This window comes from Carya illinoinensis, chromosome 7, assembly GCF_018687715.1.
Source record: "Carya illinoinensis cultivar Pawnee chromosome 7, C.illinoinensisPawnee_v1, whole genome shotgun sequence".
NCBI classification, from domain to species: domain Eukaryota; kingdom Viridiplantae; phylum Streptophyta; class Magnoliopsida; order Fagales; family Juglandaceae; genus Carya; species Carya illinoinensis.
In genome coordinates this window covers 32,068,099-32,140,187 of record NC_056758.1, presented here as the reverse complement: position 1 = coordinate 32,140,187, position 72,089 = coordinate 32,068,099, and the positions used below count along the sequence as shown (strand labels likewise).

The 72,089-nt window shown below is 35.0% G+C and overlaps 4 protein-coding genes across 4 annotated transcripts; 1 reads left to right on the top strand and 3 right to left on the bottom strand.

The window, feature by feature from the left end:
* Positions 1-22,912: 22,912 nt before the first annotated feature.
* LOC122316934 (ABC transporter B family member 4-like) lies at positions 22,913-30,600 on the bottom strand. The gene is made up of 14 exons (XM_043133797.1): positions 30,441-30,600; positions 30,175-30,312; positions 28,516-28,915; positions 28,193-28,247; positions 27,905-28,080; positions 27,557-27,778; positions 27,190-27,428; positions 26,551-27,076; positions 26,176-26,449; positions 25,013-25,890; positions 24,618-24,884; positions 24,243-24,506; positions 23,827-24,120; positions 22,913-23,452 (listed from the first exon to the last, which is right to left on the bottom strand). Exons 3-14 carry the CDS (start codon positions 28,843-28,845, stop codon positions 23,096-23,098), a joined length of 3,882 nt encoding a protein of 1,293 aa, XP_042989731.1. The 5' UTR covers positions 28,846-28,915; positions 30,175-30,312; positions 30,441-30,600; the 3' UTR covers positions 22,913-23,095.
* A 3,562-nt stretch (positions 30,601-34,162) lies between these two features.
* Positions 34,163-41,751, bottom strand: LOC122316933 (ABC transporter B family member 11-like). The gene is made up of 13 exons (XM_043133796.1): positions 41,224-41,751; positions 39,982-40,340; positions 39,731-39,785; positions 39,434-39,609; positions 39,108-39,329; positions 38,790-39,028; positions 38,037-38,562; positions 37,671-37,944; positions 36,272-37,155; positions 35,758-36,024; positions 35,373-35,636; positions 34,966-35,259; positions 34,163-34,817 (listed from the first exon to the last, which is right to left on the bottom strand). Exons 2-13 carry the CDS (start codon positions 40,309-40,311, stop codon positions 34,461-34,463), a joined length of 3,888 nt encoding a protein of 1,295 aa, XP_042989730.1. The 5' UTR covers positions 40,312-40,340; positions 41,224-41,751; the 3' UTR covers positions 34,163-34,460.
* Positions 41,752-45,301: 3,550 nt separating this feature from the next.
* On the bottom strand, positions 45,302-48,358 carry LOC122315092 (acyl transferase 5). Its single transcript, XM_043130854.1, has 2 exons — positions 47,758-48,358; positions 45,302-46,426 (listed from the first exon to the last, which is right to left on the bottom strand). The coding sequence occupies exons 1-2, from the start codon at positions 48,166-48,168 to the stop codon at positions 45,503-45,505; spliced, it is 1,335 nt and encodes a 444-aa protein (XP_042986788.1). The 5' UTR covers positions 48,169-48,358; the 3' UTR covers positions 45,302-45,502.
* Positions 48,359-53,820: 5,462 nt separating this feature from the next.
* LOC122317125 (two-pore potassium channel 5) lies at positions 53,821-56,176 on the top strand. Its single transcript, XM_043134055.1, has 2 exons — positions 53,821-54,978; positions 55,608-56,176. Exons 1-2 carry the CDS (start codon positions 53,996-53,998, stop codon positions 55,753-55,755), a joined length of 1,131 nt encoding a protein of 376 aa, XP_042989989.1. The 5' UTR covers positions 53,821-53,995; the 3' UTR covers positions 55,756-56,176.
* Positions 56,177-72,089: the final 15,913 nt, after the last annotated feature.

The window sequence follows — 72,089 nt, the reverse complement described above, 5'->3', positions numbered from 1 at the left end:
CGTAACAAGGCCAAACTAGTGGCACAAGGATACACCCAAGTTGAAGAAATTGATTTTGAGAAAACTTTTGCACTAGTAGCCCGCTTGGAATCAGTTCGCATACTGCTAGCAATTGCAAGCCATTTACGTTTTAAGCTTTATCAAATGGACGTTAAAAGTGCATTTTTAAATGGCATACTAAATGAAGAAGTATATGTTGAACAACCAAAGGGATTTACTAATCACCTATTTCCTGACCATGTTTTCAGATTGAAGAAAGGTCTTTATGAATTAAAGCAAGCACCTCGAGCATGGTATGAACGACTCATGAAAAACTTGCTTGACAATAACGTTGTAAGAGGGCAAGCTGACCGAACACTGTTTTTAAGAAAATCTGGTAAGCATTTACTTATAGCACAGATATATGTAGATGATATTGTGTTTGGTTCCACTCTTAACAAACTTTCACATGATTTCTCTAACAACATGAAAAATGAGTTTGAGATGAACATGATTGGGGAATTAAATTTTTTTCTTGGAATCCAAATCAAACAAACTGAAGAAGTTATTTTTATTTCACAATCAAAATATGATAAAGACCTTGTTAAGAAATTTGGCATGGAAGGCAAGACACATGCTCGCACTCCAATGAGAACTTCAGTTAAAATCTACTCAGATTCTATAGGTAAGAGCATTGATCCTACTCTCTACAGAAGCATGATAGGAAGTCTTCTATACATTACTACTGGCAGACCAGATATTGCTTTTAGTGTAGGTGTATGTGCACGGTTTTAGGCGAAACCCAAAGAATCACATCTCACTACAGTCAAAAGAATTCTGAAATACTTGAGTGCTACGGTTGACTATGGCATCTGGTACTCCAGAGATTCAAATCTAAGTCTGGTTGGCTATTTTGATGATAACTGGGCTGGTAATGCTGACGACAGAAAAAGCACCATTGTTGTCTGTTTTTATGTCGGTAGTAATCTGGTAGCATGGATGAGCAAGAAGCAAAATTCTATTTCTCTCTCCACTGCTGAAACTGAGTACATTGCAACTGGTAGTTGTTGCACACAACTACTTTGGATGAAAAAGATGTTTGAGGACTATGGGTTCTCACAAGATACTATGACTATCTATTGCGATAATACGAGTGCCATTAGTATCTCTAAGAATCCTATGCAACATTCTCGGACCAAGCATATAGATATAAGAAATCATTTTATACGAGACTTGGTTGAGACAAAAGTAGTGTCACTCGAACATATTGATACCGAACACCAATTGGCTGATTTGTTCACTAAACCATTGGATGGATTATGGTTTGAATTTCTAAGGAAGGCTATTGGTGTGTGTGACATGCCCTGATTTTTTTAATATATATATATATATAACAAAAGAAAGGGGGAAGTTATTGTGTTCTTTTGTTGTTTGTTTTACTTTTTTTTTTTTTTTTTACTTTCACATTTTTTATATTGATATCATACACAAGGTATAGGTTTGCTGAATATACCAAGTTCGTGCACTCTATAACCACACAAGTTCATTTGCTTGGGTACAAATTAGATCTTATCTGGTATGTGTTTTTACCTTTTATGCAAAACTCTTAAGAAAGGCCTCTTGAGTACTCAATCCTCTGCACAGTGAGGAGTCAGATCTAACCTCCTAACAATTTAATGACATATTGTCAACCTCTATACAATGCATCACAGGAGGGAGAATCTATGCCTTCGAATTGACTAAAACTAGTTGAACCTATTACTCAAAAGAAAAGGAATTCCTCTTGCCATGCACACTGGTCAATCCTTATAGAAAAAGTCGAGTGTTCAGAAGTCATTTCGAAAAAAGGCAAACACTCATACTTGGATTTGAGCCCTCACTGTCCTTGAGAGAAAAAATCATTGTCTTCATCATTATGGAAAAAGATAAGCAATATTAAATGGACATACAAGCTCTATTGACCTTGTGCTTGGAGGGAAATGTGTTTCAGGTATATAGGCCATAATATAAAGTTTGACTTTCAAGGAAAGTTCACCCTTCTTGGATCATTACAAAAATGGACCAAAGGAAATAAATAATAACAAGGGAAGAGGAAACTTGAAGAGTAGCCTCTAAAGCATACTCTAAGGGGCCCGCGTGCATGGCACGTCCCTGGCCTCACGTCCCACGTTCTGGGTGGGAGATTAAAAATAAAGCTCCTACTCTGCAGCATTTACTGCATGCTATCTTCCATAATCTCTCTTTAATCCATTTTTTCATTCCCAAGTGGGCTGAAATCTTCTCCGATACTCTTCGTGTTAAAGAAAATCCAAAAATCCCTCTGCATCATTGAAGTTTTTTACTTTTCGTGCTAATCTCTCTACACAACCTCAAGGTGAGTTTGTCTCTTCTGAATATTTTGTCTGAAGATTGGTCATCATCTATCTTAGGGCTTTACTGTTCTTAAGTTTTTCTTTCGAATTCCTTGAAATACTTGAAGCTCTGTTGGGAAACTGCCTGAGTTAGCACTTGAAAATCAGTTGAAAAGAGGATTAGATATTTTTTTTAAATAGGCATGATGATTGTATTTAGAAAAGTGACGAATGAAGTCTGCATGACTCTGTTTGGCTTGTCTTAAATATCGATCATGTTTTCCTTTGTACTGCAATGACACCCTGATTAGGAGTAGGAAATGTGTTCATCGAATAAAGATTACTAATTTCTGAATATATTTTAAATACGAGCATGATGATTTAATTTGTTTTGAATAGGTATTATGTTAGGTTCTGAATGTGGAAATACCTATGAACCTGAGTCTCTTAGTATTCTCTACATTTCTCATACTATTCTATGCATTTCTCATACTCTGAACGGTTTTGGCTCGTAGATGAAATACAAGACTATCGCAAAAAAGGAAAAATTCAACCGGCATGCAATCCCTGAAAATTCCCCGAGTAAAGAGGAAACTAAGCCACTTGAGAAAACTCCATAAAGAACTAAAGAAACCGAAATAGGGCCAGTCCCTAACAAAGGAAAATGGAGCACTTAGAAGCCCTCGACTTCAAGCTCTAAGGCACCAAAGTTATCAAGTAAAAAAGCTGAAAATCTCTACAAAACAATTTTCTCCAAAATGAACATGCTTGGAGAAAGAGATGTAACATTGAATGATCTGAATGAACCTGGCTTTGATTTTATAGCCCACATCTTTGCAGACAGAGGGTGGGAAAAGATAACAGAGGGGGCCTTGACCCATACATTGAGCTTGTTAGGGAATTTTATGCAAATGCTTTAATAAGTGTTGATGACAAGTTTATTACTTCAGTTGTCAGAAGAGTTGATTTAATCAATACTCTCGAAATTGTGAGAGAGTTCTATGAGCTTCCAAGTGTGGAAAACCTAGGTTTTCTACACAAAGGCATGGGGACCCCATCAAAGGCCCGAATGAAGGATTTGTTTGCTGGGCCTAGTGCACTAGCATGGCCCTCAAAAGTTCATAGGCTCCCTATGAAGTCCATACTCCCCGAATTTAGGTTTCTGGCCAAAGTAGTTCTGACAAATTTGTGGCCCCTTTCTAGACACACTGAGCTGACGGTTGAGAAAGCTCAGTTTATATATGCATTAGTGAAAGGTGTTCCTATTAATCTCCTTTCACACATTGTTGATGTGATCTCAAAGGCCAGAAGTGATAAAATGGACAAAGAAAGTTTACCATTTGGTGGCCTTATCACGAAATTGGCCAAAATATCTAAAGTCCCCTTGAGGAGTACTGAGGCCACAATTAAAATGTTTGGAAAAATCTCCCCCAAGACTGTTACTAACTCAGAGGCAGTTGTTGGGTTAAAGAAAAGGACTCATGCTAAGGCATTCACATCCTCTAATCCTCCTTCAAAACAATCCACTGAAGTGGTTGAACAACTTCAAATTTTGCAATCAAAATTTGACTTGTTGCCCAGATGACTAACACAAGAGGGGGGTGAATTGAGTTGTATTAAAAAATTAACAATTATAAATCAAATATATAATATAAAATATAAACAAAATATGAAATAACAAAAAATATAAAGAGTAAGGGTAAAAGAGAAGCAAACTCAGTATGTTAACGAGGTTCGGCCCCACTGCCTACGTCCTCGCCTCAAGCTACCCCTTGAGGATTCCCAAATTCACTATTCAACCTCCTTCAGGTGGAGATAGAAACCTATTACACCTTTGAACAACACCGCTACAAAGGATCCGTGTAAAACACCCTCTACACTTGCAATCACCTTACACGTGGTGATTCAACTATTCCCCGTGTAGAATACTTTCTACACACACAAGGGTTATACACACCCTTTTTCTGATACAAGAGCTGATAGTGGGTAGGTTATCAGAAAACACTCCTCAATGAGTGAAATAAGAACAATACAGCGCAAACTATATCTCTCAAAATGAACAAGGATTAAGGCTCAATGCTTAGAGAAGAGAGAATGAAAGCTTTGAATGAATGTTGTATGCTCTGGATGTTGTAAATGTGAAGCTCTCAAATGATCTATTTATAGGCATACGAGACTTCATATTCAAATTTAAAAATATTCACACGTCAAAAACAACATCATTCACTTTTTCAAAAAATTCAAATAAAAGGTTCTTTTTTTTCAATTTTCAAAGACAACATCATTCACTTTTTCAAAAAAAGCAAACCTAATATTTTACTTTTGGCATATGACAAAAGGAGCACACTTTCCTTTTCAAAAAATTCAAACCTAATCTTTTACTTTTTGCATATGACAAAAGGAGCACACTTTCATTTTCAAAAAATTCAAATCTAATCTTTTACTTTTTGTATATGACAAAAGGAGCACACTTTACTTTTCAAAATTTTCAAACAAAATCATCTACCTTTTGTATAAGTCTAAAAAAGCATCAATCACTTTTGAAAATATTCAAATAAAACATGCACATGTGAAAGATGACAATCAATCATCTTTAATATTTTCAAAGTTCAACCCTTTAATCAAGGCATACACATGTAAAAGATGACAATCAATCATCTTTAATATTTTCAAAGTTCAACCCTTTAATCAAGGCATGCACATGTAAAAGATGACAATCAATCATCTTTCAAAATTTTCAAATTTAATTTTCAAAAATATTCATGCACATGTGGAAAATGTATTTTAATGCTTTATGATAAAATATTAATTTTGAGCATTAATCCTAATTTCGAATTTTGAAGAGATTTACAACATTACTCTATAACTTTAATGTGAACTTGTTCCCTTCTTACTCATGCTTGTTTCCTTGATATGCTTGACTCTATTGTGTAGACAACTTGAGTTTGAGACTTCTTTATTCTTTAAATTCATTTGTTATCATCAAAATTCATGTGTAGATATATAATTACACAAAACTTGAAACCTTGGGTTCAACAATCTCCCCCTTTTTGATGATGACAAATACTTGATAGAACCTGAAGTCTGTATTGATACTTAAGCTCCCCATGAGAATGTGCGTTAGTTTTTCAAGCAAAAGTATAAATATAATTTCAAGCATATATAACAAGTTTAGCAATTCAAACAATATTAATGTTCTAGTCTAACACTTCTCCCCCTTTTGGCATCATTAAAAAGGATCGGCAGCAAGTAAGTAGACTGAAGAAAACGGTGCTTTAATAGACACTGTAGATAGTTGAAAAAAGAAGCCGTCCGTGACCCGACAAGTGCCTCAAAGCCTCGAGGCCTAACTCTATGAATTTAGTGCGTCTGAAGATTTAAACAATCGCCTGATGTTGTTGACAAACGGGATTGAAGGCTCTAAGTTTCTATAAAAAAAAAATGATCATTTTCATCTATCAGATGTCAAAAAAAAATACATCGCTTCTTGACCTAAGTTCTATTTTTTCACAACGATAGAATGGCTAAGCAATTCTCTTCCACTAATGTTCCAGACTTGAATCAGGAACCCTTGACGCATCAATCATCAATCTTCTCTCCTGAGGCCGTCAATACCATGATAGGAGCATAGAACCGTTTTTCTAGTAAGGCTGATTCTGAGATTATTGCAGAATCAAGAATGCTCAGTAGTGAATATGCTGCCTCTGTTACGATCATGTCTCGGAGGTTAATGGTGAGGGTGAGTGAGATTGATCATCTTAACATGCAAATATATAAGTTACGACAGAAGCTTGCTAATAAGGATAGTGAGAATAAAAGACTAAAGCAAGAAAATCAAGAGTTGAAAAAATTTACAGATTGGTATGCTCATGATCTGCAACCACGAATAGAGGAGCTGGAACGAGAAAGGGTTCAGATACAAGGTCAACATCGACAGATAACAGCAGAGGTTCATCATTTGCTAGAAAAATAGGGACAATCTACTGTTAATCTCGCTGGCTTAGTAAGAAAACTTTTGACAATGTGTGTCCAGCATATCTTGTATTTCTTTTGACTAAATAAGATTTGAAGAGAAAATAGTTTGTCTTATTCTTTATGCTATCTCTATAAAATCAGTCCTGAAGTTCATCCAATCCGCATCAAGTTTTCATCTCATCTCTATAACCCATCTGCATTCCTTCAGCATTCTCGTTTTAAGCCTTCTATTCTTTTCTCAATGACTCATTCTTCTAACATTTCTCTAGATCCATCCATGCTGCATTCTGCATCTCAACCTCCTGTCCTTTCTACAGCTGCCATTGGTGCCATGTTGCAGCAAGAAAATAATAATCTGACTAATAAGTCAGATTCTGATACTATTTATGACTTGGTGAGTCTTGGAACTCACTACTCTTCCTTTATTGTTGTTTTTTCTCAGCGGCTACAAGCCAAAAATCATGAAGTTGAAAAGCTCAAAGAACAAATTGTTGTACTTCAACGAATTGTTCAAGAGTCTCACACAAGGGAAGGAATCATTCGGCAGAAGAATAAACAGTTGAAATCTTTATTAGATTCTTCATTCCGCTTGCCGGTTCCCATGGATAAGAATGACATGATATTGTATGAAGAGAATGAGCGTCTCAAATATGAGGCTAAGAATCTCAAGTTTATGTAAAAGTATTTAAAAAATCTATCTCTATTTTTATTGACTCTAGTCTATCTTTTAAGAGATATTCATAGCATGCATCATACCTATTTCTCTTCTGATCATACATAATCTATCTTCTGGTAAAGGCTTTGTGAAAATATCTACTAACTGATCGTGTGTGTTTGTGAATTCTAGTACTATATCGCCTTTCTGCACATGATCTCAAAGAAAATGATATCTTATTTCAATATACTTAGTTCTAGAATGTTGTATTGGGTTCTTTGAAAGATTTATAGCACTTGTATTATCACATTTGATTGGAATGTGATTATACTTGAGTTTAAAATCTTCAAATTGTTGCTTCATGTAGAGAACTTGAGCACAACAACTACCCGCAGCAACATATTCTGCCTCAGCAGTAGATAGTGCAACAGAATTTTATTTTTTACTGAACCAGGAAACTAGTGCATGACCTAAGAAATGGCATGCTCCACTAGTGCTTTTTCGATCTATTTTACAGCCAGCATAATCTGCATCTGTGTAGCTGATTAGATCGAAAGATGTGTGCTTAGAGTACCATAACCCTAGGTTAATTGTACTACTAAGATATCTAAGAATGCGCTTAACTGCAATTAAATGTGATTCTTTTGGAGATGATTGAAAGCATGCACATAAGCACACACTAAACATAATATCTGGTCTACTGGCTGTTAAATATAATAAGCTTCTAATCATACCTCGATATATCTTCGAGTCAACTGGCTTACCAGATTCATCTTTATCAAGTTTAGTTGATGGGCTCATTGGTGTTCCAATTTCCTTTGCATTTTTCATCTCAAACTTCTTCAGTAATTCCCTAATATATTTTGATTGATTGATGAATGTCCTACTTTTTGCTTGCTTAATTTGCAATCCGAGAAAGAATGTAAGTTCTCCCATCATGCTAATCTCAAATTCTTCCTGCATAGTCTTAGCAAAAACTTGACAAATATTTTCATTAGTAACACCGAATATTATATCATCAACATAAATCTGAATCAAAAGAATATCATCATTTTCATATTTAATGAAAAGAGTTGTGTCGATTTTTCCTCTTGAAAAACCTTTTTCAATCAAGAAACCACTAAGTCTTTCGTACCAAGCTCTAGGAGCTTGTTTAAGTCCATATAGTGCTTTTGTGAGTTTGAAAACATGATTTGGGGAAATATGATTTTCAAAACTTGGAGGTTGCTCAACATATACCTCTTCATTTATAAAACCATTTAAGAAAGCACTTTTAACATCCATTTGAAAAAATTTGAAATCTTTATAACAAGCATATGCAAGTAGCATTCGAATAGCTTCTAATCTTGCGACAGGTGCATATGTCTCATCATAATCGATTCCTTCTTCTTGATTAAAACTTTGAGCTACAAGTCGAGCCTTATTTCTAGTAATGACTCCGGACTCATCTTTCTTGTTTCTAAAAACCCATTTTGTTCCAATAATAGTATGATTTTTGGGTCTAGAAACAAGTGTTCAAACATCATTTCTTTCAAATTGATTCAACTCTTCTTGCATAGCTAGAATCCAAGATTCATCAAGAAGTGCGTCATCAATATTTTTGGGTTCAATTTGAGATAGAAAAGCAGTATGATTGCAAATATTTCTAAGAGATGATCGAGTACTTACACCTTGTGAAGGTTCTCCCAAAATTTGTTCCACTGGATGATCTTTCACAAATTTCCACTGTTTGGTTGCATCTTGTATTAAATTTTGATGATCTTTCCTGATGGCTCCATGTTGAACTTCCTCTATTGTTTTCTCTTTGTTGAGATTGAGACTTTCTGTGTTATTTATACCTCCTGTTTCTTCATCAATAGATTTCTTGGAGAGTGGAGAATTAGATTCATCAAATACTACATGCATAGATTCTTGTACAGTCAAAGTCTTTTTATTGAATACTCTATAAGCTTTACTATTAGTAGAATACCCGAGAAAAATACCTTCATCAGATTTTGCATCAAACTTGCCTAAATTATCCCTGTCATTCAAAATAAAACATTTGCATCCAAATACATGAAAGTAACCAATATTGGGTTTTTTCTCATTCCAAAGCTCATAGGGGGTTTTATCTAACTTAAACCTTAGCATAACTCTATTTATAACATAACATGCAGTACTTACCGCTTCGGCCCAAAAATAACTAGGCAAGTTGTTCTCATTGAGCATTGTTCTTGCCATCTCTTGAAGAGATCTATTTTTCCTCTCTACTACCCCATTTTGTTGAGGAGTTCGAGGAGCAGAAAAATTATGCACAAAACCGTTTTCATCATAAAAAGTTTCAATATTTTTATTAACAAACTCTTTTCCCCTATCACTTCGGATACTTGAAATAGTATAGCCCTTTTCATTTTGAATTCTCTTGCATAACTTGGTAAAGGCATTATGTACCTCATCTTTATGAGCAAGAAAGATGACCCAAGTATATCTAGAGAAATCATCAACAATAACAAATGCATAATATTTTCCTCCTAGACTTGCAACTTTATTTGGTCCAAAAAGATCCATGTGTATTAGTTGCAATGGTCTAGTAGTGGAAATATGTTTCTTAGTTTTAAAAGAAGTTTTTGTTTGTTTACCAAATTGACATGCATCACAAATTTTGTCTTTAAGAAAATTTATTTTTGGTAAACCTCTCACAAGATCATTTTTTGAAAGTTTGGAAATAAGTTCCATATTGGCATGACCTAATCTTCTATACCATAGCCAACTAGTTTCATTTTGAGCTGAAAAGCAAATAGCATCTTGTGATGTAATTTCTTCAAAATCGATTGGATAAACATTATTGTTTCTAAAAGCAATAAAACAAATATTACAATCATGATCATTCAAAATAATGCATTTATCCATTTTGAAAGTAACTGTAAATCCTTTATCACATAATTGACTTATGCTCAAAAGATTATGTTTTAAACTTTCAACAAGTAGAACATCTTCAATTATAAGAGAAGATTCATTACCAATTTTACCTATTCCCACGATCTTTCCTTTCGAGTTGTCTCCAAATGTCACGTATCCTTCTTCTTTAGATCTAAGATCAAAGAACTTAGTCTTGTCTCCCGTCATGTGTCTTGAACATCCACTATCTAAAAACCACTTATTTTTACTTGTGGATAACTTCATGCATACCTATAAAAACAATTAAAATGATTTTTCTTGGTACCCAAGTTCTTTGGGTCCTTTATTTATTAGAATTAGAAGAAACAAGATTTTTAGGTACCCATATGGCCCTAATAGTCATTGTATGATTTCTTCTAATAGGACAAGTACGATAATTATGACCATTTCTATTACAAAAATTACAAATAGCATGTGACATATATGAAAAACTTGAATTATTATAATAATATCCTTTTTTGACAAAATTATTTTTATGAAAAGAATTTTGAATATTAGTCTTTGATGTAGAATGATTATCAAAGAAATTTTTATAAGGTTTGTATTTTTGTTTTGGCATATATCTCAAACCTGCCTTGTCAAAAATACATCTTTGACTACCAAGAAGTTTTTCAAAATTTCTTTTTCCATTCGTAAAGTTTTCAACAATATTTTCTAAATCGGTTTTCTTCTTATTTAATTCAAGATTTTCATCTTTCAAAATGATACTTTCTTTTCTTAAAATTTCAATTTCGTTTGTTAAAGAAGAATTTTTCTTTTTCAAAGCAGTATACTTGATACCCAATTTTTCAAATTCCTCATATACCTCTTCTAAAACATTTTGCAATTCTTCATATGAAGGATCTTCAATATTATCAAGATTTGTTACCTCAATGTCATCTTTAGCCATAAGACAAAGATTTGCTGATTCTCTATTGCTTGCTTCACTATCTGAATTACTTGAATCATCATCTCATGTAGCTTTCATTGCTGAATCTTTCTTGGAAAACTTTTTGAAAGATTTCCTTGGAGGAGTTCTATTTTTCTTCAAGAACCTCTGAATTCTTCTTGTTATCATCGCAACTTCTTCATCTTTATCTTCATTTTCCTCATCTTCATCACTTTCACTTTCATGAGGAACAGCTTTAAGTGTTAAGCTCTTCTTTGGCTTTCCTTCTTCTTCTCCTTTTTTCAATGTGTACTCATGGGTGATAAGTGACCCGATGAGTTCATTGACTTCGAGCTTTTTGAGGTCTCTAGTTTCAAGAATCGCTGTCACTTTTGATTCCCAGCGTTTTGGTAGAGAGTTGATAATTTTTCTTACTATCTCCACTTTGGAATAAACTTTGCCAAGAGCTGTCAAGCTGTTTATGATGTTAGTAAAACAAGTGTGCATACTAGAAATAGATTCATCATCATTCATCTTAAACATTTCATATTCATGAGTAAGAATATAAATTTTTGATTCCTTGACTTGCGAAGTTCCTTCATAAGTAACTTCCAAGTTATCCCAAATTTCTTTTGCCGTAGCACAAGTCATTATTCTATTAAACTCATTTCCATTGAGAGTATTAAATAATAAATTCATAGCAGTTAAATTCAAAGTATAAAGTCTATCGTCTTCACAATCAAACTTTTCTTCTTCCTTTTTGACCTTTACTCCATCAACCACTTTTGTTGGAATATAAGGTCCATTTACAATACATTTCCAGATTTTTCGACCTTGAGCCTGAAGGAATATTCTCATTCTAACTTTCCAGAATGAGTAATTATCTCCACAAAAGAGTGGAGGTCGACTGCTAGATTGACCTTCACCAAACGAAGCTGAAATGTTAGCCATAAGATCTTAACTCAAAAGATAGTTAGTCTTATAATAGAGCTCTTAGCTCTGATACCAATTGTTGCCCAGATGACTAACACAAGAGGGGGGTGAATTGAGTTGTATTAAAAAAAATAACAATTATAAATCAAATATATAATATAAAATATAAACAAAATATGAAATAACAATAAATATAAAGAGTAAGGGTAAGAGAGAAGTAAACTCAGTATGTTAACGAGGTTCGGCCCCACTGCCTACGTCCTCGCCTCGAGCTACCCCTTGAGGATTCCCAAATTCACTATTCAACCTCCTTCAGGTAGAGATAGAAACCTATTACACCTTTGAACAACACCGCTACAAAGGATCCGTGTAGAACACCCTCTACACTTGCAATCACCTTACACGTGGTGATTCAACTATTCCCCGTGTAGAATACTTTCTACACACACAAGGGTTATACACACCATTTTTCTGATACAAGAGCTGATAGTGGGTAGGTTATCAGAAAACACTCCTCAATGAGTAAAATAAGAACAATACAGCGCAAACTATATCTTTCAAAATGAACAAGGATTAAGGCTCAATGCTTAGAGAAGAGAGAATGAAAGCTTTGAATGAATGTTGTATGCTCTGGATGTTGTAAATGTGAAGCTCTCAAATGATCTATTTATACGCATATGAGACTTCATATTCAAATTTAAAAAGATTCACACGTCAAAAACAACATCATTCACTTTTTCAAAAAATTCAAATAAAAGGTTCTTCTTTTTCAATTGTCAAAGACAACATCATTCACTTTTTCAAAAAAATCAAACCTAATATTTTACTTTTGGCATATGACAAAAGGAGCACACTTTCCTTTTCAAAAAATTCAAACCTAATATTTTACTTTTTGCATATGATAAAAGGAGCACACTTTCCTTTTCAAAAAATTCAAATCTAATCTTTTACTTTTTGTATATGACAAAAGGAGCATACTTTACTTTTCAAAATTTTCAAACAAAATCATCTACCTTTTGTATAAGTCTAAAAAAGCATCAATCACTTTTGAAAATATTCAAATAAAACATGCACATGTGAAAGATGACAATCAATCATCTTTAATATTTTCAAAGTTCAACCCTTTAATCAAGGCATGCACATGTAAAAGATGACAATCAATCATCTTTCAAAATTTTCAAATTTAATTTTCAAAAATATTCATGCACATGTGGAAAATGTATTTTAATGCTTTATGATAAAATATTAATTTTGAGCATTAATCCTAATTTTGAATTTTGAAGAGATTTACAACATTACTCTATAACTTTAATGTGAACTTGTTCCCTTCTTACTCATGCTTGTTTCCTTGATATGCTTGACTCTATTGTGTAGACAACTTGAGTTTGAGACTTCTTTATTCTTTGAATTCATTTGTTATCATCAAAATTCATGTGTAGATATATAATTACACAAAACTTGAAACCTTGGGTTCAACATAACTGATTTGTGGACAAGTGGGAAGAGAAAATGGAAAAGATTGATAAATTGCTTGCAGATCAACAAGATGAATCTGAAAAGATAAATGATAGACTGCAGCAAATTTTAGTGGATGTGAATCAGATCTTGAAAACAGTCACTTTACCAGAGGATGAAGATAATCCTGAGTCTGACTGATGCTGCCAGAAGATATAGGGGGAGAAGGGATGACTGCAAAAGGGAGTTGGGCTAGTCATTATGCTGGAGAGCTTGGTAGTGTTGCTGACGACATGCAACCAACATCATCATTTCATTTATTTTAAGTTTTTTCATTTTAGTTTATCTAAAGTTATTTCAATTGGGTATGTATTTTAAACTAATATTTGCATGTGTAGGATTTATTTGCTAGTTCACATACTTTATGCTATGATAATTTTTTGTTATAATAGAATTTAATATGAAGTATGACTATCTACATGAGATCTTTGCTAGTGGTTTGTTAGTGTTTCTTTGTAGATTAAGTTACATTCATCAAGTTTATATTGGCATCATCAATCAGCCAAATGAGGAGATTGTAAATGTAATTTATGCTTGGCTAGGATTAGATGCGTATAATGTAAGGAATGAATGTAATCTTAATTGCATTCTAGTGATCCGATAAGACTATGTATTTAAATTAGAACTCTTATCATAGTTTTATATCATAAGATAAGAGTTATCAAAGAGTCTTAAGAATGTTTAGAGTCTTAGCATCAGTGAAGAGATAAAGACGTAAGGCGTGTTGAAGAAACTAAAGCTGATCTGAACTCTATGCAGTTCAAAAGAATAATCCAGTCTGAGGTATTCGCAAGTTGGTAGAAATGTCTCTAACTAGGATACTGGATAAACCTATCAGCGGACTCCTTCTATAACTCGATGGCACCATTTATTATATAAAGGGAGTCGGCTAAAGATTTAAGTAGCAAGCACATATAGTAGATATTTGACATTGATCAAGATCTTGATAAACTCAGTTCGTGGAATTGAGGGGGAGCATACTCCAAGGGGGAGTCATCCTATTCAAATTTCAACCACTGGAGGTTCTAGTAGGAAAGGTAACGATTGGAGAGTGTCAGAAGTTCTGACTACCTACTGAGGTAGAAGGCAAGAGGTCGCATGTCTTGAGTAAACAGGTTGGTTACAAAGGTTTCGTTAACAATTTACTTGTAGTTCTCTAAATCAATAAATTGAATTTCCTAGGTTTGGTTGCCCCATAGGGTTTTATCTTCGAAGAGTTCTTCAAAGAGTTTCCATTCGTAACCAAATATTATGTTCAAGTGATTATTTATTTTGGTTAATAATCTGTGCTAACAGTTTGTGCTAAGTGTTAAACGTGACAAATCAGGAGTACTTGGGTAATTTCAGGTTTGATTTTGTACATTTTTAGAACCGAACTGATATATACTGGTTTTGAGAATTTAAGAACCAATACGGGACCGATTCACTACTGAAATCGAACATAGGATAGAGTGGCTTAAGAATTTATTGTCATAGAGATATTTCACTAGTCAAAAAGTTAATGCCAACTATTTATGTTATTTGTGACAATCAGGCTATGATAAGTGTTTGTAATAATAAACACATAAATCAAAAGATGAGACATTTGAATATCATACATTCTATGATAAGATACCTGATAAAGAATGGATACCTAACTTTGGAATATGTAAAGTAAAAAAATAACCTAGCCAATTCTTTAACGAAAGGATTGGCAAAGTTGAAGGTTATATGTACATCAAGATGATGGGACTGAAGCCCTATTAATTAGGTCACCAGTTAGTGGTAACCAAACTTTCATGACTCGAGATCCCAAGGAGAAGATTCAATGGAAAAAACAAACTACTTGAGTGATTGGATAACACTATTAAAGTTATATTTTTGGGCCATCCCTGGGGTGTGAGTGCTACAAATGCAATGAGAAATGAAAAAGGAAATGTTTTAAATGAGTCTAAGACTAAGGTGAAATATTTAATTGCATGTATCCTTGGATGACACTCACGAAGGTCAACGCAAAGAAAACCTGCACCATTACATAAGTTAGTCAGGTCTTAATTGTCCTTATTAGATTTGGCATGTTAGTATTCAGGGCATTTAAAAGTTTATTACATATTTACCATACATTATATTGACATAATTATATTGAAAATATACTATCAATAAATTTAAAGTCTAAGTCTTGATTGTCTCGTGCTGAACTATTAATATATATAGACAAGGACAAGTCATTTCAAGAATCAAGACAAATGCTTTGAAAGATTTTAGTTGAGAATCATCACGTAGGATTTTGAATTGCGATTGACTTGAATGAACGATCATCAAACTTTATCTTATTTTTTCTACTTCTTAACGATCATTAATCTCTTTTCCAAAACAACGAGGTAGAATACGTCCATTAATAAGGAACCATGCTTGACTCTCTCTAGTTTTGGTTGGTCCTTATTCTCATTTATTCCATATCTTTTCTAAAACCTAATTAATTTGTATTCGTTAGAAATGAAGACAATGTTAACATAAATTTGAATATATAAGAACATGAGTTGCATTTCCTAAATTTTCACAGTCAATGTATTTGGCTAAGAACCTAATAAATCTCACTAGAAGGCATTGGACAGAATTCTCAAATATTTGAGAGGAACTATGACATATGGTATTCATTATTTTGGGTATATATCCCACTGTATTAGAAGCATACAATGATGCTAGTTAGATAACTGATACAGTAGATCGTAAGGGAATGAGTGGATATATTTTCACTCTTGGTGGAGCAGTTGTCGCTTGAAAATATTTCAAGCAAAATGTGATTTCACAATGTACTATGAAGCTAAATTAATAGCCTTGGATACTACCAAACATGAGGCAGAGTGGCTTAATTAGAATTTATTGTTCAAAATTGCACTAGTAAAAAAATCAATGCCAACTATTTCTGTTCTTTGTGACAATTAGGCTGAGATAAGTGTTTGTAATAATAAACACTTAATCATAAGATGAGACATTTAAGTATCAGGCATTCTACGATAAGATACCGGACTTTAGAATATGTAAAGTCAAAAGATAACCTAGCAGATTCTTTGACGAAAGGATTGGCAAAGTCAAAGGTAATACATACGTCAAGGGGGAATGGACTGACACCCATTAATTAGGTCACTTGTAGCAGCAACCAAAAATTTCTGACTAGAGATCCCAAAAAAAAAGGTTTTATGGAAAGAATAAACTACTTGAGCGATTAGATAACACTATTAAAATTATATTATTGGCCTGTCCTTAGGGTGTGAGTGCTACAAAAGTAATGATAAGGAAAAATGAAATGCTCTAAATGAGTCTAAGACCAAGGCAAAGTATTGAACTGCATGTATCCTCGGATGACTTACCTATGTGAGTGTGACTATGGAGTTGCAGTCTATGGTAATTGGGCTATTCCTTAGAGTGCTCATGCTCATGTATCTATTATATAGTACACGACCTTTATGCATCACCTTGATAGGAACCTAATATATGTCGTACTATGGGTGTGGTGTGAAGAAGCCTAGGTTAAAAGATTCTGATTCAAGACTTGGTTAACTATGAATCTTTCAAATGAAGCACGCTAACACTGCGTAGACATTTAAATATTTACTATTAGGTACTAAAAAATAATATGAATCATTGTTATTATTCAATATGTCAATACGGTTGTTAAGATTTAAATGAAAATGTTATGGTAACTTTAAGCAATGCATGCATATTGGGAATAGGAGCCTTAAAGCTTATCCATTAAACGTGGGGTTGTGCCCTTTAGTGAATTAGAATCTTATCAATGTATTATCTACAATTTAAAAGGTTGTGATTTCTCCAAGTGCTATTTAATTTTAGTTGACTTTTTACAAGTACCATTTGATTTTATATTAGTTGTGAGTTTTCATAAGTGTTTTTATTCTTTATAAACAGGGGACCCCACTCACTTATTTACACTCCAAATTCTTTACAAAATTTAAAGAAACACTTCGTTCTTCATTTTTCCTTTTTCTTTGCTTTTCTTTTCTTTGAGTTTTGGCTATTTTATGTCAGGTTTGAGAATCTCATTTTCTGTGCACAGAAAATGAGATTAACTAGAACCGACATTATTGTACTTTTGGATTAGTCTATCAAGAAGCCTATTGCATGTTTAGATTAGGAGGTGACAGAATCTACTCTAAAGAAAGTGTCCAGCACAACGTGTCTCAACACTAGATTTTCTATTTCGAATTTGTTCTTATTATTTTACATATTTTCTTGCTTACAAAGAGTTTGCACATATGTCCATATTTTTCCAACAGTTGTTTAAGCAACTTTTCTTGTTGCAAAGGTCAAAGCAAAGAAAACCTGTACCATTATATGAGTTAGTCAGATCTTAATTGTTCTTATTAGATTTGGCTTGTTAGTATTCAGGGTAGTCAAAAGCTTATTACATATTTACCATACATTATGTTGGCATAATTATATTGACAATATACTATCGATAAAGTTAGAGTCTAAGACCTGGTTGTGTCATGCTAAACTATTAGGACAGGTTTGGGGAGTGAGATAAGAATGTTTGATTTTAGATGAAATTTTAAAATATTATTTTTTAATATTATTATTGTTTTAGAATTTGAAAATGTTGAATTGAGATTTAAAAAAGTTAAATTGTTTATTATATTTTATGTGAAAAGTTGAGAAAGTTATAATGATGAATAATAATTTCGAGAATCAAGACAAATGCTTTAAAAGATTTAAGTTGAGAATCATCACTTAGAATTCTGACTTGCAATTGACTTGAATGAACGATCATCAAACTTTATCTTGTTTTTTATACTTCTTAAAGTTCATAATATCTCTTTTCTAAAACAATGCGGCAGAAGACGTCCAATGAGGAACCATGCTTGATTCTCTCTCTCTGGTTTTAGTTGGTCCTTATTCTTATTTATTCCATATCTTTTCTAAGACTTGATTAATTTGTATTTGTTGGAAATGAAGACAATGTTAACGTCAATTTGGATAAAAAAAAATGTATTAATAGAGGGAAGATTATGGAAGAAGGAAACATTTTGATAAAACTGTCTAAATTGTAAAATGAAGTAAACGACAGTAAATATAAAGAAAAAACAACTAAGGTGCATATTAACTAAGGTGCACGTGATTTTATGTGATTACAATTAAATTAATATCAAACACTGTAATAGTCCCCTCAAGCTGGAATGTGTAGATTGATGACACCCAGCTTGCCAAGAAGAAAATGGAACCTTTCTAATGACAAAGGTTTAGTGAAAAAAACAGCTAACTGATGTGTAGAGGAAACATGAAGAGTCACTACAGCTTTATCTCGAACTATATCTCGAACCAAGTGACTGTCTATCTCAATGTGCTTCATTCTTTCATAGAAAACTGGATTGGCAGCAATATAAAGTGCTACTTGACCATCACATTACAACACAAGCACAAAAGAAAAAGAAATGTCAAAATCAAGAAGTAAAGAGACAAGCCACTTGATTTGACAACAAGTAGAGGCCATAGAACGATACTTAGCTTCGAATCTTGAGACAGTAACTTGTTTCTTTGATTTCCATAAAGTCAAAGAATTGCCAATAAAGAGACAAAAGCCAGTAACAAATCTTTGGGAATCAGGACAAGTGGCCCAGTTTGAATCACATAAGCCTTTGAGATGCAATGAAGAAGAGTTGGGAAAAAATAATCCTTGGCCTGCAGTAGCTTTAACATATATGACGACCTGGAAGCTTCATCATAATGAGATTGCCAAGGCTGATTCAAGAACTGACTCAAAGTATTTACATAAAAGATTGATCATGTCAAGTAAGTGTCAAATATAAAAGACGACCCATTAACCTTCTAGAAGAAGAAGGGTTATCCAACAAATCCATCAGTCAAGTAGTAGGTTTAGTGGCTAATAAACCAATATCATAAACAATTTCAAGAACATACATTCTTTGAGAAAGAGAAATACCCTTAGTAGACTATGCATCTTCAAGTCCCAAAAAATATCTCAAAGTATCAAGATCTTTCAACTTAAAATGTAAATGTAAGAAAACTTTAAGATCAGCAACAGTTTTAAAATCATTGGAAGCAATAACAATGTCATCCACATAAACTAGCAATGCAAAAACATTTGGTGAACAATGAGTAATCAAATTTTGATTGAGTAAAACCATAAGTAATCAAAGTTGAAGGGAACTTAGAGAACCATTGTCTAGAGGCCTATTTAAGCCCATATAGAGACTTGAGAAGCTTACAAACCCAAGGGTCACCAGGCTTTGAAAAACTATGGGGAAGTTTCATGTAAACTTCATCATCCAACTGCCCATGGAGGAAGGCATTGTTTACATCAAGCTGATGTAATTCCCAATTATGTATAGTAGCTAAGGTAAGAAAGCAACAAACAATGGTCAATTTTGCAACAGGAGAGAAAGTATCAAAATAATCAGTTCTCTCTTTTTGAGTATATCCATTTGCAACAAATCGAGCTTTCTATCTTTCCAAAGTGCCATCAGATTTCAACTTGCACTTATAAACCCATTTACAATTATTAGGCTGCTTGGCAAGAGGTAAAATGGTTAAGGTCCAAGTTTTATTTGCTTGAATAGCACTAATTTCAGCTGCCATTGCATCCTTCCAATGAAGATGGATAATGGATGGCTTCATGAAAATATTTAGGCTCACATAGAGAATTAACGAAAGAACAAAAATGTTGGTACGAGGGAGAAAATTGGGAATAAGAAAGTTATAAAGAAATGGGATAGGAAATACCTAAATTGGAAGAACCATCAACCAGAGGAGAAGCAGTAACTTTGTTTTTAGATATCAATGCACAATAATAATACTAAAAGTAACCAGATGGTCTTCTGGTTCTTGTGGATTTTCAAGTAGGATTTGATTGTAATGGGGAAGGAGACACTAAAGATTGAGATATGTCAAGAGTAGTGGGTGATGGATTATTGAGAATTGAAATATCTAAAAAAGGAGTAGGCAAAATAGGATTTAAAGATGAATATGTAGGAGGTTCAAAAATTGGATGAAGATTAGAAGAATCTGTTTGAAAGGGGAAAACAATTTCATGGAAAATAACATCACAAGATATGATGATATAGTGAGTATGAAGATTATAAAGGTTATAACCTTTGGTGCCTACGGGATATCCTAAAAAGATACAGGCTTGAGCTCGAGCAGAAAACTTGTGATGAGAAGGATTGGCAAAAAAAGATGCATAACAGAGACATCCAAAGATCTTGAGATAATTATATTGTGGTTTAATAGAAAATAAAAATTTCATAAAGAGATTTATTTTTTGAAAGAATTGGAGTGGGAATTCTGTTTATAAGATAAACAACAGCAAGTTTGTAGTCACTCTAGAAATGTAATAGAATATTAGATTGAAAACGAAGAGCAGGAGCCAGATTTAATATATGCTGATGTTTTCTCTCAACAATAGCATTTTGTTAATAAGTATAAATACAACTATGTTGATATATAAGCCCTTTAGCAACAAAAGAAGATTTCATATCAAATTCCAAGGCATTATTAATACGGATTGATTTGACTTTTGTATTAAACTGAGTTTCAACAAAGATAAAAAAAAAAAAACAATTGTAAATATGATATAGTTTTAGACTTGGACTTAAATAAGTATACTCAAGTATATCAATTATAATCATCTACAATTGTTAAAAAATATTTGAAGCCGTTATATGAAGGAATTGAGAATGGACTCCCGACATTACAATGAATGAGTTCAAAAATTAAATTAGAAATCGAAGTACCTGATAGAAAAGATAATCTTTTCTGTTTCGCAAGAGGACAAACAACACAAGAACTATTATTGGAATTAATGAAGCAAGAAATATCAAATGCTAAGTCATGCAATCTAGAATTAGATATATGTCCAAGGCGACAATGCCAAAGATGAGGATTGTTTTTTTATTGAATTACAGTAAAGAAAATTAATGGAATTACAAGAAGTAAGAGTGCCTGAAACTTGCAGGAAATGATATAATTATTGTGTAAGTTTAGCTACTCCAATTGAAAAGGTCCTAAATATAACAAAAATCATGTGAGAAAGAAGCAAGATAATTGATAAGTCAACTTCCTGACTGAAATGAGATTAAAAGTAAAAGATGAAAGATAAAGAACATTAGTTAGAACCAAAGAATCAGAAAGTCTAACTGTGCCAATATGGGTAACTTGAGTACAAGAGCCATTAGGTAAATTCACAGAGATATTGGTAGAAGATGTAATAGAGGAAAATAAGGAAAGATAACTAATCATATGATCAATTAAATCAAGAATACAAGATTGTTGTTAAAATTTGTGTATTGACATCAGGTAAAGTGAAAGGTTGAGATGATGCAGTAATTGATACACCTAAGAATGAAATAGTAGGTGCAGATGAAGATAATGATGAAGAAATTATACCTACTTGATTCACAGAAGAAGGGTTAGAATGAGATTGAAGAAATGTAAGAAGCAAACATTGCTCTTGAGAAAAAGGAAATTGTGGAACCGAAACCAATTAGTGGCCTGATTAACATTAGGGTTTCTAGGTTTTGCCTTATATCCAGGTGGATAACCATGGATCTCGTAACATTTATAAACTGCGTATCCTGATAAACTATAGTGTGTACAATAAAGGCGTTCTTTGCGAGTAGCAGACTGCTTGTTGTTCTTGGGGCCAGCAGAACCTTGCACAGAGTCACGGCTACTAGAATCACGGTTAGTAAACATAACGATAGCTTCATTCTAAGGTAAAGATTCAAACCCAATTTCACGTTGTTTTTCCTCTTGAAGAATAAAAGAAAAAAACTTTATTTGTCCGAGGAAACGAATCAGAAAGTAATATCTGACTCCGTAAAGGGGCAAAAAACTCATTGAGTCCCAAATGTAAAACATAATCTTCTTGTTGATATTCAACATTTTTTTTTTTCACAACACCACATGAACACGGAGTCATGGGGCGAAAATGAACCATCTCTTCCCAAAAAATTTTCAATCGAGTAAAGTATGAACTTACAGAGGAGGTTTCTTGGGTCAAGGAGGCAATAGCTTTCCAGATCTAGAAAATAATGGGCTGTTTACTTTGGGCAAATCGTTCATTTAAATCATTCCACATCTCTTTAGCCAAATCGATATAGATAACAGCATAAGCAATTTCCTTGGATAAAATATTGAGCAACTATGAGAGAACCACGGTATTGCAACGGATCCCATGCGTGATATATAAGATTTGTTTCATAAGGCATCGACAGAGAACCATCAACAAAACACAATTTGTTTTTGGCGATGAGAGACATGGACATGGAACAATTCCATATTTATCTCCAATCAAAGGCTGGGAGACGAAGACGACTCCAAAGGGGTCCCTGTTGTGAAGAAAGTAAGGATTTGAATAATCCTCATGAGAATGATGTGGAACAGCAGAAAAAGAAGATGATGAATTGTCAATATGCATATTTCACAGATCTAGGGTTTTGTCTAATAAAATGATAGTGAGAAGATTCTGGAAGAATGAAACATTTTATTAAAACTATGTAAATTGTAAAATGAAATACACGACAGTAAATATAACGGAAAAACAACTAAGGTGCATATTAACTAAGGTACACAAGATTACATGTGATTACATTAATTAAATTAATATCAAATACAACATTTGTAATACGTATGAGTTGCATTTCCCAAATTTTCAGAGTCAATGTTCTAATGTTACACATTAAAGCATCAAATAAAATAATATATTTATGAAACCCCATATATAAAAATTACAACAAATATTTCACAAAAATTCGAAGGAAAAAGAACATATATTTGTATAATTAATTACCATCTACTTAGCAAAAGTTGAAATAAGAAAAAAATTACTTAATTATACCAAAAAGACAAAAAGAATTCATTATAATTTCAGGCAGTTGAAGCACTTGTGTGAAGACTAACCAAGGAGGCATAGTAGCCATCCTTGATTTTAAGCAAAGTCTCGTGCTTTCCTTTCTCTACGATAACTCCATTTTTAACCACAGCAATTACATCTGCATTCTTGATTGTGGATAATCGATGAGCCACCACGACCGTAGTTCGGTTAACCATGACTCGGTCTAATGCATCTTGAACCACTCTTTCGGATTCGGCATCTAGAGCACTGGTAGCCTCATCTAATAGTAATACCTTTGGACTTTTGATCATAGCACGTGCAATGGCTACCCGTTGTTTCTGCCCGCCGGACAATTGGACTCCACGTTCTCCTACTATGGTATCATAACCCTTCATTTCGCATCGCAAGAAGGAAAAAACAAAATATTAGCTAGCATACTTGTATATTGAATTTCAACTGTGTCAATCATGTCTTTCATGAATAGAAATTAATCGAATTGAATGATCCAGTTATGGAGAGAGAGAGAGAGAGAGAGAGAGAGAGATTATATGAGTTTTACAACATTTAATAATGAGCGTATAAGATTTTCGGACAGAATTGATTCTACTGCATGCATGAGCATTTTTAATGTTTTCTCTATCTCTTTTCATTAAACTATTCAATTCGGTCAAAAAATTAAAGAGGATCTCAATTGACCACATTATGAATTTAGTAAGACGTGACAATGAGAGTAATTTAAGGAAATGCTTTGCTTTGTTTGAACCTGTTGCAAGCCACTGATGAAGCTGTGAGCATTCGCTAATTCTGCTACAGCAGTTATTTCTGCCTCAATTGCATTTCCTTCCTTTCCGTACGCAATGTTGGCACGAATGGTATCATTAAACAAAATTGGTTCTTGACTCACAAGACCCATCTGCTGCCTCAACCACTTCACTTGAAACTTATTAATTTCAATTCCATCAAGTGTAATACATCCAGAATCAGGATCATAAAATCTTTGCAATAACGAGACGACTGTGGACTTCCCACTCCCACTTTCTCCAACCAAGGCAACTGTCTGGAAAAAAAAAAAAGAAGATAATTTTGATATATTCTTTGTTGTAACATAAGTGGTAAGCAAGAAAAACTTTTGGGATTTTATTGTGCTAAGCTGAAAACACCAAAATAAACTGTACATACTTTGCCAGAACGAATGACCAAGCTGAGGTCTCTAAAAATATGAATATCTGGCCTGCTGGGGTATTTAAAGCTTACATGTCGAAGCTCAATCTCCCCTTTCAGATTATCCAATGTCATACCAGACTCATCGCAAGGATCTATCTTCGACTTCCGATCTATTATTGCAAATATGGAAGCTGCAGCATCATTGGCTTTGCCAGTATCTGGACCCATGGAGCTTGTTTGAGAAACTCCCATGGCAGCCATGGTCAAAGCAAAGAAAACCTGCAAACCAAATATCCTTCTAGAGATTAGGTAAATTAATTTGGTCTGATTCTTGTTGTTAGAATACAACGCTTTGAATAGCAGCTTGCTAAGGATAGAATGAATACTTACTTGGAAAACATCTGAAAATGTTGCTTTATTGACCGCAACGAGTCGAGCTCCTGCATAGAAACTGGTAGCATACACCAGAAATAACATGCCAAAAGATGTTCCAAATCCTATTCCAGTGACCAAGCCTTGCCTTATCCCTGCCTTCCTAGGGCCTTCACATTTTGTTCTGTATAGATCCATCACCTTTTCCTCAGCACAGAAAGAAGCAATTGTTCTTATACTTCCGACTGCATCGTTAGCAACTTGGCTTGCCTCCTCATACATCATCTTGAACCATATAAAATCACATTCGTAGGAATCAGCTTTCAGAGTAATAAATGTTAAAGAGTTTTAATATATATATATATATATAGCATGTTGCATCTATAAATGAGGTTCGTAGTTCTAGAGCAAACCTTCGCATCTGCACTGAATCCTTTCATGAACTTAACTTGAATGTACCCATTGATTCCAATCAACGGAATTAATGCAAGGACAATAAACGCCAACTGCCAACTTGCAACAAATGCAATGACCAAACCCGCAATTGCTGAAGCAATAACATGAAGTATCTGACCAAGAGCATCTCCAACAAGAGCACGCACTGTTGCAGCATCTGCCGAGAGCCTAGCACCAACTGTGCCGCTTGAGTGCTCAGGTTCATCAAACCATCCAACCTCCATGCGAACCAACTTCTCAAAACACATCAACCTAATACGTTCTACCAACTTACTCCCTGCCACAGAAAGGAGGTATGCTCGTGCTGGAATTGCCAGAAATGAAACCACACCGAGGACCACAAAAATTAGTGCCCAAAAATTTGTATCCTTCTTAAGTTGATGAGGTGGTTTGTAGAATGAGTTGATTACCCTTGAAAGCAATATACCAAATATAGGGAGTATTGCGCCATTAATTATTGCAGCTATTGCCCCAAGAAGAAGAATTGGAATCTCTGGCTTGTTAAGGTAGGCAAGGCGGCGGATGGAGACCTTCGGCAATTTTTCTTCTCGTATTGCCATCACATTATCATCTATGGCCACTTCTGTGGGCAAACCAAATGCTGTGACTGAGAATGAACGGCGGCCGCTACTATTTACAGATGATCCCCGACTTAAGGATCTGAAGAATGAATTTCTTTGACTGTTTCTAAGGCTAGACTGTCTAAACGACTCCATAGAAATTTCGAATTTGTTTTGATCATCTACAGCTTGTCCTGATTCCTTGTTTTCTTCTTGCAAGCGTATAAGTTGAGAGTATGCTCCATCAGGATCCTTGACTAGTTCTGAATGTGAGCCTGAAAAATTAACCAGTTTGTTTTTAGTTTAAATATATCGCCATTGTGGAGTAACCCAAATTTCCATAGCTCATGAGAAAATGATACAATGATCTAGTTATCTTCACAATGGTAACCTATAATTTAAGAAGTTTACTGGATCTATACACAATGATGAAGGTATCTGCATGTTTAGCAAAAATTAAGATTTCGATCATATCCATAGAATGTAGAGCAATGCAATTAGTTAGAAAGATAACAGATGTAGGTATGAAAAATCTAAGACATGGCTATACGGTAATATACCTTTTTCGACTATCTTTCCTCTGTGAATGACTGCAATCATATCAGCATTCCTCACAGTGCTCAAACGATGGGCAACAATGACAGTAGTTCGGTTGACCATGATCCTATCCAATGCCTCCTGCACAATCCTCTCAGATTCTGCATCAAGTGCACTTGTAGCTTCATCCAGAAGTAGAATTCTCGGGTTTTTCAGAATTGCTCTTGCTATGGCAACTCTCTGTTTCTGACCACCAGATAGCTGGGTTCCGTGCTCACCAACCATCGTATCCAGTCCCTGGATGTAAAAAATCAAAGTCAGAAAGTGAATTAACATGTCCAGTGGTAATGAGGGAGAAGACAATATCTTAAGCTCCAATGGAAGCTAAAACTTTGAACCTGAGGCAATTTATCGATAAATTTAGAAGCATTTGCAAGCTCTGCTGCAGATCTTATCTCTTCATATGTTGCCCCATCCTTTCCATAAGCAATATTATCCTTGATGCTGGATGCAAACAACACGGGTTCTTGGCTGACAAGACCAATTTTCCCCCTAATCCATTTAAGTTGGAGGTCTTTTAGGTTAATGCCATCTATAAGAACTACACCGGCTTGTGGATCGTAGAATCTCTCTATTAGACTGATCACTGTTGACTTCCCACTTCCACTTTGTCCAACCAAAGCTGTCGTTGTGCCTCTATGGATATAAAGAGAGAATCCACCGAATATCTGTTCATCTGGTCTTGCTGGATAACTAAAGTAAACATCTCTCAACTCTATATCTCCAAGAATATCATTCAAAACTTTTCCCCTTGTGTCATAAGCATCAATCTCTGGCTTCCTCTCAATAGTCTCAAACATCTTATATGCTGCAGCTTTACCAGCAGCAAAGGCACTCATGCAGGGAGATGCTTGGCCTAGGGACCTGAAACATTCAGATTGTAGCAAGAGGCAAGAAATGAATGAAGAAAAGAACCAAGTATTACATACATCTATTCAAACTATTGGGAGCTAAAGAATATTCTAGTTGCAACTTACATAGATCCTGTCATCACAGCCATGATCACATTCAACACATCACCCCCAGTGTATCCTTTTTCAAGTATCATCTTAGATCCAAACCATATTGCCATACCATAGCTACTAAACATGACTAACATAACCATAGCAAAACCAAGTCCAGAAGCCAAGCCTTCCTGAACACCAGATTTGTAAGCTGTTACTAGAAACTTTTTGTAATTAGCTACAGCTTGCTTCTCTCCAGTAAATGATGCCACCTAGATAAGAAATCAAATAGCGGATATCAAGAGTTTGGTAGAAAATAGCTGCGAAGCTGAACAGAAATCACCAGGAGATGATTACAAAATTCCCCAAGCATGCATATAGTTATGATAATATGACGTACTGTTCTGATTGAACTAATTGTCTGTTCAACCACATTTGCTGCATTTGCATAAGCACCCAGTCCACGAGAAGCTGTCTTGGATATGACGATAGACATAATGCCACCAGAGGCCACAAGAAGAGGAATTGTGGCTAGCAAGACAAGGGTAAGGAGCCACCCTTTGAAAAATGCTACAAAAAAGCCTCCGATGAATGTTGATAGTAGCTGCACAAATTTCCCAACCTATACAAGCACACTCACTCTTTTATCTATATAATCAAGTTTACAAGCACAACATCAATAAAACCTAGAGAAACTTTTCGTCCAATTGGGAAATTTTGATGTATTGGTACATGAGGAGTATACTACCTTCTCACCCATGGCGTCTTGTATAAGAACAGTGTCACCAGACATTCTCTCAACAACCTCTCCAGTGTTTGTTTCTTTATCAAAGAAAGCCACATCTTGTCTCAAAATAGTCTTCAAATACAAACCCCTTATTCGTGCTGCTTGTCTCTCTCCTGTGACCATCCAGCAAGCCACCTCTGACAAGAACAAGGGCAGATTTCTCATTTCTCAATGCTTGATAATCTATAGATGAAATCTTATTGATGCTCTAAAAGTTCTATGGTGATTCTAATTTGGGAAAGTACTTACGGAGGAATCCTGCAACACCAATCCCAGCTGCCAAGTAGACGAATTTTAGACAAACCTAAAATATTAGCGAGAAGCTAGTCAATGCAATCTTCATATCAACAAAATTAGCATGTCAGAAAATGGAGGACGGATTCAAATACATCCTCTAAATCAAGGTAATTTTTTCAATAAAAGCACTAGATAATAACATTTTAGAGATGTGATCTTTTAGATTTTCACATCCAAAAAGTTGTTCAGGACAAAGTCAAACACTCAGCTATACATTTCCAGTGATGAAGATTGAAATTAATATCTTGAGTTGAACTTGTGGAGCATATTTTTACCTTGGAAACTACACGAACAACATCCTTATTGTGCTGGTTACTTCCCAACACATTAATCAGTTCTCCAAAGAGTATTGTCATAAGGGGCAGACCCAACCCATTTCCAATGGCACCTATTATGCCTACAATCATCAAGCAAACATCTCTGGAATCTGCAAACGAGAACAGCTTTAGAAATGGAACAGTTTTGGTACTCTGATCTCCTCCACTCTTCTCCGAGCCTTCTATATCACCAATCATGTCAGGGCTTTTGGTTGCTTCTACATTTTGTCTCAATGAGGCGGACTCACGCAGATTTGGCTTTTCATTCAATCCACTCTCTATCTCCATTTTAGTAACTCCAATATGACAATCCAATTGCCAACTACTTTATTTGGGAGATGTAGAATTTATACAGCAGCTGCACACAGTTAATAACTTCAGCAATCGGAGGGACTAATAAAATGACGAATAATGAAAATTGTCTTATGATCTAAGAAGTTTTCAATTTACGAGGTGTCAGGAAATTAAAAAAGAAATTGTTGATTGACGTGGAAAATATTTGTTTTGTAAAAGACTGGAGAATTGACAAATATCAGAAAGTCAAGACCCTTGTTTATATTGCACAGTTCCAACGTTTTTATGGTATTACTGCACTCACAAACTGAGAAGGCGGCAAAAGAATAAAAAGATGTCAACACACACACATATATGCACATGTATGCATATGATTTTCTGTTTTTGGAGAGTGAATAAGCAGAAACATACGAGACAAGTAAACCAATAGGAGGCCAATATGTCTATCAAGGCACTTGATCTGGTGCAGATTTCATCAGATAGATTCACAACCAGAGAGTCTAGCAAAATTAATCAGCAAAGTGACAAATTAAGGGGATAAAGCACCCTTTATTCGAACCCGTGAAACAAATTTATGATTAAGAATCCCAATCAACCTCGAAAAAAAGAACAACACAACAAACCACGAGCGCAGAGAGAGAGAGAGAGAGAGAGAGAGAGGCATATTGTAATTTTAGAAAGTACTTGAATCAAAATGATAGTCATGATACATGATTTTTTTTAATAAAAAATAAAAGAAAAAAGAAAAAAGAAACAAAAGAAAGTAGAAGAGGAATAGAACTGCTTGTGTAAGTAAAAATCACCCTTGATTCCTCTTAACGGGTTAAGAAGATTTTTTATCGATGAGTCATATGCTGAAAATGGAGGAAAGTTTGTGGGTGTAGTCTGGGAAAGGAGAACAGAAGTAATATTTGCTCTGCTGCCGCAGGTGAACCAGAATCAGAATTGCACCATTAACTCTCTGCTGTGTAATTGGTTGCAAATTTTGCAAAAGAGAAGCTGACACAAACGTGACTGTTGGGTATTTATTCAAATCAACGCAAAACGAGTCCTTGAAAACTCCCTGATGATAAAGTTATTACTAAATGTCAATTTGTGCACAGGGATTCAAATTCCATAGCAGGGTGCTCTGCTGCTTACTATCACCAGGTTGATGAAATATCAAATATCTACTGAAAATGAAAAAATTATAAGCAAGTTGGGCACGTCATAGAGTTTTCTCCTCATGAAATTCTTGGTGATGCATGAATTTTACCATAGGGGTTGCAAAGGATGTTCTTTCTTAAAGATGACATGACATTCAATGAATCAATACCACTGTACCTGGTTGTGATAAAAGAGCAGTAGGAATGAAACTTTTTTTCTGTTCTTTGAGAGAATCAAACTCGCTGCAGCTCCGAGATCTATATCAGAAGGAGCTCCGAAAAACTAAAGTTCCCCATCCAAGCCATTTTCATCATTCTAAAACATCAAAAAGATCTAATAACCATTAAAATGAACGAAACCCATTTGCTAAAAACAAACAACAAAAGAAGAAGTGGACTGTTCCGAAAGGTTTCTTTGCCAAAAGGTTAAACTCAAAAGGACACCTGAAACTGCCAGGTTTTGGGATTCTCAGTTGCAGAACTTCATCCACGTTGGGTATGCTCTCTGTGTATGAGCTATTTCCAGCACATTTATTGGCATTTTACATTCAGTTAGCGTGCAGGCATCATCATTTATAATACTCACCCACTAGAATAAACACAAACGGCCATGGCCATAGCTATTAACTTGGTCAAAGGTGACGAACCTTCACTTAGTCAACCAGTTCCCTAATTGTTTTTTTTTTTTCAAGAAAACAATTCCCACATCCTCCACTGTCACAACTTATCTTCCACTGCAATCAAATAAAATTTACACGTTTCGTGTCAGCAGAACCAATTGCCTGTTTCTAACGTAGATTTTTTTATTATTATTAATTTGTTTCAGCTAGCATAATCATCACCAACCGCGAAATGCTCATTACCCATTTTCTTCATTTCTTTTTCCTGATCAATACTTCTGCAGTGGATTGAAATTTCCAGATTTTGAGCCGTTCGTGCTCCTACAGTCCCCTGAAATGGTAAATCAAAGAGAAGTAAAATATTTTATTAGATTAAAAAAGAATAAATCTTTCTTATTGTACTATCACTGTTTATATCATATTAAACTTCTTCTTATACAATTGGCAATCCATTGGTTATTAAACATTAGAAAATTCTTGTCCCCAACTTCAACTGGCTAGACAACATCTACGGAATGAATTTAATAACTACTGTTTGTAAAACAAAATATTAATTTTGGTTAAATGGATTTTTTTTATATAAAATTTATAATAAAATCAATCTATTGAATTCAAGAATCTTTTAGTGCACATCTTGCTGCACATCGGCGCTCCTCCGTTTCACATTTTGGTCGTCATTTTCTTTAAGAACGTTGTTGGTGAAGAGAGGGACGGACGGCTGAGATACATTAGTGACTGGTCAATGGGAATAGAGTCCGTTAAATTTTTGTGCAAGATGACCCTTTCAAACGAGTTCAGATTTTAAACAAACAAAAATACAAAGATCACTGTTGACTTTAAAATTTGCATGCGGAACCAAGACGTGATCAAATAATCATCGGGGTTAGGTACACCCATAACTTCTTCTCATTTTAATATGAGTTTTATTACATATAAATACAGTTATGCATTAATCTGTATATCAATACTAATTTATTCATACTTAAAATTTAAATTAATACTGTTTTCAATAAAATTTATTTTTTGACCAATCACATCACATTAGTGTACAGATTAATACATAATTATGCTTGTAACTATATTTTTCCTTTTAATATAACGATATAAACATCAACGCAAATATCAAATTTCTTACACAAACTGGAGACTCTCGAGAATGAGATACATATATACATAACAGTAACGTTATATACGATTTTATGGTATATAATTTTCACATACTCTTTTTAAAAAGTAGTGAAATTTATCGTTAAAAAATTAATTTTTTTTACATATATTTTATATTTATCCACTTTTCTTCAAAATAATTTGCACACTTTAAGACTGTAAATATAATTTTATCCCACTACCATCCCACTTTAAGAAAATTTTATATATCACACAACTATCTCACTTTCATTACATTATACAAAATATGACATATTTATTACTATTGAATGATCTCATCTAATAGTAATAAATATGTTATATATTATATAGTAGAATGAAAGTGAGATTGTAAGGTGATGTATATCATTACTCTAATTTGAATCATATCTATTTTCACATATATAGTGACAAAAAATTTTATATACCTCACTACCATTTCACTATATAAGGTGTCATATTTTTTACTATTAAAAAAAATTTAATAAATAATTTTTTATTATTTAATAATAATAAATATAACACGTAATAAAATAAAAATAAAATTATTTAATGAATAGCATTGAATGTACGTATGTCAACTCGAGATTGGGTCCTTTGATTACAGCCGTGATGATACTGACTCTGTCAAGCCATTGCTATCAGCTTTGGCCTTTTCCTAAAGCTATCGTTTACTTGTAGATCTGTGTAAATCCGTGACAATCCCCTCATTTGGAGCAAACTAATATATAGTCAATTTTGGGTTTTTAGATGATATGTGTAGCAACAAACAAGTTCTAGAATTTAAAAAAAGCAAAAATTATTTATCAGGAAAATACAAGTGTCCTTCATGAATTTATCTCCTCATTTTAACTGTTTATATATTTTAATTTTTTATTATTTTTTTACTTAATAGTTAAGAAAGTAAACATTAATGTATTGGTGTATTTTATTTATTTTTTAAAAATATTAAAATATATTTAAAAAATATAAAGAAAAAAATAAAAAATGATATTTAACTTATGGGGCAAGAGCCAGCCGGCAGAGTATGATCATTACTCTATTTATAAAGAAGCAATACTATTCTTCATTTTAAATCACGTTATCTCTTATTATATTTAGTGATGTGACATATTTTAAATAATTTATTTTTATTAATTATTTAAAAAACAGTCATCTAATTTGTAATAATTATGGACGGAGAAAGAATACATCACAACTATGGGCCACGATAAAAGGACATTGATATTATTGAAGTTGGTGCTTTATGCCTAATATATATCATTATTTCACAGTCATGAATTATTGACTATAAAATACGAAAATAAATAAGCAAAGAAAACTGTAGTATCGTGGAAAAAATAGGAAAATAGAAGATGTGATTGGACGGAAGAGTGATGGTGGTGGTGGAAGGAAGATGGTTGAGAATATGGTAATAAAATCCTATCCTCCTCCATCCCAAGTCAACGATATTGATCATTACTTGTAAAGGCAAACAAAACCTGCTACCTCAATCCAAAAACTTTAAAGATTATGGAAACAAATCATTTCCTCTAATATTTTTTTAAAATTTTTACATAAAATAGATTAAATATTTTACATTTAAAAATAAAAATAATTTTTAAAAAATTTATTTTAATAATATTTTATTTAACTTTTTAACTTTCATCTCATCTTATCTTATCCAATCCCACATATATAAACAAATGAAGCCTTCAATATTAAAATTTAAGAAAATTATTATTATTTTTTTTATATATTTGGAGAGGTTTTGATCTCCAGACCTCACCTATATAAACAAATGAAGCCTTTAATATTAAAATTTAAGAAAATTAATTTTTTTTTTTTTTTACACATTTGGGGAGGTTTCGACCTCCATACCTCCATTTTAGAGGGTGCGGATGATGCCAGGCCACATGCTTTTGGCTTAAGAAAATTAATTGCGTTGGAAATAAAACAAAACAAAACAATAAAAATAAAAAAATAAAAAACATCTTACAAATGACACTTCAAAGGAAATTAGACTTTATAATAATTTTAGAAATATTTTAAATTGACTAAACTTTCTAGATCTAAGATTTATTATTATTATTATTAATCAAAGTGACTAGTGTTGTGTTTTAAAAAAAATTAAAAAGAGCAGACACACAGATATAGTATTATAGAGTCGATCTTACTTTTTCTTAAGGTGAACTTTTCGCCGAAGTAAACCGTTTCATTGCCTACTCTTTCAAAGGTTAACTTATGTGTGAAGACAAGCAAGCTTCCGTCTTTACAAAACCAGCATATGCTCTACGACAATAGGATAGAGTGCCGTCAAGGAAGGGTAACAAAATATCGACGGGATATGAATGTTTCAACATTGAGGAGTTGTTTATGTCCTAAATCATGGTTAAGAGGTCAGAACTCAGAACCAATGAATAGCATCAAACACAGTTCCAGTCTACCAAATACGTTCATTGCTGCCCAAAATGGTGCTCAATAAACCCATTATCTCAGATGACATCCTTTCACAACTGAATCCTACAAAAATTGACACTGGGGGAGGCGTGACAAAGTTGAATCAGCAGCTTTCAAAGTGCCATCCAAAATACCCGACTCAACTTGAGAAACATGAAAACGTTATGTGAATTTAAAAAAAAAAAAAAAAAAAAAAATCTATGGGGTCAACGAGAAAGCAACCACCACATAAAACAGGAACATTTACAGAAGGAAAAGTTCATGCAGTTGAAGCACTCGTGTGAAGTGCTACTAAGGAGGCATAAAATCCATCCTTGATATTAATCAAGGTATCATGCTTTCCTTTCTCCACAATTACTCCATTTTTAACAACTGCAATTAAATCGGCGTTCTTGATTGTGGATAACCGATGAGCCACCACAACTGTAGTCCGGTCAACCATGACTCGGTCTAGTGCATCTTGAACCACTTTTTCAGACTCCGCATCTAGCGCACTAGTTGCCTCATCTAATAGTAAAATCCTTGGGCTTTTAATAATAGCACGTGCTATGGCAACTCGTTGCTTCTGCCCGCCAGACAATTGAACTCCTCGCTCTCCTACCATGGTATCATAACCCTGCATTTTATGTTATTGTAGGACAAAAGGATTAGAGCACATTGGCAAATTAATTTTGTCTACAAAAGCTGGCTTAGCAAAGGGACTTGGTGATGGTTTTAAGAATGTTGATGAGATAGAATTTAAAAATGGCTTGCATTGCCCTAACCTGTTGCAAGCTACTAATGAATTTGTGGGCATTGGCCAACTCTGATGCAGCTATAATTTCTGCCTCGGTTGCAGTTCCTTCCTTTCCGTATGCAATGTTGTTATGGATAGAGTCATTGAACAGAACTGGTTCCTGGCTCACAAGCCCCATCTGCTGCCTCAACCACTTCAGTTGGAACTTTTGAATCTCAATTCCATCCAACGTAATATGACCTGAATCAGGTTCATAAAACCTTTGCAAAAGCGATATCACTGTGGATTTGCCACTACCACTTTCTCCAACCAGGGCAACAGTCTGAAAGAAGATATTCAGACAAGTGTGATTGAACTTGAACACAATGAACACTATATTCAAAATGAAAAGCTACTTGGAAAAGTCAAAAACACATTTTGCTAATTAAAATTTACCTTGCCAGAATGAATAGCCAAGCTGAGGTCTCGGAAGATCTGAATATCTGGCCTAGATGGATACTTAAAGCTTACATGACGAAGCTCAATTTCACCCTTAACATCATCCAATTTCATGCCTGACTCCTCACTTGGGTCTATCTTTGACTTCCGATCAATTATCCCAAATATGGAAGCAGCAGCAGTCTTGGCTTTACTCGAATCAGGAGCAAAGGAGCTTGATTGAGAAATTCCAATCGCCGCCATAGTTAAGGCAAAGAAAACCTACAGACCATACATACCTCTCAAAGTTATTACAAGTCCGTTTGTACAAATGAAAATCACCATTTTTCACACTGTTGAACATGCTTTGGAAAACTTTAAAACATGCAGGAAGAATATTTACCCGGAAAACATCTGAGAATGTTGCTTTTCCGTTATCAACAAGTCGAGCTCCTGCATAGAAACTGGTTGCATAGACACAAAACAGTAAGAGGAAAGACATCCCAAATCCTATTCCGCTGACGACGCCTAGCCTTATTCCTGTCTTCATTGGGCCTTCACATTTCTTTCTATATAGTTGCATCACCTTCTCTTCTGCACAGAAAGAAGCAACTGTTCTTATACTTCCGACTGCATCATTAGCAACTTGGCTTGCTTCCTCATACTTCATCTGCAACCATCAAAATTTATTTATTGATATATGCTTTGAAACAGACAATCTATTTACAGGTAATGAAGAACTATACAAAATCATCAACTTTACGTTAAATCAGGAAGTATACAAGACGTGTGTGTGTACAAACGTTTTCCATGGAATCTTGTACAAAATTTATACATTTTCAAGTTTGACCCTGAAATACCTAATGTTTACCATGCTCCAATAATGAATAGAGGAAGCCTTAGTGCTAAAATCATACCTTTGCATCTGCGCTGAATCCTTTCATAAACTTCACTTGAACATACCCATTAACTCCAATCAGAGGGATCAATACAAGGATAATAAAAGCTAACTGCCAGCTCGCAACAAAAGCAATGACCAACCCAGCAACAGCAGCAGCAGCATTTTCCACCACTTGACCAAGTGCATCCCCAACTAAGGCACGAACTGACGCTGCATCTGCTGAGAGCCTTGCACCAATTGCACCACTTGAGTGCTCGGGCTCATCAAACCAACCAACCTCCATGTGAACCACCTTCTCAAAGCAGATTACTCTAATGCGTTGGATTAGTTTACACCCAGCCACAGCAAAGAAGTATGACCGAGCTGGAATCACCAGCAATGATGCTAGACCAAGGATAATAAACATTATTGCCCAAAATTTTGAATCTTTTTTGAGTTCATTAGGTGGTTCATAAAATGTTTTAATCACGCTGGAAATCAGTAAACCGAAAATAGGAAGTATTGTGCCATTCATGACTGCAGCTATAGCTCCAATTATAAGCACTGGAATCTCAGGCTTGTTTAGGGAGGCAATGCGGCGGAGTGACACGTTTGGATATTCTTCCGCAGGTAGTTGAGGGTTTTGTTTCTCTGCCAGTGCAATGTCTGGTAAATTAATTCCTGTAGGAGGACCAACAGATACAGAGAATGAGTGGCGGCTACTATTTCCTAATCCAGATGATCCTCGACTTAAGGATCGTAGGATTGACATTCTTTGACTTGACTGTCTAGCAGATTCTGCCGTAATTTCCTGCTTGTTTTGATCATCTACAAATTGCTCTGACTCTTTGTTTAGTTCTTGCAAGCGTATGAGCTGAGAGTATGCTCCATCAGGATCATTGATTAGTTCTGAGTGTGAGCCTGATCAATTGAGACACACAATATGCAGAAATATAAGTTAACCTCCTCTTTCCCCACAAGGTGTGAAATCTACAATCCAACTATTATGTGTAGCCGAGCACAATTTAAGATTGAAAAGTCAATTAGGAAATGTTAAAACAACTAACAAGGTCCAAAAATTTCAAAAAATTTTAATGGGCAAAAAATAATGTTCAATAATCTAAGAAAGCATTTTTTATTTTTTCATTTTTCATTTATGCAACTACATAAATTATTTTTTGTGAATAAAAAACCTGATGTTTCATAAAGACATCCAGGACATGAACCAAAAATAATTCTCAAAATACAGATTCATAAAGTATCTATATCCTCAATAGAAAATCCAAGAATTCAGATATCTGGAGAACATAACATGATATGAAAAACACAACACGGTAAGTACTAAGCCCCTGGTGACAGGGTGCAACTTGTAACTGTGATATTAGTTCCACATGTGAACGAATCAAAGAGTATGCATGCATGTACTTGTTAAATACCTTTTTCAACCATCTTTCCTCTATGAATGACAGCAATCATATCGGCATTCCTTATTGTGCTCAAACGATGGGCAACAATTACAGTTGTCCGATTTACCATAATCCGGTCTAATGCCTCTTGCACGATCCGCTCAGATTCTGCATCAAGTGCACTTGTAGCTTCATCGAGAAGTAAGATTCGTGGGTCTTTCAGAATTGCTCTTGCAATGGCAATCCTCTGCTTTTGTCCTCCAGATAGCTGTGTTCCATGCTCACCAACCATGGTATCTAGTCCCTGGCAATGAAATTCAAAATTTTAACAATAACTTGACAAATATTCTGAATAGAAGGTCTTAAAGTATAATCAAGTAAACTTTGAATTAGAACCTGCGGCAATTTATCAATAAACTTGGCAGCATTTGCAAGTTCAGTTGCTTCTCTTATCTCCTCGATAGTTGCACCCTCCTTTCCATATGATATGTTATCCTTAATGCTTGATGCAAATAATACAGGTTCCTGGCTGACGAGACCAATTTTCCCCCTAATCCATTTAAGTTGATACTCTTTGAGGTTAATACCATCTATAAGAACTTCACCGGCCAAAGGATCATAAAATCTCTCTATCAGACTAATCACTGTCGACTTCCCACTTCCACTTTGACCTACCAAAGCTGCAGTTGTGCCACTTGGGATACAAAGAGAGAATCCATTGAATATTTGCTCATCAGGCCTGCTCGGGTAACTGAAGAAAACATCGCTTAACTCTATATCTCCACGAATGTCATCTAATATCCTTCCCTTTGTGTCATAAGCATCAATCTCTGGCTTCCTCTCTATAGTTTCAAACATCTTAAATGCTGCAGCTTGACCAGCGGCAAATGCACTCATGCAGGGGGATGCCTGACCTAGAGACCTGAAATATTCATATGGAAACAGATTAATAGTTAACAGAATAAGATTACGAGTATAATATATTTATATGTTTTTCTTGCTTGTTATGAAACAAAAGCAAAAGTAACTTGACCTTTGTAAGGTACAATGAAGATAATAAACATTATAGAACATGAACATGTGAACATGCCATTGGAGGAGAGGGAAGGAGAGGGGGTTTGGTGTGTGGCGCTAAGGAATGCAACTCACATGGACCCTGTCAACACAGCAATGATCACGTTCAGAACATCGCCCCCACTATATCCTTTTTCAAGTATCATCTTTCCTCCAAACCATATAGCCAAAGAATAACTGCAGAACACCACTAACATAACCATGCCAAGACCAAATCCTGAAGCCAAGCCTTCATGAACCCCTGATTCGTAAGCTTTTACAAGAAATTTGTTGTAATTAATTATAGCTTGCTTCTCACCGGTGAACGACGCAACCTAGATAGGGACTGCATTTAGATTTCATACTTCAGATAAATTTAAACAGCATGAAATAAAGTTACAAAACATGACGTACAGTTCGGATTGAACCAATTGTCTGTTCAACTACATTTGCTGCTTTTGCATACGCACTTTGTCCCTCGGATGCCATCTTGGCAATGATGGTGGACACAACTGCACCAGACGCCACGAGAAGAGGAATGGAAGATAACATGACAAGGGTTAGAAGCCACCCTTTGATAAATGCTATTACAAAGCCTCCTATGAATGTAGAAATCAGTTGTATAAATTTCCCAACCTGCATAAACAGACATGTTAAACCCCAGGATTACATGCAAAAAAACAATATTTATGACATTCAGGATTATGGCTTTTGATGCAAGTGTAGCAGTACTGTAATACCTTCTCACCCATTGCATCTTGTATGAGTACGGTGTCTCCAGACATTCTCCCAACAACCTCTCCAGTGTTTGTTTCCTTGTCAAAAAATGCAACGTCTTGTCTCAAAATGGTCTTCAGATACAAACCCCTTATTCTTGCTGCCTGTCTCTCCCCTGTGACCATCCAGCAAGCCACCTCTGATAGGAAAAAAAAAACACACAAACACTCGGTTCTCAACTCAATTGTTGATATTGGTGATCAAATGAAAATATGTGAGCAATAAAATTTTCAAGTTACTGTAGTATAACATCTACTTACGAAGGAATGCTGCTACACCCGATCCCAATGCCAAATAGACAAACTTTAGAGAGACCTAGTTTTTCAAGGAAACCAATTTAGAACATCTTCACATCAAAAGTTCAAGAGGTCAAAAAAGAAAGAATGGAGTTCTAACACATCCCTTGAATTAGCTAGCAACTCTAGGTCCACTAGATTATGGAAAGTGGTTAATAGCATAAAAAGAAATAACAGTGCAACCAAATCAATAAGACTTTGCAGAATATCTTTACCTTGGAGACCACCTCTACCACTTCGTGGTTATTCTGGTTATCTCCAAAAGAATCAGTCAATTCCCCGAAAAGGATAGTCATAAGGGGCATACATATCCCATTACCAATAGCACCAATTGTGCCAAGATACATCATCAAAATATCAGTGGAATCAGCGAATGAGAACAGTTTGCGAAAGGGAATAACGCTAGTTTTCTCATCTCCTTTACTCTTTTTTGAGTCTTCCTGATCACCATTCGTGCTGGGGATTTTCTCTGCTTCTGGATAGCTTTCTGATGTGGTGGCTTCATCTGCAGTTATTTTGCCGCCGAAGCCATTCTCAGCTGCCATATTACCAAATCTGAGAATTGATTTTATTCCTGCACGACACAGTAAATGGTTTAAATCAGCATCTATAAGCCGAATACAAAGAATAGTAGCCAAGAATCCCACTTCAATAAAATATTATCTTTACCTTGACTTCCACTGAAGTGGACATTAAATATTCTACAATTTTTTCTGTAACAAACTGATCAAATTCAACACCCTCGTCTACGTTCCATAGATTTAAATTCTTAACATCCTAAATTTATGTCGAAGTACTCCACATATAGGAAAGCCAGCGAATGTAAGATTAAAACGACAAATATGATCATTTTTCTGGATAGTCAGCAAGAAGCAGACAGTCACAAACGTAAATCCACTGGAACCTAAAATGTCCATCAAGGACCCTGGTTTTGCTATTCCATATGCAACAAAAAATAAAACTATTTTCTTCATTCGGCATACAGTAGAGAATGTAGCCAATTTAAATTAAAGAGTGCAAATTCACAATCTTTAAAATCGTAATCAGACCAAGAAAAGAGAAGTGTAAAGAAACAAAGACAACAACGAGAGAGAGAGAGAGAGAGAGAGAGAGAGGTAATTTATTACTGCCGCATCAAAGTTAAATGTTGATATACAAAAAAGGGTGCCTGTGAAGCATATATGACAGTTAAAAAAGAATAAACTTTATGACAGGCATCAGAAAAAAGAATCCGAACCCTGCAACCCCACGGTTCCCATCAGAAAGATGAAAAAACTCTGAAAAAACTGAAGAGTTTCCCACCAAAATCAACAGCATTATATCATTCATATCATCCCGCATCATTATCATGATATGATTACACAATTAAATGAACAAAAATAGAAAAGCCCATCAGCCGAAACAGAGAAAAGAAGAGCATAGAGACAGATCCATCCTCAGACGGATCAAAATAGCACCTGAAACGACCACTTTTGAGATCTCCAAGTGCAGGACTATTGCACTTCCAAGTATTCTGTATTTCTTGGGCTGTTCAAGGAGATTTAAAGGGTGCTGGGGGCTGGAGAACCAATGTCTTTGCTTGAAGTGCAAGCACGACTATTCATGACAGTTTAACCCTCCTACCATTGATGGAAGGGCACAATCGACACAGCTCGTCACAGTCAAAAGCGCGAATCATTCCTGTCAACTTAAATATGAATTTTCTTATTCTTGGCTAATATCTCTCTCGGGTATCTTAGGCAGCAAGTTTAATAGCATGTCCTGTTGGAAATATGCCAATTCTGGAAGGAATGTGATACGAAACTCCGATTAAAATCATAAAAAAGGAGGACAAGTTTGAAACGCTGCCTTTGTGGTTGAAGTTTGAACCAAACACACGCTCTCTTTATTGTTTTCACTACAATAAAATAGGAACCGAAAGCCGGCAGTATTAGACTAACGAAAAGGAAAAAAATTTGTGCTAGTTGTTTACTTGTTTCCATGCTCATCTCTAAGATCTAATGCTCATCTCTAATATCTAATCTCTTAATATATATGGAAACTCTCCATTGATCTGTTGTAGGCAAAAAGAGTAAGATCACGACTCACGAGACATCTTATCAAATCTGTAATTGATAAGGATTATTATACATGTTAAACCCAATTCAGCCATCTTACCAACTTCACTTCTGTCGATACGACCTTTTTTACTAAATAAATTAAAAATTGCAGGACAGAGGAGCAAAAAGGTTAAAAAGTAAGTTTTCGTTTGCTTACGCGACATAATGAAGAACAAAAGTATTACATATTACGCTCTCTTCTTAATAAATTAGTGCAATCCTACCCATTAATCCCTTATATCATAATATGATGAGATTAACCTATCGAACTGTATAATTTGGTAAAGGTATCATTTTTATTTTTGACTTTTCATGCGAAGCAAAGGACCAGTTATTCAATGCGCAAAATAGAGCAACGCCATGTTTGACATTTGCGCTTTAATTTTTGCAAGTTTGAAGGCTAAAGTCGTCAAAGGCAAGCTCCAAAGCAAACAACCAACCCGTTCAACTACAACCAAAATATACTGTTTGTTTTCGATTCTCCCAATGAGAAGCTGGGAAATAAAGAAGTAATCGTACGGTTCGTTTACCAGCCACAGTCCAAAAGGGCATTGGTTATTTATGTTTCCCGACTTTGGTGATTTATTAATTTACGTGCAAACATGGATACATACATAAATATACAAAAACTCGAACATTAATGTACCTATTGTTCTTGGTGTACTTGTCCGTTTGGCTCCACGTCTATTTCCCTTTTCAAGTCCTTACAACGTTCTAGAAAATCATGTGATTTAGCTGAGTTCACAAGCTGAAAGCGTAAAGCGTTAAAAAGAATTGACTTGCAAAGTTACTAATAAGTGTGTGAATAATATTATATTATAATTATAAAAATTAAAATTAAAACACATAAACACTTTTACATTAATTGATATAAAAGGAAAATACTTGAATTATAAATAAATTATATAAAAATAAACTTATAAAATGATATAATTTGATGTGATACGTCAAATTATAAAATTATTTTTATTATAAAATAAATATAAATATATATATATATATAGCGAAATGATCCCAAGCACTAACATGAGCGGCAATGGGCAATGGAGTGGACAAAAAGCTCACACGATCACATGCCCACTAATGTTACTGGTTAAGTTATTTAATTTTGTTGGGAAAATAACACTGGTGAAGCTGAATGAAAGTAGGTGGAAATATTTTTCAAGGTGCTCACAAGTTTAGGATGTTGATATCTGAAAAATCGAGGATCACAAAAAATTATGCATGATAAGTGTATGATCAAAGTCGTGTGTAATTAATAACATTGACAAGATTGGTGTGTGTAGTTTCCAGTTGGTTAGGATTAAACACAGTTAGGAATAATTAATAATATTATTATGCCTTTACTTTTCCGATCTAATTAATCGTCATTCTCTTCGTCATCATGACATCACTACCTGCTGATTAAAATAATGTGGTTTGGAAATTGATGTTTTTACAAGCATCATCATGCAGTGAATAGAAAGACTATTTTGGACGGTTTCAATACGACTGATACATCATTTGTTATTGGAATAAATGCACAGAGTTCCGTCGAGTTACTGCTTAATTTGTAATCATTCTGATTTTACTGCGTAATTATCTCTTCAAGCCGTTTAAATAGAGGAATTATAATTATAATTTTAAAATATGTAAGTCTGGTATATTTATTTTAAAAAATAAAAATATAAAATTAATATAAAAAATTAATTTTTAATAATAAATCTTTTTTTTTAAATAAAATTTACAGAATTTAAATATCTTAAAATTATATTTAACATTTCATTCATTTTCTCGATAGAAAAATCACATAAATAATCTTAATAAAGACGAAAATCTAACATTGAGAAAATTAAAAATCTAATATTGTACGGATGCAATAATTCTAGCATTTTCCTCGCAATACATAGCCAACGACAAAATGGTTACGTACAACCTTTGATTAATTACCTGTTTTTGAAAGAAAGCAAACATCTTTTCAGCTCATAAATTCTACCATATATGTCATTCTTCCTTGAAATTGTGAGGTATATGTGAAAGGGTTTGCATATTCAAATTCGATTTTTTTCTCTTTTTAAGAGTTTGTGAAGTTTCAGGAAACATCTATATCGAACCAGTTGAATTGATTGAGACGAAAAAGAAAGTGAAGGAAGGGTTGGTTGCTTGGCTAATATTGATGCCACACGCTCTCCCTTGATTATTGGTGAGTGCTTTACGGCTGGCTATCCACACATGCGGCCGACATAATTGGTGCAGCCCTATAGGATTTACCTGCCCCGGCCTCTTAAAATTAAGACATTAAAATATTTTAAACTTTGACTGATCAGCCCAGACTCGAAATAATTAAGGTTCGTCCATGGAGATTCTGGCCCAGACAGGGAAGTCGTACGAAGATGGGTTGAACGAACGTACGGATCATGTCACTTACTGCAAAGACTTCTGTTTTAGCTACAAAATTTACACTCAAAATTGGAGAAAAGTTGCATTTCCAATATGTACGCATGACATTTTGAGCACTATATTATAATTAGAAATGTTGCATACAATCATATAATATATAAATATTATATTGTCATTTTAAAAAGAGTGTAATTTATTATTAAAATATTAATTTCTTTTCATATAAATCTAATATTTATTCATTTTTTTAAATAATTACACAGCGCTTACATACTCACGATTACAAATATTATTTTTCTATTATGATTATCCTAGCTTTTAGGTTTAGACGTTGAATTGAGTCGTAAATAGTAATTTTTTTTAATTTCATTGAGACAGATTTTATTTTTTTAGATTGATATGACTTTAACTTTTAAAATTAAAATAAAGAGGTTTGCCAAGTTCATACACCAATTCACGCACTGATAATATTTTTTATTTAAAAAAAATATAAAAAAATTTTTAGAGAAAAAGAAAATCTCCTATCTCATAAAAATTATTTTCGTCTTCAATTCATATCATTTCATTAAATATATACTTTACATATCAATATCGGTACTTAACTTGGTGTACAAACTTCACTTGATAAATGAAATAAGTTGAGATAAATTTAACTTTTTTATGAGAAGTTGAAAAAGTAGTAGATCTCATCAATAATTAGATTAAGATAAGATGATCAATTTGAAGAAATTCATGAGTCTAACTCATCTCTTAAAACCAGTTCAAAGAGAGAGGTTTGCCTTAACATTATAAACATGCCCAAGACCTTGTCCACAGGCAATGTGGGATTTATTCCTCAACATCTTCCCTCACATACAGGCCAGTATTTTTTCTGGTCCTTGTCACGGGATAAGTAGTGTAGGCCTCATTCGTCCTGTGGTAAGCTCTGATACCATAAAGAAATCCATGAGCCTCACTCATCTCTTAAAACCAGTTCAAAGAGAGAGGTTTGCCTCAACATTATAAACATGTCCAAGACCTTATCTACAAGCAATGTAGGATTTATTCCTCAACACAATTTGCTTCAACAACCAAATTACTTCCTAATAATCGTTCAAGAATTCTGCTTTATAAAAATCTGTATGCGCAGATGTCCATGCTTATTTAGTTAAAATATATTGCAGTTTAACAATACAATTTGAAAACCCACACTGCGACGATTTCTACTTGTATTTATTCATCCTCGTAGTTGCTAAAGGAGCAAGCTCTAGCTAGGGGTTCAAGGATTTGTGGAAAAAGGTGTAAACGCTATTTCTTGGGAGCTTTGATGGGAAGATTTGTTACTTTGCATCATCTGGTTCAGGAAGGGTTGGCGATGGGCATCCTCCACGCACCATGTCATCAGTCGGACACCTTTCTTGGGCAAAGGCAAGGACCCCACAATGCCAACTGGGATGATGCTAGAGCCTTGTATTGGAACTATGTGGACTGGGGGACCCCACCCGTAGTCCACTTGGTTGAATCCCAGTCGGCCCCACTCTGATATAAACAGTGTAGTGTAGGCCAGCGGTGGTGCAAAAGGGTCCCCACCTTCTTTCACAAAGTCACCTTTCATGTACTTTGCAAACTCCACTGGGAGATTAGCCTTTGCATCTTGGATCAGTTTCACAACATCAGTGATTGATGCCTGAGCGAGCGAATCACTCGAAGTTGTGATTGTCACAGGGAAGAAGCAGTTTCCATAGAAACCGTCCGGCAAAGGAGGGTCCAAAAGCTGGCGGCAGTTTGCGAAAAAGACAAGCTTGAGTTCAGTGTCTTGCTTCAAGTTTATAGCTCGTGTACGGCAGCTCCAAAACTGGGCAGCCACAATTTCAAAAGAAGAGCAAGGCTTTCCGGTTGATTGCTGAAATTCTAGCTTGAGTTGCTTGATGCAATCTAGAGGTATATCCACATTGGCATGCTCTAGCCTGTAGTGGGGCAGCGGCGGTAGCAGTGGTGGAAGGTTTAACGATGCAGGGGCCTTTAGTTGTTCGGGTGGAGGTGGGAAGAAGTCTCTGTGCCACACTGGTGGGGTGCTTAGATGGCCGACACCATTAGCCAACTCGCCAACAGCATTGAGAAATTGGGCAGCTCCAAGGCCATCACATATGCTATGGCAGAAAGTAAGGCCTATAACGATACCTCCACATGCAAACTGTGTCACCTGAAAACATATTCATGATTGGCCTTTTTAGTGTAGTATTGCTGGTTCTGCACTAAAAATCAGTCCACTATACTTTTTTTTTTATTGGTTCAAAATATCGCTCTACCAACTGCCATTGTTTAACAAGCACTAGGGATTGGGTTGTTCCAATTCTTTATATATGGCATCTATAAAATGAAAGAAAAATTGTATTTAATCCCTCACTACCAAGTACCAACCCTAATTTGCTAAAATATGAATTCGAATTTGAAAATACTTTTAAGATATAACTTTTAAGACATAGCAAGCCGTAATGCTAATTATGGGTGGTTGCCATGTACTCCCAGTAGTGTGGAGGGGAGAGATTTACCCCCTCCTTGCATGCGGCTGGCAGCGGATCAGGAGGAGATCCTCCCAATTAGGATGCGTGATAGAGGCCAGTAATCTTCGTAACCCTATTGAGCACGTAGAAAATGAGCACGTATATATGCAAAGACAAGTCGGGATTATAAATCTGGAGGGACCGGGTACTAGTTTAAGAGTTTTGCTACATATAAGTAAAGTCGTGTACTAATCTGTTTACCAATACTGATTCATTCTTATTCAAAATTTAAATTAACACCGTTTTCAATAAAATCTACTTTTTAAAATTAGATTGGTGTACATATTAGTGCTCAGTTGTACTTGTAACTAGATTTTTTTCTATAATAAATAGTTGAATTGAAAAATTTTAGGCATACATTTAACGAATTAAAAAAAAAAAAAGCTAAATAGAAAATAAGAAAGAAAAAATAAATAAATTTCAAATTTGTGTTCTTCCATGAATATCAGTGATTTTACACCTAAGCTTTTCATATGTTGCAATTAAGAGAAAATGTTGAATTGAAAACAATCTATGTAGAAATTTTAAAAAAGAAGTAATATATGTAAAACATAAACTAAATTTTGTATTTTATTTAATAATGTATATATAGCAGTAATGTCATACATTTAAAAGTTTTTAGGTAGCATAATTGCATCCTGCATAGCCATCTATTTAGTGAACATGATATGGTATTTTTGTTAAATATGTTTCATCAAGATCATAATCATAAGCTTTAAAAGAGAAATAATCTAATCATGCAAATATTATATTCTAATTTAACTTTTTTAAATAAATCTCGAAAACATCATAAAAGAGAAATGATATTTACAATCTTAGAGAGTGTAAACACCGCGCACTCCATTTAAAAAAAGTGAATAAATATAAAATGTATATGAAATACCTAATCTTTAAATAATGGGCTATATTTTTTTTAAAGAGAATACGTAAAACTTGAACACCCTAAAAATATATTTAATAATACTGGTACCTGCATTTGCACGAGCGGGTCTATGCCTTCATTTTCCGGGATAGGGTCAGGAAGTAGCAGATCATAAGGGACGGAAACCACATCATCGAAATAATTGACAGCATCAAGGCTACAATTAGCAGACGCCTCGACAAACCACACGCCTTCTCCGCTGCATTCAATTTGGAGCTGACCTTGGCTCGACTCTTTCAGCCTTCCTGCAAGAGGGTAGTAAGGGACCAAAGCCATGGACAAGGCTACTCTTATAATCTGTGATGCCTCTTGGCCGCCATGACTAAACACATGCAGAGTTCGAGCATTGCATCTCAGAGCAGGCAGTCTATCAATGACTGAAAGATCAAGTGTGCCGGATGGCGTCTGCTCAGATGGCTTGACTTGGCTTTTGCTTGATCTGGTCACAGAGAAAGCCATTAGCCTTAGGAGAAGATTGGCAGCTAAAAGAATAACAAAATAGAGCAATACTCTTTCTGCTATATATGTGGTAGAATGGATGGAACTTCACATATTATATGAAGGTATAGAAGAATGAATGAATGTCTGTATTTTAAGCATGTGAGTGTCCTTAGCTGGCTTTGAAGTCTACCCTTGGTTTGGTGCGACCTTTCCAAGCAAGTCCTGTGTATATATATATAGATTTATATTGATATATGTGTGTGTTAGGTACTTCAGATAACTTTGCTTTATGTATTTTAAATTACATATATATATATAGAGGAGAATTATTATGCATACAAAAAGATTACATAAAATAAACCTACAAATTAATGTGACTTTATAGAATCTATTAGATTTATTTTGTAATAAAAATAACTTCGTAATCTGATATATCATATTAAGCGACATAAATTTGTAAATTTATTTATTTTTATATAATCTTTTTATGATTAAAATATTTTCATAGAGATATCATGCGGGCCGCAAGTCATGTTGGGTTGCAATTAAGCTTGCTCCCGTGATTGGGCACTATTTTTCTTGGCAGTACTAATTCGTCGATGACAATATAATTCTTAACTCATAAATTAGGGACTGCTTGCTAATGCAAGATCAACGTCATATATATATATATATATATAATACTAAGAGCATCAACAATGTTAATTAAAAGCTACGGTACTTTCTGATCATCATCATCATCAGTTGCCTTAATGGTAAAATATTCATGTCTTCTTGTTATTGATTATTATATATTGAAATCTCTTGTTTCTAGTATAAGCCCCGCAGCTTTATCTAAAATCGATTTCACCCATCACCTATGCACGCATCATCCATCCTACTGATCTTAATAAACGATAAAATTGGAAAATTTATGTCATATTATATCATCAAAATGATAGTTTCAAATATTCAATGATTCACATAGCATAATAATTTCGGATTTGATAGTAATGATCAAGTCACATTTAATTTAATGACTCTGTATCTTTTCCTCCCACTGCACTTCAATGATATTGCACTTTCAACACCATGACCCATCTAATTAATTTATATTTGCTATTCCTATTATATAAATATATATATATCGTCGAATCTTAGCTCATAATATTATTAGCACGCAGTACAATATCTTCCTGAACAAAGTGATTGAACCGATCGAGCATGATATCCATGGATTCCTTCATGAATATTCATTGTTTTGGAAGGTGTCCAGACTCCAAACTTCTCATTAATTACAACAAATCAGTGTCACACAGCACATCTTTTGACACAATATTGATATATATATCTGTGTGTGTGTGTAGCCAAGGGATGTGTCGGTGTTGCTGGGTCCCTACTGGCAAGGATCCCTCAAGGTGGTGGATATGGGTCCATGGTAAGGAGCCCCCGAGGGGGAAAAAGATTGTCCTGCTGAAAATTCGCGAGTGTGAATTATTCATGTGAATATGCAGTTTCTTACCATTTAAGAGAAGCTTTTCACTAGTCTTAGATGGTTGCAGTAATCCATCAACAATTAATGATAGCTACTGAAAATTTCTTATTTGTCAACTATGGTGGCTACGTTAGATAGGCTTCTCCTATAAAAGGAGATATTTTACAATGATGTAAATTATCCTCACTGAGGTAAGCAATCAAGGCAAAGGGCTGAGGGTACAATATAGGTTCTGAAAAAACTTAGAACAGATGGCCTTTTGAGAGATAAAGAGATTATTTATGAGTATTTGTAATTTTATATAAATATATTGAAAATACTGAGTTTCCGCTCTAATGGGCGTAGGCAAGTTGCCGAACCACTTAAATATTATCTCTTTATCGTCGTGTATGATTTTTTAACAGACCAAAGGCACAACATGTCCCACATTAGCTAATAGTGATCCTGCTAGCTAGCGGCTTTATATTAAGAAACGCACCCTCTCTTTCACATTTGCTTTTGTGGGCTTAAACTTAATATACATACATATATATATATATATATATAAAGCCTATTTTGAATAGTGAGATGATCTGTGAATAGTAATGTAATGATTTGAGTTAAAATATTTATAGGGTCTTGAAAAATAAGAGAGAAAAATTAAATAAAATATTATAAAATTAAAATATTGTTATAATATGATTTTTATTTTGAGATTTGAAAAAGTTAAATTATTGTTTATGTTTTGGTTGAAATTTTAGAAAAGTCATAATGATTAGGTAATTATTAGATGAAAAAGTTGAAAATTTAAAATTTAAAATTATTTTTATTTATGATATTTAAATATTGAGATTAAATGAGATAGAATAAAATGAAAATATCTTACTAGCCAAACCAGGCCTAAGCTATCTTGCTCCCCAATCAACTTTTCCCCTTATTTATGTCATAATGCTATAACTTGTAATAGTTCTCCTATATCTATTCTATTATAATAAATGTTATCTAATTGTTACAGTAAATTTTCTTATTTTTCCTTTAACTTTTCTTATTTTTTCATTAAATCCATTACTTTCTTATTTTAGGGATACAATTGTCATTTTTTACCTCTCTCTCATTTCCGATTCCCTATCTCCTCTCATTTTGAACCTCTCTCCCATTCTCCGATGTCTGCCTCTCCACCTACCCCTCTCAAATCCACCTTTTCACACGTTTTTATAAAACACTTAGATCTTAATCTCAGTATAAATGTTCAAATATGTAGGAAAAAACCAATAAAGAATAACAAGTACAAAACGAAAAAAAATCTCACAGAGAAAAACACTCAGATCTGAACAAGATCTGTTCAAATATATCGAGATTAAAAAAAATTATATCAAAATACATGATTTGGATTTATCTTCTAACATCCCCAAAAAATCTCAAATCTTATATGTTCTTTGAGTGTGATTGTAATATTTATTATAGTGGCAATAATACTATTTTTATTTATCTATATTATTCTAATGTATATTGATTTTAGTTTTGAACTAATTTTTTTGTTTTCTAATGTATCTAAATATGTAATTATTATACTTACTGATCAATCATTATCTAAAGATATTTGCTAAAATTTATTTTATTTTCTCATTAATCAAATTCTTTTTTTAAAAATCATATTATTTTTGTAAAAGACCTATTTAACCGCAAACGTACTTTACACTTGGTCCTAACCTAATATATATATATATATATATATATATATATATGGAAAATGATAGGATTATTATTCTTTTCCTACCCATTTCCTATTCTTTTTGTATTTGATTTTTTTTAATTTTTTATTTTATTTAATGGTTAAGGAAGTAATTATTAATAAAATTATATATATTTTTTAATTTTTTCTTAATGGTTAAGGATGTTAAAAAATACATAAAAGAAAATGAAAAAAAATAAAAAAATTCTTAATATGTTATAAGTAGTAAATGGGTAGTGATAAGGTAGTAAGCCTATTATCCTATATATATATATATACCCTATATATATATATATGCCTTTTATCATTTACAAAAAAAAACAAACTAGAGGAATTAGAAATTTGGGGACTTGTACGTCCAAGCGTAATACGAAAAGTTGAACAAGATAACATACTTTTAAAGGCATTATCTGTTTACCAACTTCATTATATACTTAGGTGCTATGCAATTGAGAAATGTTTTAAATAAAAATAAATTTTCAAATTGATATAATTTGATGTGATACGTTTTTTTGTAAAATTATTTTTATTATAAAATAGATATAATATATAATATAAAGTGACGTTATTTTGTGAAAAAACTTGTTATGATAGTAGTACTGCTCTTATCTATTATATTACAAGCTGGGCTTTACATGATGCAGTACTTTTAAAATAAAAACCCATCCAATAATGATCGCCTTGCCAAAACCGTCATGGCCATATCATTGCATATATAGAAGAACGCAACTGTTGCAAAAACCGGGATTTTGATGTTTACCCTTTTGATCGAGGTCTACGGGCCGCAAACAAGAATATCATTATGTTCTTTTTCTGCATAAAACCAAGAATATGAACATATTTTCACATATTTGTAGAATTTAATTCACATGTAATTGGCCGGTATATACTAGAACAAGACTCTTTCTAGCCGAAAGCTTCCCACACTCCTCAAATCTCTTTCTTTATATATTCTCCATCTCCATAGAGCCTTTCCCTTTCTACTCCTCTCATCCCTTCCCGGATTCAGATCTTGTCTGAATTCTAGAGCATAAGGTATGAGGGAAAAAAAAAAGTAGACACATAAAGTGTCTAATTAAACACATAAAGGGAGTCGTATAGTATTCATTGAGTATTTATGACTGCACTGAGTGAATTTCTAGAACAGCGATAAATGTTTCATAAATATCTTTTTATTCACTTTGTGGGTTTATCCCTATCACTTCATGCCATATCAAATTGTCGGTCAGACTCTAATGGTGACATTCACAGAACTTGTATAAGCGGCATTCTGATAACTCTCATATCCAATCCACTCTGACTCGCTTTGTTTGGATTAAAAAAATTATCTCAATTCATCTTATATAATTATTATAATTTTTATAAACTTTCAAATAAAATATAATAAATAATTTAAATTTTTCAAATTTTAAAATAAAAATAATATTTTTGTTGACATTGTGTTTCGTACACTTTTGACCTGGATCCTTAGCAACTTGGGTCTTCAATCTTGTGCCTGCAGATACAAAGAAAATACTGCAAGACGATAGTCGTGGTGTGGCCTTGGAATTCACCTATGCTAAAGTCAATATCGCATTTAGAGAAGCATGTAAGTGAGTAGAATGAGTTTAGAGAGTCTAGAGAAAGAACCTTGATACATGGGGATTGGCTTATATACTTAACTTTTGGGGTCAAATGTCCACTCCCTGTGTTAGAGGTACATGTTGCCTCGTCTGCGCCCTCAATCAGGTATTATAAATGTGGTGTGACCCTCTATCCCATCTACCTGTGGCAGGTACAATACGTTGGGTGACCCTTCCCTCTTTGCTTGCTATCAGAGGGTTATGGGTCTATCGCATATATGACCTACCTATTTGTTTGAACCTTCCAGGGCTAGGCAGCACGATGGAGGAACTTGGGTGCTCCTTGTTCAACTTGGGTGCTTCTTGTTCTTCTTTCTTTAGGACTTGTAGGCCCCCAGGAGGCCAAGGGGATTATCTGTTTAGTTCAGGCCTCCTGCATCTGGGTTTGTGTTCCTAGGCCTTAAGTCCGAGAAAAAAACTCTCTTATAATTTTAATAATATTTTATTTAATTTTTAACTCTCATATTAGTTCAATGTCGAAACCATCGTATGCTACTTATTCATTTATGTTACCATTTTCGTTGATAAAAAATAAGGAGGATAGGAGAGAAAGGCCTATCCACTTATTGGGCAATTAACAAAATACAATATTACACAACTTGTTATGGTCTCCAACAACCGTGACCTCACAATCGGATAGTAAGAAGGTAGCATTCAAATGGATTCCCCCTTAATTTTTTAAGGTTGGTGGATACCAAAATTTTATTTTTCTAGAAACTCATTTTTTAGGTAATTTTGTATAATGGCACTATATTAATTGCAATAAACGTTTATTGGGATCTCCACCCTTATACTTTTAATTACAGGAACGATTGCTTGGGGGAAAAATAGGTAATACACAGTATACACTTCAATATACGCTTCTTTGTCACAGTTGGCGTGGCCCCCTCAAGTCATAAGATAGACACATCCATCTCCCCGGCTTTTCATAGGTCGATCGATCAAACTTCAAAGAACAGCACTTTCTTCCCTCGAATCAAAGTTTGCGCCCACCACAGACTGATCTGTAAAGAGAGAAACTTTATTTCTTTTTCCCGGATGGAAAATGAGCCTTTTCTCTCTTCCCAAACACGGCCCCAACTCCAGCCCATCCTGGAAGATCGTGATGTCTCCTCCTCCTTCATAATTCCTCACTCCCAAGACCCAACATCCTCATCCACATCTCAATTAGATGCCCCGAATACCCACGTGAAGAGACCGGGTAGCCTGCACCGGTGTAAGACAGCTCCAGCCATGGCCGTCATGCGAGACCTCAAATCAAAGACACCTCAGATTCCCAAACCACAGTCCGACTCCAGCTCCATCATCAGGCAAGCAATTTTCTTGCTTTTGATATATCTGTCTCTTGGAGTTTTGATTTACACTTTCAATACAGACCACTTCTCGGGTGTAGAAACTCACCCTGTTGTTGATGCGCTTTATTTTTGTATTGTCACTATGTGTACCATTGGTTACGGTGACATAGCTCCGCGAACAACAGCTACAAAGGTCTTTGCTTGTGTGTTTGTGTTGGTGGGTTTTGGTTTCATAGATATATTGCTTAGTGGGGTTGTGAATTATGTACTAGACTTGCAAGAGAACATGATCTTGGCTGGGATTCAAATGGGCAGGCCCCAACATGGCTTTTCTGCCAGGGACTATATATTTGATGCGGCAAAGGGTAGGATGAGAATCAGACTCAAGGTCGGATTGGCCCTTGGTGTAGTGGTGTTGTGTATTGGGATGGGAACATTGGTGCTGTATTTTGTGGAGGATTTGGATTGGATTGATTCGGTTTATTTATCGGTTATGTCGGTTACAACGGTTGGGTATGGGGATCGGGCGTTCAAGACGCTGCCCGGGAGGTTGTTTGCCTCCATTTGGCTTCTGTTTTCAACGCTGATGGTAGCACGGGCATTTCTGTATTTGGCGGAGGCGAGAATCGACAAGAGGCACCGGAGAATTGCCAGCTGGGTGTTGCAAAGGGATATAACAGTTGAGGATTTGCTTGCTGCCGACGTCAATAACAATGGCTTCATTAGGTGGGATCTCTGTCCTCCTAGCCCAATTTTAATTTTGTGTTTACCAAACACTACTACTTCTTGATTACTTTGATTTTTTTAACAATTTGAGAACTGATGAATTGGTGTTGAGCATGTGTAGATTTGGTAATTTTTTGCATCCTTTGAATTGTGCTTTGGTTTTGCAACATTGCAATTTGGAAGCATAGCATGTGAATCGAACCACAGAGAACTCAAATCTTTAATTGAAATTTTTGTTTGTTGGGTTTAAAATTCGTTTGAGGGCAGAACTAGCTGATCAATCATATTTGGTATATTTCCATAGTTGGTGGCAAAGATTATTGGGTTTCAAATTCGTTTTGAGGGTTGAACTGACCTAACAATCATGTTTGGTATATTGCCAAAGTTGGTGGCGGACATTGCTCCTATATGTGATAAGCTCGTAGAACTTTATACACGCTTTAACAAGTGGGAACCGAGTACCTCGTGGCAGAATGTGGAGAGGAAGAAGACTTTAAATGTGGAATAGATTGGTGAAAACTTCTGTGTCCGACTGTTTAGATAGCATTTCAACTGTCTATTATGCTTGATGTTCTCCTTCTTCTTTGTGTCACAACCAAGCCTGAATATTTTCCCTTTCCTTACTCCAGTAAATCCGAGTACGTAATTTACAAGCTCAAAGAGATGGGAAAGATAGGGGAGAAAGATGTACTGCAGATCTGCGATCATTTCAGTAAGCTTGATCCCAACAACTCCGGGAAGATTACACTGCCTTATCTTCTGCAGAATCGCTTGTGACGACAAGGAAAATGAAGTTTGTTTCATATCTTCAAATAGAAGAAACGGGATTCTTTCTCATTCTGGGAGAAGGGGTGAAATTGCAGGAGGGAGATCGGTGTATGTTTCCATGCCTTGCACAGATGGTAGTGGATTATTATTGGGTCAAGCAAGCTTTTACACGAGGAACTGTACATTCATTTAAGTGTATAGATCTTGTCATTTTTATTCTCTTGTTCTTTGATCGTGTAGGGGTTCCGATTCACAAAGGAACGATGAAAAGGTCAAGAAAATGGGATAAATTCCCCTTCTGTGGTTTGCTCGCTTATTTACTCTAGAGATCTAACCTATGGAGGTTTGAGTTGTATGATGTAAATTTGACACTAATGATTCCAAAATTAAACAAGGAAGTCGAATAATGTGATGCATATACTTCTAACTACTGCTTTTTTCTTTATATCAGTTGAAATATGGGTTTGAGTGAGCTCTTGTTTATTAATGTTGAGGACTAGTAATCAATATATTATGAACAGATTCCATCATAAGATGCCATTAATTTCACGTGTAGCTGTGCATTATTGGTTGGAGAGGGAGATACAGACATGCTGATGATTTATTTTCTCACTTCGAAATAGTTTCGTCAGAACTTCTTCGAGAACTGACTGGAATCGACAAATGCAACAGTGGTCCTTCTGCTTTGCTACGTTATGTTTATGACTGACAGCTTCCTACAATGGAGCTGGAGGTGGAGAAAAGTACATTTTAATGACAGTTAAGGATGTGTTTCACACTACTAACTACACTGATACTTGCATTGAAGTAAGAGAGAGGCATGGGGTGCTCAGTAGAACTCCGATGCCTAAATTAGAAAAGTAGTCTCAATAAAATATATGAAGAAATATAAATATTTTACCTTTGTGTGTTATTTATAAAGGTGTGGCGCAGTAAAGATGACCAATCTCTTGAGTATATCTTGAAGGCTCTCTATATTAATTAAAGTGATCATCTTCCTATTAAGTTGGAGTCATTACCTATCATCTTTAATGTTTATCTATAAGACTTATCATTAGATTCGTATTTGGCTATTGAGCTTTTATTATGACGGCTCCATAGATACCAAATATCCCTTCCAATGACCATGCCAGAAAGGTAGTACATGTCTCAATATTGTCCATTCTTTTAAGCACTATCTCCAACTATACACTCCTCAAAGAGAAAAATCCATACGTATTGGGACACTTACGTAGTCTGCAGCACTTTGCTCAAGGAAAACAGAGCCCGATTCATGTCTGTGACTGTAAATTGGAATAAGAAGCTCGGCCTAAGAGCCCAAAAATCACGTTTTGACGAAGAGTAAAAAACCAGCAACAATAAGGCCCGTTTGGATAGTGAGTGTTTTATTTCATTTTATTTTATTATTATAATTTTTTTAAATTTTTATATAAAATATAATAAATAATTTAATTTTTTTAATTTTTAAAATAATAATATTAAAAATAATATTTTATTGACCTTACACTGTAGTTGAATTTTGACAGTATGAGTTGGGGTTAATGGCTATGTATAAAGCCACCCTTGGGCTAAACCTTAGACTTGCAGTTTTGCATTGAATACAACTGATAGAATTCAAGACTAAAACTGAAGTAAATAACAGAATGCAGATTACACCGACCAGCAGGATTAATATTTCAAATTTGTTTTGGAGTGCGAAACCTGGCCATCACCCGAAACGTTTCCAATCACATGTCTTGTAGATGGTAAGAGCTTGAACCATCGTTCTGGAAGGAATTAAGGTTCAGAGGCATTGCCGGGAAGCAGCACTGTAGTGATCTTTACATTGTCAAGTGGATTACAGTTTTGATGCTATAACAATATGCAAAGTAGAGACTAGGTTATTAAGATGAGAAAATGATAGTGAGAAACCCAACGACAGAAATAGAGCCCGTGGAGGAGGAGTCCGGCGAGTGGCTGCTCACCGTCGGCACAGCCTTCTTCGCAAGGCTCAGTCATCTTTGTCGAGGGGCCTTTCTCTCCAAATAAACTAGCAACAGCACATGAAAGTATTGGCATGAAGAGATTTTTACAGTGAAAGAAATATAGCCCATGGAAAGAAACAGCGAGAGAAACAGAGTCCGTGGAGGAGGAGTGATCTGCTGCCTTAGTTCGGCGAGTGGCTGCTCACCGCCGACACAGCCTTCTTCGCAAGGCTCAGGTGTCTTCGTCGAGGGGCCTTTCTCTCCACGGTGAGCCGTGCTCCTGGGTCCTGCATCATCCCAGCGTGATACGCAGGTTTGGTCCGCAATCTTTGCTAGGTGAGCAGATCCTCACCTGAACGGCTGGATCCGTGCGGGAGGTGCCACGATGGTGGCTACCGAGGTCTCCTTGGAAGGGAGGAACCCCCCTGCAGGCCATCGATCCTTTGTGAATCTACTCCAAACAACTCCTCAGCCCCTCCTAGAGGTTGAGATAGCGATGAGGCCTCCAAGAACTGTCAACGGAGAACTTTGTTTTCTCTTCTCTCGAGAAGAGATTGACAAAGTGGCCTCATCCTTTCGATTCTCCATGGTCATCAAATTCCTCCATAAGAGACCTTCTTTAGACAAGATAAGAGCTTTTATCCAGACAAGATGGGGTCTTTCTGGTACGTGCCTGGTTTCCTCTATGAGGAGATTTTGAAATGTCTTTGTGAGGATGACAACTGAAGAAGACTTTATCAAGGCCTTCTTGAGAGAGTTGTGCGAGATGGAGGGGGTTCCTTACCGTGCTTTCCAATGGACTCCAGATTTCAATGAGGACTCCGAACCCCCCTTGGTTCTAGTTTGGATTTTCTTACCAGGCTTGCCACCGCATTTTTATCACAATTCGATGCTCAACATCCTCACGGAAGGTATTGGAACATTTATCAGATGGAATAATGCTACAAAATGTGTCACACGCACTAATGGGGCAAGAGCCTGTGTGGAAATGGATGCTTCAAAGCCACCGCTTCATTCATTTTGGATTGGTCACCCAAGACGGCCTTTGAGCCGGTTGCAAGAAGTAGTCTTTGAGACCTTGCCAGCCTATTGCACAAAATGCAACCAACAGGGTCACAATCAATCCACTTGCAGGAAAAATGAAAAGATCTTGAACAAAAAAGAGGACGGGGAAGCCCAGAAAGGTATACAATGGGAATACCGTATCAAACACAATGACAACGTTTTGCTTAAGGAGAAAGGATGGGAGAAGGAAAAAGATCTCACCCTAGAGCAAGAAGGGGCATTGGTTATTTTTTCGCAGGATGCAGGAAAGCTCTCAACCCAAACTGATGCACAGTTGGGCCTAGTTGATAACCAAGAGCCTAATGGGACAGAGAGGCCCTCCGAAGCTCCAGGTCAAGGACATGACAATTCCAATCTTGGGGCTCAATTGAACGACAATCAACCAGAGAAGCCTTTTTCCCCCTCTACACTAGCACTAGAAGATTTGTGTGTTGAGGATCCAGGAAAAGCTTTATATGTGCAGGAGAGCCCACAAATCGTAAAATCAACGTATCCTATGCCAGTTCTCAAGAGGTTAGCACATAAGTTATTAATATGATAGCAAATAATCTAACTGTGTTGGGTGAAGAATGGGAGAATCCTCTGATAAGCCTAAAGAGGAAATTGAAGAAGAATAAATCAAGGTCCTCGGCAACCAGTGTAAAGGAGAAGAAAGATGAACACGAAGTAGGAGAGTTGGCTACTCAGGCTCCCGATAAAGAACAAGATGACATGCCGCATGGTAAGGATGTTTCAACAGATGGGTCAAAACTGGATGTGATATACTATTCTCATTCTGATCAAAAAAGTGAGAGAGACAAATTGAAGGATGTTATGCGTAGGGAATACTGTACAGACTCTGAGGGTCCCAGCGAGCCAGTGAATACACTTCAAAAAAGGAGCTCTACAAGAGCGGTAATTCGCCCTTCTAAATTTAATTCATGATTAGTCCTATTATTTTCTAGAACATCAGGGGAGTTGGAACGTCTTATAGAAGGTTGAGGAAAATTATTCAGCAATTTAATCCTAATATCATAGCCTTGGCTGAGTCTTTTTTGTTGGAGGATAGAATCCCATCTTTCTTAGGTAAATTCAAGTGTATGTCCTTTGTTACTCATGAGGTGAATGGAGGTAAAGTTTGGTTGCTATGGAATTTGGCGATTTCGATACAATGGGTGGTGGGATCCAACCAGGTTATTACAGTGAAAGTACAGGAGAATGGTCATGTGTTTCTCCTGTCTATTATATATGCGAAGTGCAGTTGACTTGAAAGAAGAGAGCTTTGGGCACAATTAGAGACACGAGGACTACTAGTATCCCTTGGGTTCTCTGCGGGGATTTGAACATCATTAAAGATGACTCAGAAAGAAGAGGTGGCCATCCTAGTCCTTTTGCAGCCATGGAAGATTTCAACCAGTGTATTCAAACATGTGGCCTGATAGACATGTGCTCCAAAGGCCAAAAAATGACCTGGTGTAATGGTCAAGGCGGTTTAGGTTGAAGTTGGGCCAGGTTAGACAGATGCTTTATTGACACTAATTTTCTTAACTCTTTCCCTAATGTTTCCTACGAGGTACTGGCGCGCACGTCGAATCATTCCCCATTGGTTATCCAGATGGGGGACGACCTTTTCAGGTATGGCCCCAGTCCTTTTCGTTTTCAGTATATGTAGACTGATCATAAAGAATTCTATAGTTTTGTGGAGGGGGTGTGGAAGAGTAAAGGCCTTGGCCATGGTTTAATTAATTTGTCCTCTAAATTAAAAAGGCTCAATGTGGCTTTAAAAGAGTGGAATAAAAGTGTCTTTGGTAAGACGAACGTCATAATCAAAAACTTAGAGGCTCGTATTGATAATTTGGAAAACCGTCTTCAAGCCTCCTTTAATGCAGAGGATGATAATGACCTCTCAGCCTCCAAGTTGGAACTTATAACTTGGATGGATAAAGAGGATGCTAGGCTTGCTCATATGGCCAAGAAGAGATGGCTGAAAGATGGGGACCAAAATTCTAAGTTCTTTCATGCTTATTTGAAGGCCAAACAGTATAAAAGAGTTCATTAGATGCGTTTGTCAAATGGTACTGTCTTACAGTCCCCTTTTGACATTCATAAAGCAGCAGTTGATTATTTTCAGAAGTTCTTAGGCCAAAGTGGTTTTCGTGGTCTGCCGAACTTGACTGACTTGGTCTCCCTAGTTATTTCTATCAAGGATAACTTGGCTATTGGTAGAGCTCCTTCCATAGAGGAAGTAAATGATACTCTTTTCTCTATCCCCATTGATAGTAATCCTGGGCCAGATGGCTTTGGTTCCGGTTTTTTCAGAGTTTGTTGGGATTTGGTTAAAGATGACCTTCTTTCAGCCATTGTTGACTTTTTTTCATAGCCACATGTTCCCTAAATACTTCACTGCTTCTTACATTGTTTTGATTCCTAAGGTAAACAAGCCTTCTGGCTTTGATAACTTTCAGCCTATTAGCCTTTGCTCAGTGGTTTATAAGATCTGCTCTAAAATTATTGTGGCTCGCATGACTAGTTTGCTTCCTAAAATGATTTTGCAGGCCGTAGTATTTTTGAGAATATTAGCTTAACTCAGGAAATGGTCCATTCTATACATAGGAAGTCCATTGAGGGGAATGTTTTGCTTAAACTTGACATGTCTAAGGCTTATGATCGAGTGGATTGGAATTTCCTTCTACATGTTTTGTCCAAATTTGGGTTCTCATTTGATGTTTGTGACCTGCTCAGTCCTTGTATATCTTCGCCGTGGTACTCGATCATGATGAATGGGACTCCTATGGGATTCTTTAAAGGAGAGCGAGGTCTGAGGCAAGGTGACCCATTATCTCCTTACCTATTCATTGTAACGCAAGAGGTGCTCTCTCGTCTCATCAAGAAATCCTTCGACGAAGGTAAAATTGGTCAATTTGCTCAAGCCAAAGAGACCCCCCTTATCTCCCACCTTATGTATGTTGATGATATAGTAATCTTTGCTAATGGTGGGAAGAGAACTATGAAAGGTTTGATGGAAGTTTTGTACAAATATGAGGTCTGGACTGGTCAAGTGCTTAATAAAGAGAAGAGTGCTTTCTTCTTCTCTAAGAGAATTTCGGTCTCCATAAAACACTCCCTCCTCTGCTTTACTGGGTTTACTGAGGGCTCTTTTCCTTTCAATTACTTGGGGGTGCCAATAGTGGACGGTAGGCTAAAGGCTTGTGATTTTGGTGAACTGCTGGGCAAAGTGACTAATAAGATTGCAGGCTGGAAAATGAAAATCCTCTCTGCTGGTGGTAGAACTATTCTTTTGCGCCATGTCTTTTCTAGTATGGCCATCCATCTTCTTGCAGTTTTATATGTCCCCAAAGTAGTGATTCTAAGCTTGAACAAGCTCCTGAGCTCTTTCTTTTGGGGTGACTCTGGAGGCAAGAGGCGTAGGAAATGGACTTCCTGGAAGCATATCTGTACACCCACGGATGAAGGTGGATTAGGAATTATGGGCTTTGGGGATGTACATAAAGTTTTACACATGAAACTTGCCTGGAATCTTATCAAGGGGAACTCGCTTTGGGCGAACTTCTTCAGAGGTAAATATGTTAAAGGAAATCACTTATCCCTCACCATTTGATTAAGATAAAGGAGTGTCACATTGAGAATGGGTGGGATATCTCCCTCCTGAACAGCTTAGTGGGCCATCAGAAAGCCAAGGATCTGTATGAATTTTTGGCTAGACGGAAGGAGGGTCAAGATGTGCTTGTATGGTTGAAAGACAAGGAGGGCAATTTCACTACTAAGAACGCCTGGGATTGTATCAGGGTCAGGGCGCCTCTTTTACCTTGAGCTCAGTGGATATGGAATACTAATCTAACTAAAAAGATTTCCCTCATGATGTGGAAGGCTGTTAATAACTGCCTCAGTGTTGATGAAAATGTTAAGATGGTGGGTGTCCCTATGGCTTCCAAGTGCAATTGTTGTCAAAATAGACATATTGAGGACCTGAATCATGTGCTCTACATGGGAGATTTCGCTAGACACATTTGGCGCCTAACGACCACCCATTTAGGGGTTCATATGGCCTCCTTCCACACTTGGAAGGAACAAACGAATTTTTGGTTTTGCCGTGCTGGTAGGTCTTCACAGGTTAGAATTATTTTTGGCCTTCTTCCATCTATTATCACTTGGAAACTTTGGGAGGGGCGCTGTAAAGCCCGGTATGAGGATAAGGTCCATACGGCAGAGTCGGTCTGGCAAGCTATTAAATTATGGCTCCGTCACATCATGGACCAGATCATGAAAGTGATTTCTATTTCCACCCAAGATATTGATATTCTGAATAGACTAGCTATTCCGGTCTTGTCCCCTAAGCCTAAGAGGGTTCGGGTGGTTAGATGGCATCAGCCTCAACAGGGCTGGTTCAAACTCAATATTGATGGTAATAGTTTCGGGAATCCAGGCATTTATGGGCTGGGGGTGTTATTCGAGATGATAATGGCAGGTTACTCCTAGCTTACTCTGTTCACTTGGGCCTGGGGTCTAATAATTTTGCAGAATTGGTAGCTTACTGGAATGCGTCCGAAGGTGTCACGCTCTTGGATTCTATTGTGTTCAAATAGAGACTGATTCTCAATTGGTGGTTAATTGGATTACTAAGGACAGTTGTCCTATTTGGTATCTAGAAGATTTTTGGGATGAATTACAGGATTACCTTAATAGCCTGGAGTATACTGTGAATCATATTTACCGTCAAGGAAATGCTGTAGCTGATTTTCTAGCTAAGTGTGGGGCTAAGGGCTTGAACTCCTATTGGTCTGATAACCATACTTTGCCTAGCCCATTGAGGGATCTCCTTCGCATGGACAGACTGGGTATGCCCTATCTAAGGGTCTCGTAAGGTATTTCTTTTGGTATGTTCTTGTACATGTTTCTTTTCCTTTTGATATGTGCAAGCTGTTTTGCAGGTTGGCTTCTTTTGGTTGTTTTCCTTTTGGTCTTGCCTGTTGTTGGGTTCTCTAGTTAGGTCTTGGTTTTTTGATTCCTAGGTTTTGGTCTTTATGCTTACTTGTAACCCCCAGGTATCGGGTTGTAATCACAATTTTCCTCTGCCATAAGTGAGGATTATTAATAAAATTGGGAATAGGTCACTCCTGGATAGGTGACCTCGACTCTTTCTTAAAAAAAAAAAAAAAAAAAGTGGATAACAGTTTTGATTACATCGTCTCTCACCTTTCCTTGCTCGTATTATTTCTCTTGAACAGAGTGCTTTTATCCGAAGATGCAATATTTATGAGAATATTAATCTGACTCAAAAGTTGATCCATGGTCTCAATAAACCAACCTGTGGGAGGAATGTAGTGCTTAAAATTGACGTGGCAAAATTGTATGATAGCATTGACTGAGGTTTCCTTCTTCATGTATTGAATTCCTTTGGGTTTTCTCCTTAGTGTGTGGTTTAATAAATCAGTGCATTTCTACCTCGTGGTTCTCTATTGTTTTGAATGGCATCCCAAAATGTTTCTTAAGGGTGGTCGAGGATTGTGACAAGGTGATCCCTATTTTCCATACTTATTTATTATTGTGGAAGAAATTCTCTCCCGGTTGATTAAACATCAGGTTGTAATGGAGAAAATTTAGCATTTTTTTCATCCAAGGGCTTCTCCTGTGATCTCTCACTTATTATATACAAATGATATTGTTATATTTTCTAATTGGGGACAAGCTTTTATGAGAGCTATTATGAAGATTGTGCAAGATTATGAAGTTTGGTTGGATCAGGTTGTGAATAAGGCTAAATCTTTGGTTATTTTCTCCAATAAAATTATGTTGGCAAGGTGACGTATGCTCCTACACCAAACATGTTTTATTGAAGGTAAATTAACTTTTACATATTTGGGGCTCCGTATTATGTTGGCATGGTGCTCGTCTCCTTTTACTCAAACATGTTTTGCAAAGTATTCCGATTCATTGTTTATCAATTTTGTCTACGCCAAACACGATGTTGGAAAAGATCAAGAGACTTATGACTACTTTCTTTTGGGAGTTCGGGCAGGCCAAAAAAGAAATAATGTTCATGGGATACAATGTGTAAACTAGTTTTGGAAGGGGGTGTGGGTCTTTGGAACCTTCATAAAGTTTAAAGAGTTCTCTTCATATGAAACTTGCTTAGAATCTTATCCAAGGTAAATCTTTATGGTCTCAATTTGTTTTAGCAAAATATGTGGGTTCAGAACATATTTCCCTAGTTGACTCTCTTAAGGGAACTCGTTTTTGGCACATGATTATGAAGAGTCTTCCATTTGTGCAAAAAAACTCCTTGTGGCGGGTAAAAAATGGAAATTTATCTTTTTGGAGGGATCATTGGGTTGGTGAGTGCCCTTTGTGTGACCAACAACAGATTACGGATCTCCCTTCTCTAACATTGGTGGAGTGTAAATCTAGGAAAGGATGGAACACTGATTTTTTTCAAAGAATGGTTGATTTGGAAAAAACGAATATATTGATTGAAAAATTGGGCAATTTAAAAAATGGTGAGGTTGTTCTTATTTGGGTTCCTAAGGCGGATGGTAGGTTTTCCACTAAAAGTGTCTAGGATTGCCTTCATACTTATTCACCTATAATTCCATGGATGGATTGGGCTTGACACCATTTTATTCCCAAAAAAATGTCGGTTTTGATGTGGAAAGTATTGCATGGTTGCCTTCCTATGGATGATCGATGGAGGAGAGTGGATATTATTCTGGTTTCAAAGTGTGATTGTTGTGCTTTGGGAGCCTATGAGAATCAGGATCATGTTCTTGCTATGGGTGAGTTTGTGTCACAAATTTGGAGTTGGGCCTGTCTTCAAATAGGCATGCCAAATTTGATCAGAAGAAATTGGAAAGAGGGGGCGGCGTGTTGGTTTCATCGAGCCGAACGTTCATCTTGTAGCGGACAGATTCTTGGTCTCCTTCCTATTATTATCACATGGCGTTTGTGGTGGAGGAGATTTAAGGTTCGAATGGAGGGTTTCCTTGAATATATTGAAACGATATCGATTTCTATTAAATATTGGTTGTCCTGGAAGGCTTTTAAATTTAAAGACCAAACCAACATCAGGAAAAGGGATGAGGAGCTGCTTCAGTCGTTACATCTTCCTATCCCGAGAGCTCGTATGAGGGGTGATAAGATTGTGCAGTGGGAGAAAACAAAGATTGGTTGGTATCAACTTAAATGTTGATGGCTGCTCAATGGGAAACCCAGCTGCATCAAGACCTAGTTGCATCAAGAGTAGGAGAAGTAATTCGTGATCATGATGGGGAGTTGCGTTTGGGTTTTTCTGCTCCTATTGGTTGTTTGTTGAACTCAAGGTTTCAATTTTGTGTAATTATAGATCTACACATGAATTTTGATGATAACAAATAAATTCAAAGAATAAAGGAGTCTCAAGTTCAAGTTGTCTACACAATGGAGTTAAGCACATCAAAGAAACAAACATGAGCAAGAAGAGAACAAATTCACATTAAAGTCATAGAATAATATTGTAAATCTCTTAAAAATTTGAAATTAGGATTAAGGCTCAAAATTAATATTTTATCATAAAGCATTAAAATACATTTTCCACATGTGCATAAATATTTTGAAAATTAAATTTAAAAATTTTGAAAAATGATTGATTGTCATCTTTCACATGTGCATACCTTAATTAAAGGGTTGAATTTTGAAAATATTAAAAATGATTAATTGTCATCTTTCACATGTGAATATTTTATTTGAATATTTTCAAAAGTGATTAATGCTTTTTTTGACTTATGCAAAAGGTAGATGATTTTATTTGAAAATTTTGAAAAATAAAGTGTGCTCCTTTCGTCATATGCAAAAAGGAAAAAAATTAGGTTTGAAATATTTGAAAAGTCAAGTGTGCTCCTTTTGTCATATGCAAAAAATAAAAAGATTAAGTTTGAATTTTTTTGAAAAGTAAAGTGTGTTCCTTTTGTCATATGCCAAAAGTAAAAGATTAGGTTTGAAATTTTTTGAAAAATGAATGATGTTGTCTTTGACAATTGAAAAAGAAGAACCTTTTATTTGAATTTTTTGAAAAAGTGAATGATGTTATCTTTGACATGTAAATCTTTTTAAATTTGAATATGAAGTCTTATATGCCTATAAATAGATCATTTGAGAGATTCACATTTACAACATCTAGAGCATACAACATTCATTCAAAACTTTCATTCTCTCTTCTCTAAGTATTAAGACTTAATCCTTGTTCATTTTGAGAGAGATATAATTTGTGCTGTATTGTTCTTATTTCACTCATTGAGAAGTGTTTTCTAATAACCTATCCACTATCAGCTCTTGTATCAGTAAAAGGGTGTGTATAACTCTTGTGCGTGTAGAAAGTATTCTACACAGGGAATAATTGAATCACCACGTATAAGGTGATTGCAAGTGTAGAGGGTGTTCTACACGGATCCTTTGTAACAGTATTGTTCAAATGTGTAATAGGTTTCTATCTCCACCTGAAGGAGGTTGAATAGTGAATTTGGGATCCTCAAGGGGTAGCTTGAGGCGAGGACGTAAGTAGTGGGGCCGAACCTCGTTAACATACTAAGTTTGCTTCTCTCTTACCCTCACTCTTTATATTTATTGTTGTTTCGTATTTTGTTTATATTTTATATTGTATATTTGATTTATAATTGTTATTTTTTAAAATACAACTCAATTCACCCTCCTTCTTGTGTTAGTCATCTGGGCAACAATTGGTATCAGAGCTAAGAACTCTGTTATAAGATTAATTATCTTTTGAGTTAAGATCTTATGGCTAACATTACAACTTTATTTGGTGAAGGTCAATCTAACAGTCGGTCTCCACTCTTTTGTGAAGACAATTACTCATTCTGGAAAGTTAGAATGAAAATATTTCTTCAGGCTCAAGATCGAGAAATCTGGAAGTGCATTGTAAATGGACCTTATATTCCAACAAAATTGGTTGATAGAGTAAATGTCAAAAAGGAAAAAGAAGAGTTTGATAGTAAACACAATAAACTTTATACTTTGAATTTAACTGCTATGAATTTATTATTTAATGCTCTCAATGGAAATAAGTTTAATAGAATAATGACTTGCGCTACGACAAAAGAAATTTGGAATAACTTTGAAGTTACTTATGAAGGAACTTCGCAAGTCAAGAAATCAAAAATTCATATTCTTACTCATCAATATGAAATGTTTAAGATGAATGATGATGAATCTATTTCTAGTATGCACACTCATTTTACTAACATCATAAACAACTTGACAGCACTTGACAAAGTTTATTCCAAAGTGGAGATAGTAAGAAAAATTCTCAACTCTCTACCAAAACGCTGGGAATCAAAAGTGACAGCGATTCTTGAAGCTATAAACCTTAAGAAGGTCGAAGTGAATGAACTTATCGGGTCACTTATCACCCATGAGTACACATCGAAAAGAGGAGAAGAAGAAGGAAAGCCAAAGAAGAACTTGGCACTTAAAGCTGTTCCTCATGAAAGTGATGAAGATGAAGAAGTTGCGATGATAACAAGAAGAATTCAGAGATTCTTAAAGAAAAATAAAACTCTTCCGAGGAAATCTTTCAAAAAGTTTTCTAAGAAAGATTAAGATAAAAATGACGTTTTAATTTGTTAAAAATGCAATAAGTCTGGTCATATCAAGTCAGATTGTTTTCTGCTAAAGAAAGATCGAAACAAGAGCAAGAAAGTAATGAAAGCTACATGGGATGATGATTCAAGTAACTCAGATAGTGAAGTAAGCAATGGAGAATCAGCAAATCTTTGTCTTATGGCTAAAGATGACATTGAGGTAACAAATCTTGATAATATTGAAAATTCTTCATATGAAAAATTGCAAAATGTTTTAGAAGAGGTATATGAGGAACTTGAAAAATTGGATATCAAGTATACTGCTTTGAAAAAGAAAAATTCTTCTTTAACAAACGAAATTGATATTTTAAAAAAAGAAAGTATCATTTTGAAATATGAAAATCTTGAGTTGAATAAAAAGAAAACTGATTTAGAAAATATTGTTAAAAACTTGACGAATAGAAAAAGAAATTTTGAAAAAATTCTTGATAATTAAATATGTGTTTTTGACAAGACAGGCATGACATATACGCCAAAACAAAAATATAAATCTTATAAAAATTTATTTGATAATCATTCTACATCAAAAACCAATATTCAAAATTCTTTTCATAAAAATAATTTTGTCAAAAAAAGATACTATTATAATTATTCAAGTTCTTCATATATGTCACATGTTATTTACAATTTCTGTAATAAAAATTGTCATAATTATCATGTTTGTCCTATTAGAAGAAATCATACAATGACTATTAAGGTCATATGGATACTTAAAAATCTTGTTTCTTCTAATACTAATAAATAAAGGACCCAAAGAACTTGGATACCAAGAAAAATCATTTTAATTGTTTTTGTAGGTATGCATGAAGTTATCCACAAGTAAAAATAAATGGTTTTTAGATAGTAGATGTAAAAGACACATGACGGGAGACAAAACTAAGTTTTTTTTTATCTTAGATCTAAAGAAGAAGGACACGCGACATTTGGAGACAACTCGAAAGGGAAGATTGTGGAAATAAGTAAAATTGGTAATGAATCTTCTCTCATAATTGAAGATGTTCTACTTGTTGAAGGTCTAAAACATAATCTTATGAGTATAAGTCAATTATGTGATAAAGACTTTACAGTTACTTTCAAAATGGATAAGTGCATTATTTTGAATGATTATGATTGTAATATTTGTTTTATTGCTTTTAGAAGTAACAATGTTTATACAATCAATTTTGAAGAAATTACCTCACAAGATGCTATTTATTTTTCAATTCAAAATGAAACTAGATGGTTATGGCATAGAAGACTAGGTCATGCTAACATGAAACTTATTTCTAAACTTTCAAAAAATGATCTTGTGAGAGGTTTACCAAAAACAAATTTTCTTCAAGATAAAATTTGTGATGCATGCCAATTTGGTAAACAAATAAAAACTTCTTTTAAAATTAAGAAACATATTTTCACTACTAGACCATTGCAACTGATACATATGGATCTTTTTGGACCAAATAGAGTTGCAACTTTAGGAAGAAAATATTATGCATTTGTTATTGTTGATGACTTCTCTAAATATACTTAGGTCATCTTTCTTGCTCATAAAGATGAGGCACATAATGCTTTTACCAAGTTATGCAAGAGAATTCAAAATAAAAATGGCTATACTATTTCAAGCATCCAAAGTGATAGGGAAAAAAAGTTTGTTAATAAAAATATTGAAACATTTTGTGATGAAAATGATTTTGTTCATAATTTTTCTGTTTCTTGAACTCCTCAACAAAATGGGGTAGTAGAGAGGAAAAATAGATCTTTCAAGAGATGGCAAGAACAGTGCTCAATGAGAACAACTTGCCTAGTTATTTTTAGGCCGAAGCGGTAAGTACTGCATGTTATGTTATAAATAGAGTTATACTAAGGTCTAAGTTAGATAAAACCCCATATGAGCTTTGGAATGAAAAAAAGTCCAACATTGGTTACTTTCTTATATTTGGATGCAAATGTTTTATTTTAAATGACAGAGATAATTTAGGCAAGTTTGATACAAAATCTTATGAATGTATCTTTTTCGGGTATTTTACTAATAGTAAAGCTTATATAGTATTCAATAAAAAGATTTTGACTGTACAAGAATCTATACATGTAGTATTTGATTAATCTAATTCTCTACTCTCCAAGAAATCTATTGATGAAGAAATAAGAGGTATAAATAACACGGAAAATCTCAATCTCAACAAAGAGAATACAATAGAGGAAGTTCAACATGGAAACATCAGGAAAGATCATCAAAATTTAATACAAGATGCAACCAACCAGTGAAAATTTGTGAAACATCATCAAATGGAACAAATTTTGGGAGAACTTTCACGAGGTGTAAGTACTCGATCATCTTTTACAAATACTTGCAATCATACTGTTTTTCTATCTCAAATTGAATCCAAAAATATTGATGAAGTACTTCTTGATGAATCTTGGATTCTAGCTATGCAAGAAGAGTTGAATCAATTTAAAAAAAATAATGTTTGGACACTTATTCCTAGACCCAAAAATCATACTGTTATTGGAACAAAATAGGTTTTTAAAAACAAGAAAGATGAGTTTGGAATCATTATTAGAAATAAGGCTCGACTTGTAACTCAAGGTTTCAATCAAGAAGAAGGAATCGATTATGATGAGACATATGCACCAGTCGCAAGATTAGAAACTATTCGAATGTTACTTGCATATGCTTGTTATAAAGATTTCAAATTTTTTCAAATGGATGTTAAAAGTGCTTTCTTAAATGGTTTTATAAATAAAGAGGTATATGTTGAGCAACCTCCATGTTTTGAAAATCATATTTCCCCAAATCAGGTTTTCAAACTTACAAAAGCACTATATGGACTCAAACAAGCTCCTAGAGCTTGGTACGAGAGACTCAGTGGTTTCTTGATTGAAAAATAGTTTTCAATAGGAAAAATCGAAACAACTATTTTCATTAAATATGAAAATGATGGCATTCTTTTGATTCAGATTTATGTTGATGATATAATATTCGGTGCTACTAATGAAAATATGTGTCAAGTTTTTGCTAAGACTATACAGGAAGAATTTGATATGAGCATGATGGGAGAACTTACATTCTTTCTCGGATTGCAAATTAAGCAAGCAGAAAGTAGGACATTCATCAATCAATCAAAATATATTAAAGAATTACTGAAGAAGTTTGGGATAGAAGATACTAAGGAAATTGAAACACCAATGAGTCCATCAACTAAACTTGATAAAGATGAATCCGATAAGCCAGTTGACTCGAAGATATATCGAAGTATGAGTAACTTATTATATTTAACAGCCAGTAGACCAGATATTATGTTTATGTGTGCTTATGTGCACGCTTTTAATCATATCCAAAAGAATCACATTTAATTGTAGTTAAGCGTATTCTTAGATATCTTAGTGGTACAATTAACCTAGGGTTATGGTATCCTAAGCACACATTTTTCGATCTAATCAACTACACAGATGTAGATTATGCTAGCTGTAAAATAGATCGAAAAAGCACTAGTGGAGCATATCATTTCTTAGGTCATGCACTAGTTTCCTGGTTTAGTAAAAAATAAAATTCTGTTACACTATCTACTGCTGAGGCAGAATATGTTGTTGCGGGTAGTTGTTGTGCTCAAGTTCTCTACATGAAGTAACAACTTGAAAATTTTAAACTCATGTATAATCACATTCCAATCAAATGTGATAATACAAGTGTTATAAATCTTTCAAAGAA

What these genes read in the sequence shown, in the direction of transcription:
- LOC122316934 (XM_043133797.1), bottom strand. Translation starts at nt 28,845, where the DNA reads ATGGAGATAGAGAGTGGATTGAATGAAAAGCCAAATCTGCGTGAGTCC. An exon ending in TTGTTCGTGTAGTTTCCAAG is followed by an intron (nt 28,248 to 28,515) that starts GTAAAAATATGC and finishes CTAATATTTTAG; the next exon opens with GTTTGTCTAAAATTCGTCTA. An exon ending in AAGACGCCATGGGTGAGAAG is followed by an intron (nt 27,779 to 27,904) that starts GTAGTATACTCC and finishes GTGCTTGTATAG; the next exon opens with GTTGGGAAATTTGTGCAGCT.
- LOC122317125 (XM_043134055.1), top strand. Translation starts at nt 53,996, where the DNA reads ATGGAAAATGAGCCTTTTCTCTCTTCCCAAACACGGCCCCAACTCCAG. An exon ending in AATAACAATGGCTTCATTAG is followed by an intron (nt 54,979 to 55,607) that starts GTGGGATCTCTG and finishes TCCTTACTCCAG; the next exon opens with TAAATCCGAGTACGTAATTT.
- LOC122316933 (XM_043133796.1), bottom strand. Translation starts at nt 40,311, where the DNA reads ATGGCAGCTGAGAATGGCTTCGGCGGCAAAATAACTGCAGATGAAGCC. An exon ending in AAGATGCAATGGGTGAGAAG is followed by an intron (nt 39,330 to 39,433) that starts GTATTACAGTAC and finishes CTGTTTATGCAG; the next exon opens with GTTGGGAAATTTATACAACT. An exon ending in TTATTGATAAATTGCCGCAG is followed by an intron (nt 37,945 to 38,036) that starts GTTCTAATTCAA and finishes TTTCATTGCCAG; the next exon opens with GGACTAGATACCATGGTTGG.
- LOC122315092 (XM_043130854.1), bottom strand. Translation starts at nt 48,168, where the DNA reads ATGGCTTTCTCTGTGACCAGATCAAGCAAAAGCCAAGTCAAGCCATCT. An exon ending in ACCCGCTCGTGCAAATGCAG is followed by an intron (nt 46,427 to 47,757) that starts GTACCAGTATTA and finishes ATATGTTTTCAG; the next exon opens with GTGACACAGTTTGCATGTGG.